The 72,089-nt window shown below is 41.2% G+C and overlaps 2 long non-coding RNA genes across 2 annotated transcripts in view; both read right to left on the reverse strand.

Moving 5' to 3' along the window:
* Positions 1–17,157: 17,157 nt before the first annotated feature.
* Positions 17,158–31,475, reverse strand: LOC125333504. Its single transcript, XR_007206892.1, has 3 exons — positions 31,465–31,475; positions 30,631–30,636; positions 17,158–17,435 (listed from the first exon to the last, which is right to left on the reverse strand). It is a non-coding gene; the product is annotated as an uncharacterized LOC125333504 (long non-coding RNA).
* A 40,220-nt stretch (positions 31,476–71,695) lies between these two features.
* The window catches only part of LOC125333555, a 1,918-nt gene continuing 1,524 nt past the window's right edge, over positions 71,696–72,089 (reverse strand). The window contains exon 3 of the long non-coding RNA XR_007206915.1: positions 71,696–71,848. This is a non-coding gene — a long non-coding RNA (uncharacterized LOC125333555). The remainder of the gene's footprint in view (positions 71,849–72,089) is intronic.

Raw genomic sequence — 72,089 nt, forward strand, 5'->3', positions numbered from 1 at the left:
ACACAAGATGCACAGGTTCATGATCATCTATCAGACCCCTCGCTTCAGTCTTTTCTGTGACCTTACACAAACTGTGGAGTTTTCCTGAGCCTCAATTCCCTACCTATATAATAGGAATAACAACATAGTCAACAGTTTGAGAAAAGAAACATCTAAATGTTAGCTGAAAACCTCTATCAATCAATACAGGCAGGCAGAAATATTTTATGAGACTTAAGTTGCATGAGAAACTTTTAATAGCTAAAACAAAAGAAGCTTTGAAAAAGCTCAATGTGATACAAAGTAATCATTAAAAGTAAGTTTTGATTTACTGTATTGTTACTGCCTCAACAAAACTATTCAGAAGCCTCTGTGTGGTATACAACTGTGAAAATGAAAAGGAGGAGATGGACAAAAAGGCCCCATCCAAGACTGGTTGAGGAAGGTGAAGATGATGGTTTTGTAGAAACATTTCTCTAATCAGATTTATTCCAGTAACACAGCGCTTCAGTCAGGCCCAACAGGCCATATGGACAGTAATTAAATTATTCTCTTTGGCAATAAAAGACCCCACTGAGTCCTTCCAGCCAATCTGAGCCTCTAATTACCTATGGAGGCTTTCCTAGTGCAGTTTGACATTCATCATCATTGAAGTCAACCAGGAATTAAACCTTGCATAGCACAAGCTTGCTTTTAAAAATTCTCTTTTTGGAGAGTCTTCTCTGTAGGCTTTCTGAGCTGACAGATTTTGAAAGACACAAAGGTATCTTTACTTGTTTTTAAATAAACCAAATACACAGAATTCAGCACTGGTTGGGTTATTCTTCACATTTTTCTGAGTTTATTTTCTGAAAGTTTATTGAAATTACCCTGAATTTACACTTCAAAATTAATTTATTCCCTTAAATCCTATCCTTGTATTTGCTCTGCATATTATAGCTGCATGGAAATAGCCTCAGCATCCAGATGTATCTCCCAAATACATTAATTTTCACCTCACCTGTGTCACGGTTTAACCCCAGCCAGCAACTGTGCACAGCCACTCCCTCACTGTCCCCTCCAGTGGGACGGGAGAAAGAATTAGAAGAGCAAAAGTGGGAAAACTCACGGATTGAGATAAAGGCAGTTCCACAGATAACGCAAAAGCTGCACACGCAGGCCAAGCCAAACATCCATTCACCACTTTCCATGAGCATGCAGGTGTTCAGCATCCCCAGGACAGCAGGACTCCACCACATGTAACAGTGACTTGGGAAGACAAATGCCATCAAACAGAACACCTCTCCCTTCCTCCTTCTCCCCCACAGTTCATATGCTGACATTCCATACAGTCTGGAACATCCCTGTGGTCACTTGGGATCAGCTTTCCCAGCTGTCCCAACTGCATCCCCTTCCCAGGTCCTTATGCCCCCCCCCAGGCCAACAGGTGGGGTGGGGTGGGGTGGGGTGAGGAGCAGAAAAGGGCCTGACTCTGTGTAAGCTCTGCTCAGCAACATCCGTGCCTTATCAACACTGTTTCCAGCACAAACCCAAAACACAGCCCCTACCAGCTTTACAGATTATTCATTGTTGATTATGATGCTTTCTGCTCAGCCATTTCCATTCTTGTCATGCCTACGTTTTAGCCTTGTGTGTGTTCCTTGCCAGAAGAGCTGCTGTTAGTGCATAAATTGAAGCTGGGCTGTCCATTACTGTAATAGCAATAGTATGCAAGACAAATGTCTCAATACAATCCATTCTCAAGTTATTCTCCATCTCTTAGAGCTAGAAAAAGCTAATTCAAATACAGTTCTGTTGCAAGCCACTGCTTGCCTAGGAGAAAAAATGTGAATATGGAGAACTATCCTCAAGTATTAAGAAAGGAGATAAATCCTGCTATTAAGGAAGCAGATAAATCCAAACAAAACCAAATATTCCTCTGTTACCCTGTGAATTGAAAATGCAACATGAACTTCCTTTCATGCTACAGCAATACTTGGTAGACAGTCAAAACATGGTTTGATTATGTGCTAGTCAGAAACACCTGAAAAAAATTTTATTCAAAACCTAAATGGGTCCAGCACAATTTACCTCAGGTTTCAAGGACTCAACTCATTAGCATAATACTACTGAATTTCATTATAATTCACTATTGCTACAAAACTCTTCCAGAAGTACAGATTTAGATTCATTGCTGGATTAGAAGTGGGAGAAGCTGTTCAGCTTACCAAGATGAAATTCAGGAATTCATAGGACAAGAGATAAGAAATAGCATATTGAAACAGAAAATGGGAGATTTGGACACCATTGCTTCTGGATCTATCCTTTTTCATTTTTCAATTTCTTCCTCCATATGACTTACAATATGAAAGGGCAGGGTGTGTGTGAATACATGCATCTCATACAAACCCCTCTCCATGACTTATTTTAAAGGCCCTACTTAAACAGGAAAAATATTTGCTTACTTAGCCTGCCTACACTATTTCTGGGCCAAAACCATAACACACCAAGAATTAGTTTGTTTTAAAAACAGCTTTTCATGTATCAGTCTCCATCTCTCTTCAGGGAAGCAGTGGCATATGGTAGGGAACATCCTGGTCCTGGGAGTTTCATTCACAAACTCTCATTGCTCCAGGCTCTAGATTAAATGAACAGTTTGATGAATGCTCATGAAGATGTGTCTAATAGGAATACGATTCAGCATTTCTTTCCTGTGTGGGCAGAAGCCTTCTGGAGTTCTTCAGAGAGAGAGAGAGAACATAGTACTGTATTTGCTTTTCAAAAACTGAGAACAGTCCCCATAAATAAGATCCAGCCTCAGAAGACATATAGAATAGAAGGCAGGGAGGAATCATAAGCACAAGGACTAAGTGAAAGCTCAAGAGAGGGCTGAAAGATTTGCCACTGAAATATTTATTGGCAGATTAAGTATTCATTTCTGCACTTCCTTGCACACTTGGTAAGTTGTTTTTGTAAATAGTTTGCACTTTGTCAGATTCCTGGCCAGAGATGACTGGAGAGACAGCAACTAAGTCCTGCTTGAGGCAGCACAGAGTGACAGAGCACAGGAACATCAAGATAGCCATTACTTTGTCCACGGAGCTTCCATTATTGACTAAAAGCCTTACAGAAGCTCCCAGATCCATCTCTTGAAAAACCTGAAAGTGATCCAGGGGTACCACAGCCACCGTGGAGTGGCTTCTGATACAATTTTAGAGTAAAATAGCCTCTTCACATTATAGATGCTGATGTGAGGATGGAGGAACCTTAATACACCTTGATGGAAAAAAACCCAACACACTTTTTATTTGTTTCTGCGTTTCTCAGGCTGGAAATGCTTTAAAAACGTATATAAAAGGAATTCCAGTCCCAAATATAATGAAGGCAAACAGAAGTCAGAGAAAGCAAGAAGACCGTGGTTACAGGAAGTCACCAGGAAGATGAGGAACTATACTTACAGCTTTTTACCAGCTAGGCTCATAGTTCAATGCCTTAGAAAGCCTCGGGCAGCCTAGAGAGGTGGCATGGGCAATCCAGGATTTCGGTAGCTCTAAAAGCAGCAAAATGGCAGCTGCAAATCTAATACCACCAGCAGAAGCAAAAAGGGAGAAATATAGCTTTCAGCTTGCCTAATTTCCCGCAATTAGAAGCTTTTAAAAAGAAACAGACGACAAGACGGTCGCAGAAAGAGTGCAAGCCAAAGAGGGCGGGCCAAAGAGGCTGGGCCCCGCCTTGGTCCTTTCTTTTATTTGGAGAAGGGGAAAGGGGAGGCCTGGGGGCAGACCCGGGGTGACCAGCCAACCAGACGCTGCTGAAGAGTTTGAGTCACATTTGGTTTGCCCGCGCTTTGGAACAAAGGGGTTCAGCTTGGGGAGGGGGAGGGGAAGCTCGGAACAGGCAGCAACAATTCCCTATTTTTTTTTCTTTAAAGCTGGGTTGTAACTCTTAGTAACTTAAAGTGCATAGAACAGTAACAAAACAACAGTGCAAAACATAATTGGAATCTATCATCCCTACAACTTGACAGTACCTAGGATGTCTTAAACTAGTTCCCTAGTTAAAACTCAGGGGGTTAGTCAGGACATCTATGGTCTGGGGTATCAGGACGAAGATTTACAAAATACAGTGCAAAATGTGAGGGCAAAACAGTGCAATTTAAGGGATTAACATCAAAATCTGGAGTAGGGGGTTTACATGAGTGTGTAAAATCAGGATTCTTTTTACGGCGTCTCCTCCAGGAGGCAGTTTTAACCTCCTTAACTTTAGAGGAAGTGACATAAGGTTTTACCCATTTCCTTGGGATCCACTTCAGTCCTTGAGGGGTAGATACACTGGCATACCCACATCCCCAAGTTACAAGTTTGTATGGTCCTTGGATTTTTTGAGTCTCTGGGTCCCAGATCAGGACTTCTGGATTTTCCTTCAGTTTCTGTCTCCCGGTGTTCTGGAAATGACAATAGATGGGAGGGTTCAGATCCTCAAAAGTGCCGTTCAGGAAGTTTATGGTAAACAACGCTTTGCTGAGTCTGAGGACAGGTGAGTTGAGTTTAGTGGTCCCTGACTGTTGTAGCAGCATTCGCTTGAGGGTTTGATGGGCACATTCAACAATGCCTTGTCCAGTTGGGGAGTGAGGAATACCTGTAACGTCAAAATCCCCACTGCTGACGGAAGTTTTTAAACTCCTGAGAGGTGTAGGCAGGTCTATTACCGCAGGCCTGGTTCCTACGGTATATCACCGTGTCCCGCAGCCATAGGGAGGAGGAGGAGAAGATCCAGCAGGCAGGAATTGTGCAGCAAGATTGATTTATTTAATTATTTTACAAACTCTTTTATAGACCTTTTTCTTCATGGTCTAATTGGACAAAGGACCAGCCACCCCTTGGGGGTGATTGGCCAAAATCCTAAAACATCCATTATCAAAATATTTTCTACTATACCATAAACAAGACTTTCCAAGGTTGCAGGTGGCTTGGTTGTTTACATTCCCTGCTACCTCTTCTGTGAGAGAGAAGAGTCTCTCACGGACTTAGAAAAATAATACAAAGTCCTCACTAACACCATTTTTCTACCTACAATTCCCCCTTTTTGTTTTATAAGATAACAACCCTACTACTAATCCTAAATAGAAATCTACATCAGTTATTAATTCTAAATATGTCCTTAAGGCTTTAACTATCTGACTCCATAACAAGAAATTTAAAATTCAGTCTCTGCTTGTGGAACGACCATCCCAGTCTCTGCTTGTAGAAGGACCATCTGCCTGATGGTCGACATCCTGGTCATCATCAGAAGAGTCATTAGGCTGATGATCTACATTCTGGTCGCCATTTGGATGGTTGGCGTTCTGGTCATCATTTGGAGGTTGCCTGTTCTGCCTCTGGTGCCATAGGTCAGGGCGAACGCATTTTGAAGGTAGCCACCATATCCCAGTATCTGTGGAAATGCAAGCATACCCACAACCCCAAATGATAAGCTCATGAGGGCCTTCCCACTGGTTAGTGAGTAAATTCCGCACCCAGACTTTTGCCCGGGGCAGTTGTATGTCGCCTGCAGACTGCAATGAGAGAAAATGATTCAGAATAACAGGATTATTTGAATTTTGTGGTACTGTAAGGTGATTAATTGTATACAAAGCTTTTGCTAGTCGGCTCTGTGGGGTTTCTCCATGCATTCCCCTTTTCTGTTTGTCCAAAACACGCTTCAAGGTACCATGAGCGCGTTCGACAATGGCTTGGCCAGTAGGAGAATGTGGGATACCAAAGGTATGGTCTACACCCCATAGGTGTAAGAACTGCCGCGTCTTCTCCGAGGCGTAGGCAGGACCATTATTGGTTTTCACAGAAGCTGGCACGCCCAGGACTGAGAAAGCCAATTTCCAATGGGCAATGACATCACAGCCCTTCTCTCCAGTGTGAGCAGTAGCCCACATAGCCGAGGAGAAAGTGTCAATAGACACGTGCATATATTTCAGCCGACCAAATTCTGGGATGTGAGTTACATCCGTTTGCCAAATCTGCAAGGCTTTTAGCCCTCTGGGGTTTACCCCTACTGGCAAAGGCGCAGCGAGTCCGTGACAGTCAGCACAAGCGCTGACAATGTCGCGCGCCTCGGTTGACGTTAAATGAAACTGCTTCTGCAGGGTATGTGCACTTTGATGGAAGAAACTGTGCGATGACTTGGTTTGTGCAATTCCATCAGGCTGAGGCCTTACCCACGCAGGGTTGGCCAGCATGTCAGCCCTGGCATTGCCTTCTGTTAGAAAATCTGGTAAATTGGTGTGGCTTCAAATGTGCAGAATGTAATACGGATGCACTCGAGCCTGAATTGTAGACCACATGGTTTGCAATAGTGAAAACAGAGCCGCATTGTTCACCTCCTTCAGAAGTGAACAATCTAAGCGTTGGGTGATATCTGCTACATAAGCAGAGTCAGTAACCAAATTCAAAGGTTCCTGTGAGAATCGCTGAAAAGCCATGGTAACAGCCCTTAATTCAACTAACTGAGCAGAGTCTGACTCGGATTGGTAGGTTAATCAACCACTGCAAAGGCAGTGTAGGATACTGTGCGCCCTTACACACAGTGACCCTGCTAAAAATTTGTCCCCATCCGTACGCCCCAAGCTGCCAACACGTCCTGTCCCCAAAGGTTAAGGGAAGTGGTAGCAACATAAGGCCTAATCGTAGCTGTGTGCCCCTCTGAATCCTTCACCACCACAAGCCGTTCGCTTAAATAGCTCTGTGTGGTTCCTCCTAATCCTGCGATGGCCGATCCCACCGGGGCTAAAGGCCATGAGGGAGGCCATGCAGAGAAGGAGATGATCGTTACATCAGCACCCGTATCAATCAAACCTCGAAGCTGAATCCGGGGTGGACGGGCGTTCGGCAGGACCAGGGTACATGTCATCTGTGGCCTTTGGTCAGAGATGTCTGCAGTCCAGAAGGCCTGCGGAAGTCCCGTAGATCCACTGCCGTTATCTTCGTGAGTTTGTTCTATCCTGGGGACACAAGACTTAAAAGGCACTAATTTAGCAAGGCAGGTCTTTTCAGGAATAGTTACAGTGGGTTTTTGCGTGGAGACCATAGCGTAAATCTGACCTTTAGAGTCAGCATCAATAACTCCTGAGTGCACTAAGATTCCTTGATGGGCAACGTCAGGTTTTCCCACCAGCACCACACTGGATCCCTGGGCTAAGGGTCCATATGCATCCAAGGGAACCTTATAAATACCGCTAGAGTCTAAGACGACTGCGGCTGCGGTGTGGACGTCAAACCCGTCTAATCTGTGGGTGCCATCTGATCCCTGGGTGCTGTCTCTAGGGTGGCTGGGTAGGCCTGTGCCTGTACCTGTGCCACTCTCCGGGGGAGCAACTGCATTGGAGAGCAATTCCCCCTCCTTGCACCCCGGCGGAAGTTTCCCGACAAAGGCTGACCATCGGCATGAGTCTGCGATCTACAGTAGCCCGAGCAATGCCCTGGCCTGCCACACCTCTTGCACTGGGGGATCGGTGTGTTCTCTTTTTGGCTCGGCTTAGGCCGCTTCCGTTTCTTCACCTGTTTTGGTTGCTTTGGTTCACGACCAGAAGATGTGTGAACAGGCTGCAGGAACGCAGCCAAAGCAGACCTTCCCTGGTTCCCAGATCCCACCTTAGCGCAGGCTTCGACCATGTCTGTTACCTCAGGGTCCCCTGGTAAGGCATCTATGATTTTTCTGCACTCTTCATTTGCGTTATCTCTCACTAACTGCCGTAACAACAACTGTCTTAACCCATCATCCTCAACCTGCTTCTCGAGAGAAGCAGCGACTTTCTCTACAAAAGAGAGGAATGACTCTGATTTCCCTTGAACTATTTCAGTATATCGCTTTCTGGGTGCTGACAACTCTATGGTTTTCAACAGGGCAGCCATGCCGACCTGTTGAGCTTGCTGCAGGATGCTAGAGGACAACGTACCCAGTAGACTGGGATCAGAGAAGGGACCAGTCCCCATCAAAGCATCCACTCCTGCTGTCTGTCTAGGATCAGCAGCAGGGAGCTGCAAATTTGCTAATGCAGTCTTGCTGACCAGCTTTCTCCAGGTTTTCTCAAAAACTGTAAATTGTACAGGTTGAAATAGAATTTGACCTAAGTGTCTGATATCAAATGGAGAAAGCAAATCTGTATTTATCACCCTTATTATCTGCATAACCTCAGCAGAACCTAGCCCATATTGTGCCACCTTGGATTGGAGGTCCTGGGCAACTTTCCAAGCAATTACCTCATGCTTGTCATGCTCCCCTGAATCTGGGAGAGCCTTATACACTGGGAAAGCTTGGATCTCTTTTGGGGAACCAGTACCATCCTGAACCTCTGGCACAGCCTGCGGATGGAGTGTAACAGCTCCCCGGTTACCCCCAGAATCCTCAGATCTATGTGGCATTCCAAGGATTTCTAATAACCTCCAGTCACCCTCCTCCAATGCTTGCATCTTAATAGACTCTAGGAAGCGATTATAATGCATCGGACGTACAGTTACCGTGCAGTCCTGAAAGGTCCAGGGGCGAGACCGGCGCAGCCTTTTTCTTCGCCGCATGGCTACAGCCGCCTGATGACCTGGGGCCAGAACCTCATCTGCCTCACTGCCTGATGAGGAATCATCAGGCAAAGGCAACTCTGTGGTGCTGGGAGTGAACAGAAATGTACCGGGAGGAGGGGCACTTTGGCTAAGTTCGCCAGAGCCAGAAGAGGCAGTACAGACTGCAGCTGGATGCACGGCAGTTTTTACAGCAGTTTCTTTACGGGAGGCCGTCTCGGCCAGTTCCGACTGAGTCGGTACTGAAGCTGCAGCCACCGTCTCTAGGGCTATGGCTGTGCCTGGCGCCGCGGCCGGCACCGCGGCCGGCGCCGCGCTCGTCTCTTGCGCAGCAGCCGCGTTCGGCGCGGTCGCGGCTTCTGCTGCTGTTTCGCGCTCTCCGGGCGCGCTCGGCGCCGCAGTCTCTGGCCCGCGCTCTGCGGACGCCCCCAGTGTCGCCGCTGGCCCGTTCTCTGCGGACACGCCCAGTGCCGCCGCCTCTGCCCGCCGCTCCGCAGCCGCTGCCGCTTCTGGGTTTTCCCGCAGCAGCGCTGTTTCCGGTTTCGCTGCCGGCCGCGCCGTTTCTTGGCTCGGAGCCGCGGCTCCCGCTTCTGGCGGGGGGTGCGCGGGCGGCGCGGACGGCATGGCCGGTGCTGACGCCGCTGGCGGCACGGGCTCAGGCATTTGCCGCTCTAACAGGCTGAGCAAGTCCTCCATCCTTCGGGATAGGTTTCGTAGCTCTGTCAGAAAGGCCAGATGCTGCATTAAAAGGTCCATGGCTCGGTTCTGCGACTGCGCAGAACAGTCCAGCGCCAGGGAGGGCAGTGGACCATAGCCAGGCAGTCCCGGGGCAGGCATGCCTGGCACTACGCCCGCTAAGTTAGATCCAGGTACATACGGAACCGAACTAGGAGCCTCTCTGGGGGTCCAAGTTGCTAAGCCGCTGATCTGCGGCCCTGGATAAGCCGTGGCTGCCATCCAGCCGAACGGCAAGGCAGGCTGTGCACCCTGCCTCTGCCCTGATCCCCCCGCCTCTGGCGGCGCGGGGTTCCTGGGGGCTGCAGAGTCCTGCGATTGTGCAGGGTGAGCCGGCGCAGGCTCTGCCTGTGGAGCCAGGGGGGCTTTTCCAAATCCACCATCATTTGCCCCGGAAGCCCAGTCAGCGGGCCCCCCCCTTGGACATTCCTCCTTCACTCATCACTGAAATAGGCGATCCAGCCCTGCTATCACAGTCAAGGGCTGTCAGCAGGATAAATAACGACCGCCAGGTTTTGTATAATTCTAACGCTGCCGGCTCCCCTGTCGGGAGCTCGTGTCGGACAGTGCATCCGAGCTCTTGTATCAAGGAAAAGTCCAGGGCAGTATCTCTGCCCATGGAAATCCCTTTTAAAGTAGCCCAGTCCAATAATTCCTGAACTGAGGCTTCAGGAATGGAGGTGTGCAATATGCTAAACACACCTTTCCAGACCAGTACGACAGCGTCGGTTTGTGAGCCGCTGTTCGCCATTTCTCAGTTCTGTCGGACCTCCTGGTCCCGGGGGGAAGGGGAACAGCGTACCTCTAGAGGAATTCGGCTTGGCTTGCAGCAGCAGGACACGTCAGAGAGTGCAAATCACGTCGGGCTGCACCAAATATTACCGCAGGCCTGGTTCCTACGGTATATCACCGTGTCCCGCAGCCATAGGGAGGAGGAGGAGAAGATCCAGCAGGCAGGAATTGTGCAGCAAGATTGATTTATTTAATTATTTTACAAACTCTTTTATAGACCTTTTTCTTCATGGTCTAATTGGACAAAGGACCAGCCACCCCTTGGGGGTGATTGGCCAAAATCCTAAAACATCCATTATCAAAATATTTTCTAGTATACCATAAACAAGACTTTCCAAGGTTGCAGGTGGCTTGGTTGTTTACATTCCCTGCTACCTCTTCTGTGAGAGAGAAGAGTCTCTCACGGACTTAGAAAAATAACACAAAGTCCTCACTAACACCATTTTTCTACCTACACAGGGCCATTATCAGTTTTTATCTACTCAGGTATACCGAGCACAGCAAAAGCTTGGATGTTTTTCAACATCCTTAGCTTTTTCACCTGCATGTGCAGAGGCATACATAGCACCAGAGAAGGTATCAATGGAAACATGAACATATTTTAATCTCCCAAATTCAGGGAAATGTGTGACATCCATCTGCCACAGTTCACCACTATTAATGCCTCTGGGATTGACCCCCATGCCCAGTGATGGAAGCTGTAGCTTCTGGCAGTTGGGACATGTTGCCACTATTGCTTTTGCCTGCGTCCGTGACAGATGGAACATGCGGATAAGAGCAGGAATATTTTGATGGTATTTGGCATGGCTCAATTTTGCTTGTTCAAAAACTTGGGGGAGCTTTGGTAAGTCAGCTGATAAAACTATGTCTGCTGGCATAGCCAGAGCATCAGCTCTACGATTACCCTCTGCAATAAATCCTGGCAGGTTTGTATGTGACCTCACATGCATGACAAAATAGGGATGCTCTCTGTGGGAAACCAGATAAATTAGCTTTGAGAGCAAATCATAAATTTTTTTGTTTAGCATTTCTTTTAGGAGAGCATGCTCAGCTCTAGCAGTTACTCCAGCTACATATGCTGAGTCTGTGACCAAATTAAAGGGTTCTTTGAATCTCTCAAATGCTCTAACAACAGCTGCTAGTTCAGCTACTTGTGGTGATCCCTGGATTACTTGGGTGTCAGATTCCCACTTCTGCGTCTTTGGGTTTTTCCATGTGATCACGGACTTTTTACTTTTTCCTGAAGCATCGGTAAAAATGGTAATCGCATTGAGGGGTTTTCTACTTTGAATCTCTTGAGAGATGAAAGAGAATGCCAGATTAAACAATGTATGTTTTGGGTAATGATTGGAGATTTGGCCTGAGTAACTATCTAATGCAAATTGTAAATTTATATTATTTTGAAGTAGGTGATCTAATGTGTCAGTTGTTACAGGTAAGTAGATGCATGCAAAGTCACATCCTCCCAGGGTGCGAAGCCTTGCTCTACCCTTCATAATAATTTTTGCCATCAGTTCTTGTGGCTGTGTGATGATTTTAGGCGGTTGGAGTGGAAGGAATTCAATTATGTGAGTGGTTCCTTCTGCTCTTTGTCCCACTGAAATATGAGGCCGTGAAAGCGTGGTACCTCCCCTAGAATGACAAGCTTAAAGGGTAGGAAGGGCTGGTACCTGTGTACTTGTCTGGTGGAAATGAGCTCTTGTATCTTTTTGAGAGACTGCCTGGCCTCTTCTGTCAGGGATCTAGGGGATGCTGGACCGCCTTCCCCTTTTAACAGGTTTGCAATAGGACCTACATCCTCTGTGGTGAGTCCTAACCAGGGTTTTAAATAATTCAGTGTCCCACTGATCTGTTGCACTTCCTCTAGTGTTTTTGGGTTATTATTAATGGTGATGGGTGTTGGGGTGATAGAGGTTTCTGTGATTTTGAGTCCGAGATATTTCCAAGGGCTTGTTCTCTGCATTTTTTCAGGTTGTAATTCAAAGCCCTTGGCCTCTAGGGCCTCAATCACCATGTTAAGTGTCTGCTCGAGATACTGATTACTGGGAGCACATACCAGTACATCATCCATGTAATGTAGGATGATGGCTTTCTCTGCTTTAGCACGGATGGGAGATAGAATTTTAGCAATATACTCTTGGCAGAGAGTTGGGGAATTTTTCATACCTTGGGGAAGCACAAGCCAATGGTAACGTTCCATGGGAGTTTCATGATTAATAGAGGGCACAGAAAATGCCAATCGAGCGGCATCTGCAGGGTGGAGTGGAATATGAAAGAAGCAATCTTTAATATCAAGAACAGCTAAATGCCAATGTTGTGGGAGCATTGAAGGTGATGGCATACCTGGCTGAAGGGGTCCCATGTCTTCAATAACCTTATTGATTTCTCTAAGATCTTGGAGGAGCCTATATTTGTTCTTTCCCGGTTTTTGTATTACAAACACGGGTGTGTTCCATGGGCTGTTAGTTGGAACTATATTTCCTTTAGCCAATTGTTCAGCTACTAATGTTTTGAGTGCCTCTAAGTTTTCTTCTTTTAGCGACCACTGGTTAACCCACACTGGTTCATCTGTTTTCCAAGTTAGCTTTTGTGGTTGGCACTCTGCTCCAGCGGCCGCAAGGGAAAATTTTGATGTCTAGGGATGATATAAATTTTTGTTCTTCACTGAGACATGGCACCCCTTTCCCATAGGGTGAATTTGGTGTCCAGGACATACAGACGAAGTGTCGCTATTTGTCCTTCAGGACCTTCAATTTGAATGGTGTTTTTGGATTGCTTTGCAATTTGGGTACCTCCAATCCCTTGTATGATGCTCTGAGACTGCAATTCCCATTGCGCAGGCCACTTATCAAATGGAATGACAGACACATCAGCACCTGTGTCTATCATTCCCATGATAGTGATTTTATGTGATCTGTGACAGAGCTTACCTTCTATTACAGGTTTATCATTTCCCAAAACCTCAGTCCAACAGATGGCTGGGATATGACCATCTGTGGGCAGATATTTGGGCAGTGGAATGGCCTGTGCAATGACTTGACCCTTTGGCATAAAGTATGGTAGATATATACATTGTACAGTTAGGTTAGAACACCCGTTCTGATCTACTTTCATGAGTGTGGGTGTAACCTCTATCCCAGCAGGTGTTTCCTGAGTGTCCCCAATAACAAGAAGGTATGTAAAGTCTGGCATGTGGTCCAGATTCTGGAATGAGATTGGTATTACAGTCTGTTTGTTGTTGTTGAAATGGTGTGTTTGATCACAGGTTACCTTAAACCTGAGTTCAGAAGTCCAAGTTGCTTTGTCTGCAGCTCTATTTATGTCAGAACGCGGAGCTGTTAGGATACGTTGGGTCGCTAGTTTCCCTGCTGTTGACCTGGGGAAACAGTCTTTGGAGAGTTTTTATCAGCAATTATAATTGTTCTGCAATTGTGAGCTACATGTCCCTTTTTCTGACAACGATAGCATATAAAGTTACTTCGCGATTGAGTTTCCCCTGTATCCATAGCATTCTCCACAATTTCCCCAACCATCCCTGTTGAAAAAGTTCGACGACTTCGGGGGGGAAGACATTGCAGACAACCGATGTGATTGATAAAGCAAGCTCCGTTTATTAGCAATCCAGAGGCACTTATATAGTATACCAGCTTGTTAACTCTTAATTGGCTTAAACCTATCCAAGCGCATTTCTGCTTCTACATAATTAGACTACATTGGCAAGCTTCTACTAGTGATGTTATGATTAAAGAATTCGGAGTTCACCCTCCCTTCTCATGGTCAGTACATCTTATCTGCACAGCTGCACATCCTCAAAACTCCCTTTTTGTTCTCAGGCCTGTTTCTCACACAGGTGCTTTCTCATGCAGGCAGTTTCTCACACAAACCTTTACTTGCAGGCCTTTTGCTTGTACAGTTCTTTTATTGATCCCATAATTCTATCAATGACCCATGCCCCTGATCCTCTAACCATTCTTCAACAACTCCCCCTTTTTCTTTTTGTACAAGCAATACTTGATTGGTTACAGATGTAGTGACTTTGTATATCATCTTCTGCAAGCATTGGCATAGGCAAGGTAAGCACACTATTATTAATAATATTACTAGTCCTACAGTAATCATGCTGCTAAATGCTGCATGAGTGAGACTAGCCATGGTCCTAATCCAAGTGACTCTAACCATCCTTCTAAGCCGAGACTGTTCTCTTTCTGCAATTGTGTGGTTAATCGATGTAACTCACTTATCTGCTTGTGAATTAGGACAGAGTGGTTAGAAAGATTCATACAGCACATACCTTAGAACTCTTCACAGCTGTGGCTGTGAGCTAATAGTAAAAAATCAATGGCTACTTAATTTTGTAATATTGTATGTCTAGCACTAGTAACATTTACACTTAACTCATTAAGCATTTGCGAAGTTATGTTTAACTTATCCCTCTCCCAGCAAGCAAGTTTATGCAAAATAGCGTAAGCCCTGGCTGCTGAAGCACCAGGTAAAAACATACATGCTAGCTAAATTGACTGCCTTCACTTGATCTAAATGGGCAGACAGCTGATTGAAAATGTCTACTAATACTCTTGTTTCAAGACAGTCAAAAAACTAATTCCCTACTCTATTTCTATGCCTGATGCTATACCTAAAAATTTATGTAACTCTCCTTCTTAGTTTTGTCTTTGGAGAGGGTTCCCCGACACCCACCACAAGTCACTAGCAACCACCCAGGGCAGCTGTTACATTCACTCCAGAGTCTCGCTATTTCTCCTGCTACGGAGAGTGGTGGATCTGGCAAGTCCTCAGCTCCTTCACTCAGCCACGTCTGCAGCCTCTCCCAAGGCCTCTCGGGACGGAGGTCCCAGAGTTCCAGCTGTTGAAGTAGTGGCGTCACTTTCCTCAGAAGCCGATGCTGACTGCGCCTTCTTGCTTCGGGGTCCTGTATGCGTAGCACAGCACCACTTGCTGGGCACCCTTCTGGTCAGTGATGCAGCGATGACTTGTCCCTGTTGTCGCAGGACATTCTGCAGTGTTGCAGTAAAGGCAGCTGTTTGAGATGACTGTTCTGCACAGGTAGCATGTATGAGCATCTTGTTTACACCTGCTCCTTGGGGCAGCATGGCAAGAATTGTCTTAGCTTGCCTATTGGCATTTTTAAATGCAAGTATTTGGAACATTTGCTCTTGGAGCTCTTCAGAGAGCTCAGTTGCATCCTTTAAGGCTGCTGACAGTCAATGCACTGATCATATGGCTCTGACAGCCCCTGTCGGACTGCTGCATACAAGGGAGACTCTTCTTTTCAGGTACTGACAACAAGACTTTGTGGGCAAAAGTCTGTGACAGATGATGAATTACTATGGGCATGGTCAGCTGTGTTACTGTTGCCCTGTAAGCTCCCAGTTAGCATGTCAGCTTGGAGTGCATACAGTGGGTCTTGTGTGTCACTCTGGTGTTTGCTAGCTTCTTCTTGTGCTAGCCGCTTCCACATTTGTTCCCAGAGCAGGAACTGTGATGGGGTTAATAACAATTGTGCGATGCTGATGCAATCATTCGGACACAGAACATCTCCTGTAAAGATAAACTGCAAAATGCTTTGTGTAGATAAGTCAGCAAGCTTTTTGATGACTTATTGTATCATTTCTTGGTGTTTCTCCCCCTCCCGGGGCCGAGCCCCGGCAGCCCCAGCTGGCTTCGGCTCTGCAGGCAACAAAACTGCAGAAGCCGCTTCGCAGCCGGACGTTACTTCGCTGTTCGGCAGGGGGGCTTTAGGACCTTTCCGTTGCTCTGCCACTTTCGGCCGGACAGCAGGACTGCCTGTGTCTCCTTGGCCTGCCTGCGCCCCGCCCCCTGGGTCGGGTGGCTCTGCTTCCACGTTCGCGGTCATTTCTCCTTCGGCCGTCGGAGGGGTAACATCCTGCTCTGCCAAGTTTAGCAGCTCCTGCAGTAAGCGGACGGGTGCTGCTGTGCTTTTAATCGGTTTTCTTGCCAGCCCGAAGGACCGTGCTACCCTGGGCTCCGCTCCGGTCTCTGCCCGCTGCTCCGTAAGACCCTGTCTGTTCCTTTCTCGGAGCTGCTACAGCCAGCGCTGCCACTCTCTAAAGTCTCTATGGCGGCTGCGGCCACTGTCTTTTCTGTTTTCATCTCTGCGAGAGTGCCAGTTATTGCTCTCCAGGTTAATTTGAGAGCTTTTGCTTCTTTAGCTTTCTTTTTAAACGATCTTGGATCAGCTAGTTCCTTATAAAGGTTACTTCTTTAACTCCCCGCTTTTCTAAAAAGCGTAAAAATAAACCAAGGGCCACCTCTGTTTCCATATCTGTGTCCTACCGCAACTCTGCGTCTCACCTCAACTCTGCGTCTCACCGCAATGTCTGCATCTCACCGCAATCCTGCATCTCACCTCAATTCCGTGTCTTACCGCTGTCCCTGCTGTCAGGGTCGTGCAGCCTTTCAGGTTTGCCCTTGTCAGCCAAACGGCAGACCCCTCTTTTCGGTCGGTCCAGGCAGAGATCAGGCACTGGCCCGCAGCTGCTGATCCTTTCGCCCTCCGGTCGCTGCTACCAGCGCCTCATTGGCCTCCTGCCGAGTCAAAAAGAAACGAAGTGCCAGTCCATGTTCGGGCGCCAAATGTTGAAAAAGTTCGACGACTTCGGGAGGGAAGACATTGCAGACAACCAATGTGATTGATAAAGCAAGCTCCGTTTATTAGCAATCCAGAGGCACTTATATAGTATACCAGCTTGTTAACTCTTAATTGGCTTAAACCTATCCAAGCGCATTTCTGCTTCTACATAATTAGACTACATTGGCAAGCTTCTACTAGTGATGTTATGATTAAAGAATTCGGAGTTCACCCTCCCTTCTCATGGTCAGTACATCTTATCTGCACAGCTGCTCCATCCTCAAAACAGGTGCTTTCTCATGCAGGCAGTTTCTCACACAAACCTTTGCTTGCAGGCCTTTTGCTTGTACAGTTCTTTTATTGATCCATAATTCTATCAATGACCCATGCCCCTGATCCTCTAACCATTCTTCAACACATCCCCACTTTTTTTAAAAAGGGAACAGCTGTGTTCAGCTGCACCTTCTTTGTACAGACTTCGAGGATGGATTCAACAGTCAGAGGGGGATGCAAAAGAAGAGTGAGGATGACTTGTTTGCAAGCATCATTCATATTCACTTGGAGCAGTTTGAGTAGGAGTGCTTGTTGGAGTTCAGGATTAGGGACCTGGGAAAAGGTAGCTTTGTGCAAACAGTTATAAAAGTGAATAATATTTTCATTTGGCAATTGTGTGATGTTGGTATAATGAGATGTAGGAGTCTGAGATGGTAGTAATGTTAAGGCCTTTTCAGCAGCACGTGTGATTTCAGTAAGAACTGGACAAGGGATAAGCATTGCTATGGGATTTGCCATATTATTGTCACCAGATAAAACGTCTAATGTGATATAGTTGTTGTCAAAGTCCAGGTAATTATCTGGAGTTTGCCACAAAATTTGCAATAAATCAGATAAAATTATTTTCCATTGTTGTTTCCATAACACAAAATCACCAGGTGTGAGAAGAGTTTGCATTATTGTAATTAAATCATGAGGTACAAGTAAGCGAGTTGCAAAAGAAGCATTTAAAAGGCTCTTAAAAAAATTACTATGCATCCCAAACTCCTTAATTGCCTTGCACAAATCCTTAATATTAGAATAAGGAAAGGGTGTCCAGCCAGGGTTAGCTCCATTGCTAATACGAGAGAATGTAGTAGCAGCCGGAGTTACTTCCTGGTAACCATGGGTTTCGGGATTTAAGGGGGTAGTCACATGACTGTGGGAACCTGGGGCAGGACAATGGGAAGCAGGGGCAGGGAATGGAGGGGCAGGGGCGGAGAGTGGAGGCGGGGATGCAGTGGGAGGAGAGGAGGGGTTAGGGGCAGGGTTGTGGGAGGCAGGGGTGGTACTTGAGTCATGGGAGGGAACAGAGGGAGGGCTGAAACACGATGCTGTGGGTTGGGGGCAGGGATAGGTTCCGACGTGGGAGTGGGAGGGGATTGGGACAAGAAGGGATTTGTGGGGTGGGGGAGAAAGAGATTGTGGGAGGTGTAGTTTGGAGATGAAGAAACGTAGCATCCGCCATTATTGGAGACAAACTTGGAGAAAAGGGGTTGGGGAGAGGGGTTTTTTCCTGGGCTGCGAGCACATGGCAATGGCTGTCCCTGGGAACAAAGAGATCAGGGGAGAAGGGGTTTTTATGAGCGCTTAAAACATGAGGGCTAAAAACTGGGGACAAAGGAGTGGAGACCAGATTTTGGAAAGGTCCTTTTACTGTGTCCGGATTCCAGTCCAAGGTAGGGTGCTGAGGAAACACGGGTGACCCAGGAGGATGATAGCACTCCTGAGCTAAAAAGCAGTCTGCTCTGTCTGTGTTTTCCAGTGTAAGGGAAGAGGGGTCAGGGACACGGGTTGGAAGAGGGTGTAAGGGGATTAAAAGAGGGTTTTTGCAGTGGCTTTCATGTACTGCTTTTTTCTCCGCCAAAGTATAACTTTGTAACAGGAGAGGAAAAAATTTTGAACTGTTTCATCTCCTGAACGCCTAAGAAAGGAGAGTTTTCTCCCCACCTTATCCCAAAATTCAGAAGATTTCATGTCCTCGGAGGTTAGATTAGGAGAGTACTGAAAAAGCCATCGTACAAAAGATTGAACTAGATTTTTAGGGTATTTATGCCCAGTACAAGAAAGGTAACTCTGAACTTGGTAGTATATTTCTCTATGGTGTGCAAAAACCTCAGATCCCATTACGAATGCAGCACCATAAACCTCAGCCCCTAATCGCTAAAAAGAGGAAAAAAAAAGAGAAAGTTTGCACCGGCACCAGCTTAAGACAGGAGCCCCTAAGCCAGCAGGGAAGTACTCACCAGAATTCTGGATTTATCACAGGAAAGCAGGTCTGGAGAAAAAAATTAGCAAAGAGGGTCTTCTACTTTCCAGCCGTTCCCTCACCACCTGGTGTGGGGGAGGGTACAGGCCGAGACTCTGGGCCCGCTGTTACGCAAAAAATAACAGCTTGCTACACAGAGCTGGCATGGCAGGATGTGCAGAGCTAACTCCAGCAGACACACAGCTGCTGGGACACCCTAAAAGTCTCTCAAAACTGAGGGTCGGAGAGAGCACGCTGGGTGCCAGATGAGGAACTAACAGCTTTTTACCAGCTAGGCTCATAGTTCAATGCCTTAGAAAGCCTCGGGCAGCCTAGAGACGTAGCACGGGCAATCTAGGATTTCAGTAGCTCTAAAAGTGGCAAAATGGTAGCTGCAAATCTAATACCACCACCAGAAGCAAAGAGGGAGAAATATAGCTTTCAGCTTGCCTAATTTCCCTCAATTAGAAGCTTTTAAAAAGAAACAGACGACAAGATGTTTGCAGAAATTGTGCAAGCCAAAGAGGGCGGGCCCCCCCTTGGTCCTTTCTTTTATTTGGAGAAGGGGAAAGGGGAGGCCTGGGGGCAGACCCGGGGTGACCGGCCAATCAGACACTGCTAAAGAGTTTGAGTTACATTTGGTTTTGCCCGCACTTGGAACAAAGGGGTTCGGAGCACATGGCAGAGGCAAGTGTCTTGGGGAGGGGGAGGGGAAGTTCAGAACAGGCAGCAACAGGAAGGGAAAATGAAAAGAGACCTATTACAACAGCTACAATCAAAGGTCCTGTTTCTCTGACACGTGTACATCACTACAGTGACAATCTAACTCAGCATCTGTAGACATAACACTTTATGACACATGCTCCAAGAAAGTTTCTCTCAAAATACTGATCTCCATGGGGATAACCCAGACAGGAAGGGTGTGGTTGGAGATTTTTGTTTGGAAGGGAAGAATATTAGAAAAGTGTGACAATAACAAGCCTGCACATCTTTTAGGACCTAATTAAAATGCATTTTAACAGCAGGTAAAATTTGTTTAAAATTGTTAAATACAAAATATCAGCTAATTTGGGTGCTGTTGACAGCTACTTATGCAGCTGAGGGCTAGAAAAGATGTCTTAAGTTCTGAAAAGCAGAGGATGAGAGAACCTCTGCGGTAAAATGTGGAGGCCAGTGGGCCTACCCAGTTGTCCCATTGGCCTCCCTGCCCCTTCTTACCTAATAAGTCCCTACTCCAGAAGGTTCTCCACTCCCTGTTCCCCCATTGGCTCTTTCCCCATTGCCACACCCTTGGAGTTTCCCATTGGCTCCCATACCCCAGCCTGTGTACCGCCCCCATGCCCTCAGATCATTGGTCTCCGATGCTCCCTCCGCTCCTGTATATAAACCTGGACCGTCCCTGTTCCCTGTCTTCATCCCTGGACCCCTTCACGTGGCTGGAATAAACTTCTCCCATACGAGGACCCTTCCTGCTTTCTTTATTGCCGGTTTACTCTAAGCTATCCGGTGTGGTGTGCACACATGCAGTGGCCTCGCCAAGCAGCTTCGTAGGGAGACGCTTTTGGGAAGGTCGTGGCACTTTACCATCCACCCATACTGCAACAGTAAAATACAAAATTTTCCTGACATTAATCATGAAATGTCTTCTGATAGAGAAGCTGCAGAGAGTAGATTTTATTGCCTCCTTGATTCTTTGATTTACTGAAAGCACTGGTTTAAGAAATTTAGGGCTCTGTCTTGGGGTTACTTTATGATGTGTATCCCATATCACTGCCCTATGCCCAGAAATTAATTTTGTGCCTTTCTATGCCTTTAAACTGAGCCTGAGAGGGGGGAGAGGAAAAACTGAGGGAACTCTTCAAAGCAGTTTTGCAGTTTGTTTTCATGTTTCAAGGACACAGAGATACAGACTCCTCTTGCTTCTAACAGCAGCGGCAGGAGCGGGAGGAAGCACCCAGCTTGTTTTTTTTTCCAGCCAGCTTTTGGCCAGTTTTTCAGCTCCTTTTCCTCTGGAGAGTTGAACTTTGTTTTCCTGGGACTCCGATTTTTCCCTTCTTCTCTGCTGGACGGTTTCAACATCAGAATACATTGGGAGGACTTTCCACCAAGGCCTTGGCCCTGGAGGTGGGCCCACCACCCCGTCCCAGCTCCAAGGAGGGGGAGAGAGAGACTACAGAAGGACTCTGAAATTTTCCCAGGTTTCTCTCAGCAGAGCGAGAGGTTCTATTATTATTTAGCATTATTATCCTTTTCCTGTGTGTTTGTTAAATATTTCAAGGAAAATTTATTTTTTCCCAAACCTGGTGGGGGAGGGATGGTTGTAAGCTGCCTTCTCTCAGAGGATGTATTTCCAAATTTGCCCAAACTGGCACAGGCTCATAGGAATCATACACTGTATATGACCCAGAGATGAGGAAAATTTAGGCTGCCCAGATACTCTCTGCAGTGCTGACTCTACAATTGCGAATTAGGAGGAAAAGAAAGAACATTTTGCAAATATTGGCCATTGGACTGGGACCTTGTAAGTAAGTGCTTTCATTTGCTTTCCATTTCCATCTTCCTAAGGCAAACTCAGCCACCTCGAGTGAGAAGAACAGGTTTCCAGCTGACACTGTGGGCTTTTTCTTTGGCAAATTAACAAAACCATTTTGACAAGCTGAGGACAAATGCTGTAGGAGTTCGGTGGCACCGTGGATCAGCACCACCTCCATATAAATCTTCTGCAAGCCAAAGAGAGAGTTGTCCTCTTACAGCATATGAGTAATTCCTTTCAGCCATACAATTTTAAAGCCCATTTTTACAAGTCCAGTTGGCATTTCTTGATTATTTTTTTTATTTGAAGAAAAAATTGCTTCCTGTGACAATAAAATTTTGATACTCTGAAGAAAGTTTTATATTACTTGTATCAAAGTATTTTTCCTTTTGCCTTTGGAAAATTTGATTGAAATAACTTTTTAGGCTTTTGAAATAAGCAGACATTAGGAATTGTAAAGAAAGTCACATCCACCCAATATATTCAAGCATAGTGACTTTGAGAGCACCTGGCTTTTGTAACCTTCAGGGCAGCTACCACTACCTCTCACTGATACAGAGAATGTGTTTGATCACACACCAAAGTCAGAAACTTTAATAAACACTTGCTAGAGTTCAGAGAGGCAGCTGCAGTTGATGTTCCAGTAGTAATTCAGCTGTGAAGAGCTTTATTTGCTTGATTCTGCTCAGTTCTACAATATCCAATATTACAGAACAACAGCAGTTCAGAAGTCCTGTCCCTGCTGCTATATTTGAACTTGTGAGAAAACTTCTCCATGAGACTCTCCTTAATGAGAATTTCCTCTGGATTATTATTGTTTTCTTGCCCCAATTTATTATGATTATCAAGGCTATTTCAATTTCTTTTTTTTTTTCCTAGTGATACATAAATATTTATTGAACAAGACTAATAGTATTAAAAGAAATAAATCACTAGGTCTGTTCCAAAACATACTCTTTTGCAGAACTTGACTTAATATTTCATATGAAACTTTCAGTTTGTCAGCTGTAGTGCTCATTAAAATGAGGGAAGTGATTTTATGATCCTTGTAAATAAACTAATGGAAAAATAACATGAAGCAACACCCTAGCATTAAAGCACAATTACTTCAGAGAAACTTCAATGAAAAATATTCTGCATTTCATCTAAATACATAGCTTTATTATAGAGTGGCAAAGAACTTTTGTACTGTCCTGTGATACACTAAAGAAACTGCTCATGTAGTATGTTTGATATCTCTGAGCAGCTGAACAGTTAAGTTTAAAAGAGCTTAGTGATATCTTTTTCCAGCAAGCCACTTTATTTCCATTTTACTAAATTATGTACTGGGAAGGAGTGAAAAAGATTATACTTAAATGTCAGGGAAAGGTTAATTCAACACAATAGGACATAGCTTAAGGATTTGCAGACTATTTATTCCAGAAAAGAAAACTGAATTTCCATATTATATGTTCAAATCACAGGTAACAAAGAATTGTGTTTTATATGGTAAGAAACAATAGACTTTTTAGATCTTGTCGGCCCTGACTAAGAAGAGGCAACATACAACGTTTCTATTCAAAATCTCAAGTTAAACAGGTTAAAATAAGTGACAGTTCTGCATAGAAACCTGAGCCAACTCTTGCTGTATCAGTGCAGTGTTTGAGAGGTTTACAGTGAGGTGAGCTTTCACCAAGGAGCAAATGAAAACAGCTAATTTTGTGCTAGAAAGAACCCAGTCGTGCCATCTTACAAATGAGACATAGGAAAAAACCCCACTTAACATTAAAAATAGTAAATATAAGGGCTATACAACTTCTCAAAAATTTTAGTATTATACCTCAGTATCATCTGAGATAATGAGACAAATTACTGAGGGATGCTGCTTAACTTTTCACCTCTCATTAATCTTTATCCTCCAGACGGATTCCCAGAGAATTTATAGCCATTTGTTGTCTTTTCCTTTCACCTCGAACTGCTCTCCCCATGATCAGGTTTCCTTCCCTTCACATACCCATAAAGGTCAGATCATAAGATTTTCCTCAGTAGAAACCTTCTTCTAACTCTACTTGACACCAAATACTAAAATCATGTTTTGAAGCAGTCATTAATCAAAATATAAATGAGCAGCAATAATTTTATTAGACAGTGTGCCCTTTTTCTTCGATCAAATGCACTTTCATTAATATATCTGAAAATATGCCAAATACAAGGTAAGCTTAAAGATAAAATAAGTAGCTTTATGTAAAACACACTATTTCTTATCTTGTAGTGTGAATTATTGATTCTCAGGTTGAACATCTTTCCTTTTGGCAAGCATGAACATCTATCAAAACAGCCACTTGCTCTTTTCCAATACTGGAAAACTATTACTTTTCACACCAATTTTTCCTTCAGTTTGAAGGTGTTAAATAGTGTCCATGACATTCAAGTACATTTCCTTTGAGTCCAGCACAGGAAAAATTTTAGTTAATCAGCCCAGAAAAAGAAGAGACTTAAAGTGAGAAAAAGAAACTTGCTGCACTGCTCCTCTGGAGACTCTGACAGGGAAAGAGCCATGGAAATCAAGAGTGAAAACTGTCTGGATGTCAAGGAGGAAGCTTGGCTGAGGACTGTCCCTTGGATGCTCAGCATCATGGCCATCAATTAATATTAATTAATATTTTGCCATTAATATTTCGATACATTGTCCTTGTGACAAGTTACATGGTTATACAGCCTCATGTCAAATGTGCAGATCAATATAAATATTACAAAGTAGTTGAGTGTTTTGAATAAGATCATGATCACATCTCAGCTGCATAATGGAAGACGAGACATTTGAGAGAACTTCTGAGCTATGCAAAAAAAAAAAAAAATCTGTTAGTGATTCAAGCAGAATCCCCATAATTCTTAGACCTTTCTAAGTTCAGTCTAATTTCCATTTACTTAAGGTTTAAGTCAACATGGAATCATAAAAGCAAAAAATTCAGGAAGAAAAAAACCAAGTCTAAACATACATGCCACAAAGCTCCTGAGCAGTCTCAGTTTTCAAGCATGCAAATTTGAGTTTTTCCCACCTGGCCTATCCCACCACAAGCCCATCCCCAGACCTCCAAGTTTTCCACTGTAACAGTTTTGCAATGCAGAGCTGCACTACACCTAAACTGCATTGCCTCTCATCAAGCAAAGGGAAAATAATCTTCCTAACAAATCAGCTTTTGTAAGCACTTCAAGGTATTCCCCTCTTACTTTTTGTGATAGGTTTTTGTTACTACTGTGCTGCATCCTTGGAGTTTCCCAGCTCTGTAAGCCCAGACTTCCAACAAGAATTACTAACAAGCTGCTACTGCCAGACCCCTCAGATGTCTGAACTCTTAGAGAGGTTTCTGGACATGGATTACATTGACATGTTCATGTCCTCAATAAATAGGGGAGCAAAGGAAAAAGAGTTGTTACAACAATATACCCAACCCAAGAGCCAGGTTGTTGTAACCGCTGGACTCTGCCTAGCAGGCTGCTGCGGCCTGAAAGCTCAGCGAGGGCTTCCTAGGGCCATGCGATTAATCACATCCCGGAGTCCGTTTCGGAAAACCCTGCAATCTGGCTCCGGCAGCTGGCAGCGTTACAACGCAGTGGATGGTAAAGAAGGCAGAGAAGGGTCTCTCATGAGGGTTTGAGATGGCTTTAATCACATCTTGTCCCTGCGATGTTCAGAGGTAGAGAGACAACGTGGTCTGAGTGCGGGGTGGTTTTGTCAGGGGCCCAGGAGTGGTCCCTGGGTGGGGTTGGGGTACAGAAGCAAATAGGGAGAAACCGAGGGAGTGGCCAAGGCTAGGGAGGGAACATGGGGAACATACAGAATCACGGGGTTAACAGGCCACCACATCTCGCCCTTTTCAATTTAAAATGAAAAGGGAAGGGCTTAATTTTTATACAATATAAAAATGGTAAAATAATGCAAAATAATTGAATTAAAAATTATGATGCAGCTGGTTGTGTCTTTGGAGATCGGTGCTGGCTGAGTTTCCACACAGCAGTGGCTTTCATGGCTTCTTCTGCTGAAGCTGCTAGGATAGCATCTTTTGGTTCCTGCTTTCTTCACTTCTCTCATCAGGGCGTGGCGAACAGGGAAGGGGAGTGCTGCGCTGCTCTTTTTGCGTCGTCTGCAACTGCCGATCAGGTCAGACTGGGTCACGATCCCCGGGCCAAGTCCACTCTGCGGGTCTGATCCAGGGCTGGGGCTCCCCCCAGGCACAGGCACCACTCCTGCTACCAACACTGCCTGGGGCCGGGCTGGCCCCATGCAGTCCCGGGGCTGGGCCGGGGAGCCTTGCCGCTTTTTGCCTTTTTATTTTTTTCCTCTCTTGGGCGCTGCTGTCACTCTGTGGTCCGAGCTGGCTGGCGGGGAGGGATCGGGGCAGGACTGCAGCGTGCCGCGCTACCCCGGCAGGGCAGGGGGGAAGGGAGCTGATGCAGTACACTGACCAATGCAGGGGGCGGGGTTAGGGAGGAGCCAAAGGTTTTCGCGTGCGCAGGAAGATACAAGAAGAAGAAGGCAACATGGTGGGGCCAAACCATTTGGCGGCGGCCATCTTGGTTACTGCTTAGAGCTGGCATGACAGGGGTTTTAGGGGTCAAGATAGGGGTTTTAGGGGAGCTCTCGGGCCAGGGTAATCAGCCCTGGCACAGTAAGGGGACAGGGGAGGCACGGAAGGGTCGGAACATTTTCCAATCTCTCCTGAGGGTCAGAGGGAGAGAATTGGAGGTTTCTGTTTCCAGATGACTGAGTGAAACAAAACAAAGGTTAGATTTCTCAGGCACGAAGACCCCCCACACACTGCTAAAATAAACTCCCAAAACTGGGGGCACTAAACTTGTATCTTCTCTTGTTAGGGATGGGGTTATATTTTTTGCTGAGGCTTCCATGAGGCATGATCTCCTTCACCTAGACAAGAACCCACTCCCAACCCTCCACCCAAACCGAGGTAAAAGGATTAAACTAAAAAGAAAAACGACCCCCTGAACCAGGCCTTTCCCGGCTCCCTTCTGAGGCTTACCAGCAGCAAAGAGTCTCCCACTCTTTTAACCAGGCCCACCAGGCTCCTTTTGAGAGCTTTCCAGAACGGAGAATCAACTAAAAGCACTCAGTTTAGTCCATCACTGCCAGCCAACCTCTGTCAAAAGCACTACTCTTCTCAGGAGGCTACAGGCTGTCCCTTCAGTCAGGGAAATGGCTTCCCAAAGGCAACTAGGCTCTCCAGGGCACATATTGCCTCATACTGGTTCACCATTTGTTGTAACCGCTGGACTCTGCCTAGCAGGCTGCTGCGGCCTGAAAGCTCAGTGAGGGCTTCCTAGGGCCATGTGATTAATCACATCCCGGAGTCCATTTCGGACAGCCCTGCAATCTGGCTCCGGCAGCTGGCAGCGTTACAACGCAGTGGATGATAAAGAAGGCAGAGAAGGGTCTCTCATGAGGGTTTGAGATGGCTTTAATCACATCTTGTCCCCATGATGTTCAGAGGTAGAGAGACCTCTGAGAGAGTCTGAGTGCGGGGTGGTTTTGCCAGGGGCCCAGGGGCAGTCCCTGGGTGGGGTTGGGGTACAGAAGCAAATAGGGAGAAACTGAGGGAGTGGCCAAGGCTAGGGAGGGAACATGGGGAACATACAGAATCACGGGGTTAACAGGCCACCACACCAGGTATATAAAAGTCATGTGTTAAAAGATCTCCAATGCTGCATATTGTCTGGAGGGGTACAGGAAAAAGGAGAGTATTTCCCTACCTTTGACTCCCAGAATTTACTTTCAGTACCACAGAATTAATATCACACCTGTCCACACCTGAGTTTATACTGTAGACTTCTTAGAGCCACACAGCACAAGGTGGAGTGAGCCTTCCCTCTCACAAGTGACAGGTCTTCCACGGTGGGCAGTCAATAACTACTACTTTAAAGTGAAAGTTTGCTTTATATTCTATTCTTGGAAGTGCCACCAATTAAAAAAGTTTCGCATTTTAAAACAATTAGTAAGGAGCATGTTGCTTGGAGATTTTTATTTCTATTGAAAGAGAAACTCATGAAACGGTACTAGATTGCCATCTATGCATCTCAGGATGATCATTTCAAGGATGCCACAGGCTTTTGCCCTATTTTTCATCCCCTTGTTTTGACATTTAAATTATAACCCAGTAAATGTCACATTTTTCATTTTTCATATTTAATATTAATACAGCCAACACCAATTTATTTTACATCTTAATTGCTCTCTTTGTAATTCTAATAAGTAAAATAAAAATTTTAAACTCCTAGTTATCAAAATGTGTGGTGGAAACATACCTACTGTAGAAATAATTCCCAACAAGCTGAATTCAAAGAATCAACACCATGGATCAGTGCAAAAGCTAGAAATTGCTAACACTTTTCAAATCATTTGGTTTGGTTTTTTTAAGACAAGAAAGTTAGAATATACCATCTAATTACCAGGACAACCTTTAATGAAAACAGAATGTTTCTTGATATTTTACATTTCAGCAGAAACATGATAAAAAGATGAGTGTGAGAAACTCTCTTCTCCCTCATATCTATGCAAGCACCTTTGAAATTCAAGAGAGCAATGCATTAGCAATCCTCAAATTACCATCTGAAATACTTACATGTCAATACTTGCCTATGTAAGGAGACTCAATTAGTTCTATATGATCCAGACAGTATAAATTTAGTCAAATCCATTGAAGATGTGACAGTTTACAATACCCAAATATTCTGCCCAGCTGTTGCTCTGCTTTAAATGTATTAGTCTTTATCTATTATTTTACAAATATGTTAGTGAATATTTTACTTATATGCTTGTACATGCCTGAACATAATATATTCATACACACAGAAGGAAGCCTTAGATTTATTTATATCACTGAGAATTACAAAAGATCAGTATTCTAATGCTAAAAATAGATTTTAAAAAAGATCTGCTTGAATATTACTACAACAAACTTGCATGATAACTGAGTAATGTCTTCCATAAATCACAGGAATTTAAAACAAGCTATGGCATATAATTGTGTAAGTCTTACCCAGCACTTTTAGAGCTAAGCAGTAAGCACAAATGTTACAGACGTAAATTCCATGCTAGGAATGCTATAATGAAAGTAGAGGACTGAAAGGCTGCCATTTTCACATATTTTCCATTTTCCAAAAAGAGAAAGAATTCACTACCAGGTATTCTTCAGGGGATGCCAATGGTAATGACAAGATTTTTTTTTAACTATCACCCATCTGCCTTTGGAGGAGAAATAATAAACACTAAGATGGCTGAGGCAGGGCTTGACATGAGAAACTATGGGAAGTGCGTATGAAAGCAAACTCTTGCACAGAAACAAAACCAAGTTCCTGGAAAACATTTCAGTCCTGACAATGCAGCTTGAAATACCATTTTCCTATTTCACAAGGCAGCTCCCTATCTGTTGTGCCTGCTTTTGATAGAACCTCAAAGCCTAGGACACCATCTTACCTTCAATGGCACCACCTCTTATATTTATCCTTCAAAATCTTCTGCACAAAATGAAGTTGGTATTAACTTCAGGAAGCTGCAGAGCACTTTTTAATAAAGTGCACAGATAAAGCATTTGTTATTCCCTCAACTGAAACAATAATTTAAATTCATCATTCTCAAAACAAAAAGTGAAAACTCAGTTTTACACTAAATTTTCTGACATAATTCAGGTTTTATGGTGTCTTTGTTGCTTATGTATGTTCTCACTAATTTTTATTTTCCTAGTCCACAACTCCAGCTACCTGGCAGCCATTCAGAGCTGCCCCCCAACACACAAGCTACCTGACTTCAGCTGCACAGCCCTTCATGGTTCACATTCATTCCAGTTATAACTATTCATTTATTGCTGAAAAATAAACCCTCCCTTCCCATCTGCCCTCATAGCAGCACTTTGACCCACCAGCTACAGTGTTCAGCAAGTACCTCTCTAACTTCTCCAAACCTTGCTCCCATTTTGGAGAAATCCCTCCAAAAGCTATTTCACTGTCTGCTATTATATCCCATATATAACTCTCATTTGCTGTGATTCTTACGAAAATAGTTCAGCAGCTTTGCCTGTTCACTGCCTCCCATTCTGCCTCACTTTACCTGACACCTGTCTCCATATATCTGCCATCACCACTTTCATACGAGTAAGTACACCACAGAGTACTATGGAAAAACTTACTAGTTTTCATTGAATTCATTTTAATACTACAGCTGTAGTTTTTATCAACCTCACCAGAGAAAGCAGCAGGTCAAGCGCAGGAAAGATGTATTTTTTTACCTGCATTTTAAGTGTCCTGGGACGTGCAGCAAATTTGCATTCCCTCTCGGATATATCTGAATCTTGATCTTTGACTTAAAATTATAATAATCAAATTTTAAAATAATTATATAGTAAATAGTAAATAATTATATAGTCCAAAAACTAAAGCCCAGACTGTGGGTATATAGTAAGCTGTAGTTTTCTATGCTTCAGAAGATAAACAAGCATTTCTGATGGAGAAACATGTATTTTCATGGCTCCTGGATGGGGAGGGTGCAGCACATTATTTAATAGAGCCATTAAAATCAACAAGGAGATGAAAGTCTGCAGCCTTCCTTTGCTCTGTCTGTAACCAGCACTGCCCAGAGTAGTTAATCTTCAGTTACTTTCCCTCTAAACACCCCACTTCCAATCCTCTCCTGTAAGGAAGGCATCCTCTGACAAAGTCTGTGATTAGCATCCACAGTATCTTGGGAACCAGTACACAAACACACATCTTTGATTGTCAATAATCAATGCACACACTTTCCAAACCTCCTGTAAAACACCACAGTGCATCAGTCATATCTTGTTAGTACATAAGCAATGCTGCCTGATTAATATATAACTGTATGTCTCCAGCCACTACCATCATTATTAATTTCTAATGTCTACCAGTATCTGTCTCAAAACACCATATACTGTAAGAGATTTTACTATTGTTCAAAATTAGCAAATTTGAAGGGATATTAGCACAGCAGAAAGCACAGACTTCTTCATTTACAAGGGTGATTGGATTTTTAGAAGAGATTATATCAAATTTGTTTGCCAAAGTGTAATACAGACCTACCCAGAAATAAATGATCTCAATAAACATAACAACAGCTAAGAAAATGAAGGATCCTGCAGAGTTTTGTCACCTTGCTCTTTTCAGCATTGCAGTCATGAGACAGTGTGAGTTTTGTCCCCTTTCCAAGGGGAAAGAAAAAAAAAAGGTTGCTAGTCAGAATGAGAATAAGATGAGCATTTCATCTATATGCTGCATTGAGCAGCCTTAGCCAAGGTGACATTTGGTTTCACTTGAATATTATTCTTTTTTAACATGCATCGTGTTTTTAAAATGAGGTTTACAAAGCTAATTTCAAAATTACCATGTCATAAGGATACAGCACAAATAATGCATTTAAAACACCTTCAACCATCCTGAAAAAAAACAAAGAAAAAGGCTTATTCACTTCAGGCTCTGCTTTATTTTGTAATTATTTTAGATGACTATTTCTTAAGCTCACCTGGTTACATATTCATTTGTTCTAACAGAAGTTTTCTTCTATACGTGGTCCATACTACCTTCATGATAACAAAAGAAAAGGAATATCTAATATCTCACTGTGACCTTGAAACCTGGAAAGTGGAATACATTTAAATAATTTAATTATACATAGCATCTGAAGTGATTATTACACATCTTGCATCTTGAAAATGCTGAAGTAATGTAAAAACTGATTACATTTTTGGTAAGTAAATCCTGTCTACTTCCACATAATAGTCCATTGACTGCTGTTGCACTGTTTGTTTCAATTAGAACGTATTATGCCAGAAATGTAAATATATGCACATAATATGCATACGGCTCATACACTACCACACTAATATGCATATCTTTCTATATTCAGACACAAAAATTTCACTTCCATTATTCTCTCCAAATTACTGAATTATAGTAATACATTTAGCCTGATCTATTATTTTCAAACTCTGAGGATTTAAAAGTCCTTGAAAAGAAATGCCAGCTAAAGCTGTCATGAAGTTTTTGCTTACCACAGAAAGAAGTAGCCACTATAAGGAAAAAAACCCTGTAGATTCTCTTTATAAAGAAGCATAAGAAATAGGTATTTTTACATTAAACAGCCCATTGTAATGGATCACTGATAAGATGGTTAATTTTTTCCAGCAGCATTTACTGCCTACAAGCTTCCTGAAAAGGCTTGTAGCCATGTGAATTTTCAGCACCAGCCCCTAGGATTCCCCAAATGACAGCTTATGCCCCAGAACACCTGCCCTCATCACCTCCACCTTCCTAAAGCACCTTCTATCCCACTTGCTTGCAGCTCTAATGTTTCATTCTAAGCCACACAGAGAATGACAGAGAAGCCCAGGCTGGAAGGGATTTCTGGGAGCCATCTAGTCCAGCTCCCTCCTCAAACCAGGTTCAATGAGATCTAACTGTCCAGCCACGTTCTAAGTATCTCACAGAACTGGAAGTAAAGCTGGCTTTTTTTCTTTTCCCTTTTTTTATGGTTTCAACTTGTATGAGAGACTGGACTGAAAAGCAAATAATGTAACAAGATGAATAATATGGGCAAACAGCTTTTTAGGAGTATAAAAAGACCATGATACCATCTTGCTTGGGTTTTTTTTTTCCTTCCTTATGAAGTGAAAAGCACCACTTCAACTGCAGTGACAGAAAAATAAATTATTTTCTTGATCACCATTATCAGAAGCTTCTGACTGATTATCTTTTCTAGCAGTTAGAAGAGTACAGCAGAGTGCAATGAGGTTATGCCATGGACAAAAAGATGACAAAACTTTCTTCTTTCCAAGTTTGATATAGAGCAAAAACAATCAGAAAACCAAGAAACCACAGAATGGTAATTCTGCACTGCATGTTTCTCCTGCTTATTTAATATTACAACTGCATTTTCACATCAGTGTAAAATCTCCCCGTGTAGAAGTCCTCTTCCTGCCAGAGGAGAGAATGTTCACTGTCAGCCCTGAAAGTGAGGGATAAATCCTCAAATGAGTTGCAGTGTGAGCACTGATGTGTTGATACCTCATAGGTACAGATGGTATGAAGGGTACATAATGCCTTGGGGCACATGGGAACTTACGGAATTGCAGATAATTAATAGTCTAACATGCAAAATAAAACATTCTATTATCTATCCCTAAAGTAATGCAAAACTGATATATTCTCCGATGACAAGGTGTGTTTTGCAACATGTTTTGAGCACATTCCTTTTAATACATAGGTACATTCTTAGCTTCTGGATCTCTTATTTTGACAACATAATTTGTTTTTCTAATTTGTCAGAGATTAAGTGCGTGTTTTTTAAAAATAAAAAAACCCAAACCAACAGTTATTTTTCATACCAGTGTTTTGTTTCTTACGAGTTCATACAAATATTTTCATAGATACCATCTCAAAACTGTACAATGTTTAATAACAACTTCATTGACAGATACAATATCTTTCTCAACTGCCACAAACTGAGAACTGGCAAGCAGCAGAAAGGACCTTATTTCTTTCTAGACGATTGCTCTTGTACCCTAAATCATTCCTGTTTCCTTCATTGCCCCATTACTTGAATGTTAGTTCCAGGAGGGAAGTATCAATATAATAATTTCAGTTTTCAAAGCTGACCGCCCAATGAGTCAGTGACTTCAGTAGGTCCACTGAAAAGGGCTCCAAAGATACAGCAACTAATAAAGAGAATGTCAGTGTCAACATTACCTCGTACACAGCATCTTGTGAGCCAGATGTTCAATGCTCTGTCCCACACAGCCAACCAAGCAGTGAGCAGGGTAATGTGGCTGAGCCTGGAGGCCAGATCAGATCGAATGACCCAAGCATTTTTGCATCGATCCAGCAGACTAAATTTACTACTGATGTATGCCAATTTTTATCTAATTCAGGATGAATCATTTTGCTTTGAACAGCTTACACTTACTCAGGATATTTCACTTGGCACACGCAGCAGACACGCCTTTGTGCCAGTGGAAATGATTTGAGCATATTAATTAACACAGAATACAATTTTATCCCCAGAAAATCAATTTGCAGTAAGGTGACATAACCTCATTGACCTCAATAGTAGTTTGCTGGGGCAACAACCAATTCTGGATGAGCAGAGGCTCCAGGAAATCTCTTCAGTTTGGCCAAATCAATGTGTCTTCTTATGTAGCCAAAAAAGAAAAACAAACAAAACCCCAATTGTCAGGCCTGTTTTGTTCCCGCTGGTACACACAGATGAGCAGACTTTCCAAAGGTGATTTTCCTTATCCTAGGGGATTCTCCAGACTGTAACAGTTGTCTTGATGTTTCTAATACAAGATCCTGGCTGCAGCCAGGGAATGCACTTGGGAGCAAAAAGCCAAGTGAAACATCCAAGTTCAGCCACTGCGACACATCTTTTTTATTTGTCCCTGTCCAGCTGTTGATGTGGATGTGACTCTTCCCCTGAAATTTATCTTGTTTACTGTATACAGTGATGCTGTCCCAGGGCAATTTGAGACAAAACTGAATGACCCCTCAGCAGTGGGCCACAGGGAAGCTTTGTGAGACAAAGTGTGCAGTTACCATTTCTGAGTTGCCTCCCCAGTATTTCCCAGCACTGCCAGGCACATTGCAGTGACTGGAGGAAGGGGTACATTAAAACTCTCCATGCTGAGAGCAGTCATAACAACTTTAATGGTCAACAAATCTATTCCAGCTTGGGCAAAATATACAGATTATGCCACTATATTTTACCCTTCACCTTGCAGACTGTTGCAAAAAAGAAAAAAAAAACGTTATAAGCAAGGTCCTTGAAAAATACTGCTTTTTAAAAAATTCAGCACCACAGTGATCTGTCATTTCCTCAACAAAAGAAACCAAATAAATCAAAACCATCTGGTGCCTTTGGTCTTAGACTAGAAAAATGATAGGTTTTCACTTCTGTGGAATATTCCACAGGAAGGTAAATTGGCCTTCCCACTCATTTATTTAGGCACTCAGCCAATTCCAGGCTATCAGGCACACAGCCTATGCAGATTATCAATTTACGAACAAACACCATCTCCTTTCATTCTATGTAAATACAGATTTATTGCTTTTATGCATTGGCTGCAGGTTTTTAAGCTACTGTCAGTTTTAATTTATGAAAGACAAACAAACATGCTCTGTGGGTTCATTTCCCTGTGTCACTGACTACCAATCACTCCTGAGGACGCCTCTGCAGGGCTCACCTTTGCCACTCATAGCAGAAAAACTATAGGTATAAAGTCTTGCAACAATGCTTGGAAATAATGTTCATTTTTAACAGTCATATAAGCAAGGCAAATAGTACTTAAAGACATTGATTGATAGAAGTTCTCATTTCAAGCTGAATCAGTGCACTGAAAGAACTTGACATATACCACTTTTTAGCAATTTCAGTAGAAGACAGCCCTTGTTGCCAGAATTCAAGATTTCTGTTATGGAAAGAAAAAAAAAAAAAAAGGCAGCAAAGCAAATCCTATTCTAAGTTGCAGAACCCAAAATTAACTTTCAAAATGGGATGAAAACACAGCAATTTGTGGCATAACAGGATAAAAACACTTGAATGGGTGATCTTTTCAGAATTATGAATGCATTTGCAGGTAGGTAGGAAATAAGATGGGGGTAATCATATACCTGACATTCAGTGCAGGAAATCATAAGAAAGCAATTTAATTATGCTGGTGCACTGAAGAACAATTGTCTAGTTTGTTGACTTGCTAAGAAAAATAACTGTAACTTAATTCAACATACTACATATTTTCTATTAGCAAATAACACTTCATGTGTATTTAAAGATTTTTTCTTTTTTCAAGATCATAAATCCTGATTTATACAGATTATAGAAAGTCTTTCATTTCAATGCCAACTGTCTACAACATATCAATATGATTAAATTATACAGTTAAATAAAACACCATATTTGGCCAAATGGCTTAATGTCTTGCAGCTACATCAGTACAGATATTATCACTAGCACTTAATAGCTGTTGATCAACATAACGAAAGTAGGTTATTAAATTAAAACAGTGTGCTGAGTTCCAGGAGGTCATGCTAACACAGCTGGTGAGGTTATGGTTTGGTTCCTTTGCATTATGATCACCACTTCATTGATGATATCAACACATTAACATGCACATTTCTTTGTGATATCTTAAAGATCTATATCCTTTAAGCATGTTTTCAGTATACAGAATCAGCAGCTCCCCCTTTCCCTTGTCCATATTATTTAGGCATCACACTGCTCCAATATGCATTATTTTTAGACCCATGATGTCTATGAAGTTAATAGATGTGTAAGAGGACATTTGTCCCCATTAAGATCAAGACTCAACCTGTGTGAAGCTATCGCCCCAGTCTCCAAAATCCCATGTTCACTCCCCTTCTTTAGTTTGTGCCCTGAAGGCCACCACAAACACACACAGATTGTACCAGTTCCTCCTCCAATGCACACAGACTCCTCAGGGACACCATGATTACAGACTGTGGTTCCAGGTGCCCCTGCGGTGAACTTGCCTGCTCAGAACTGGTCAGCATCTGATTGCTGGGAGTCTGCCAGGTGCCAAAAAGCTCCTGCTCAGGAACTGAACAGTGTACTGTTCATAACCTCCATGTCAGGAACTCTGGGGCTGTAATACACTCCTGGGCTATAGAACTAAGCATGACAACACTACAGTTCCAGTCAGAGATTAACAGGATTCAAGTTTTTCACAGTACATGGCATTTGCCTTCCAAGCCACCCTGAGACCTGTAACTTCTAAACTGAAAAACTTAAATGAAAAAGTAAAATTTCAGAGCTGTAGTGCAGGCACATAGAATTCTCAAGTCAGGTTATTTCGTTCATAAAAAGTTTTTAAATGAAACATGCTCTCCCAACCAGATGTCTTCCACACAATTGTCAATTATGCATTAAACTTCAGTCAACACACAGGGGTATAAGAAGGATCCTCCCTCATCTGCTTCCCCAGCTTCTCCTGAGCTTGCCCATCCTGCACTGCACCAGGAACCCCTGTCAGAGTGTCCCACAGGGAACCTCAGGATCTGCTGAGGTTCCCTGAGACCCAGCCTGCTGACCTGGAACAGGAACACTCCTGCCTGGCTAAATTTGAGACAAAGTAGTAAAGTAGAACATGTACAGTGAGCCAAGAGCAGTGGAAAGTTACCAAGAGAAGAGTGAGAATATAAATGAGGCTGAGGGCAGCAAGCAGAGGGGGCTGAATTAAGACCTGGTTGAGTGCAGTTGGAGACCTCATGGTCAGGGTTTCTCCTTGGAAGCTGTCCCCAAGCTACATCACCTGTCTGCTGCCTTAATCAAAACAGAAAGAGAAGCTCCCTGTACTCTTGACAGCATCTCATTACTTAAACATAACCTCAGTTTTACTCGTGGGAAATAACAATGCAAAATTAAAGATCCTGGCAATATTCCTGATGAACTCTGCATGGAATCAGGGGAGGTGCATAGATTTCCACATGGAAGTGTTTGGCATCTGAAGCCAGTCTGCATATCCATGGTCAAAAACCAGGGCTACAATTGTAACTGACAGTTGCATATCTGTGGCAAGTTCTTTTAACAAACAGACATTGTAGTTTCCTAAAAAGATTTTTTTTCTTCCTACCGTGACTCAGTGTTTCTATATCAAACAGCTGTATGCTTTGTCTCACAATACGCAGGGGTATGCCATAGAAGAGGGCAACAATAGTGTCTACTTCACTGAATACCAGGTACTTGGTCAGCTACACCTCTCATCTTATGGACTTATACAAGAAGATTTCCAGGAGAGGTTTTGGTAATCAGGACATCCTCAGACATATCACCTGGAACTCAACCACATTATGCCAAGTACTTGTGGTGGACAGTAACATCATCTGACATATCCAAATTGTGTACAAGTGGAATTTGAAAGCTGAACTCAAAGAAACCTAAGCAATGCCATAGATCACTTGGCATGCCTACAAAAACGCTCACTTGAAAACAGACAGCACCATACCTGCAGGAGCACAGCAAAAATGCACTGATTGATACTGCTAAAAGGAATTGGTTGAGTTTGCACCTATTTTTTAATCCTTGCTTTTACCACAGATCATTCATCTCTTACACATCTCAAAGCATCACTCACTATCATACAAGATTCCAGAAAAATCAAGGAACTAGTCAAAGCAGATTAAATAGTGTTGCTTAAAATTGCTCTACGTGTTAAATTAAGCAACAGTTACAGTGTAATTTTTCAAGACGTCTAAAACTGTGAAAAGAAACTGAACAAGACACAACCACCCTAATATGATTCCTCTCATTTCAGGAAGTTATTTTCTTGGCATGTGTGTGTCATCTCCCCCTCTTCCCTCCACCTCTCCCTGGATAATTAACTCGCATTCTTTTGTTGGGGCTGTCATTAAAAATGGTTTTTAAAAAAGCTATTAGAACAGTTTTAATGCAGAAGAGTTTCTGCCCAGCTTGTACAGAAAGTCACACATCATTAACCAGTCTTATCAAAATTAGTGGTCACAGCACTGACCACTTCATTCTGGCAGCCTGGTTCAGATGGGTGGGTGTCACAGGGCCAGAAAGGGACTTGGTTTTGCTGATGCTTTTTTTCCTCTTGCCAAGACAGTGAATCATGACCCAGATTATAATGAGAATACATCTAGGTCATATAATTTAATTGATTTCATCTCAGGTTTCTAGTGATACTTAATAGTCTCCCGCTGTCTCGCTCTCTCAAAAGAAATAAAGTTTGTTTCTTTATGGCAATTACCACCTCAGCACAGCCAAGCCAAAGTACTAGAAGCAGCTTGACTGTTTTCTGGCATAACTAAAATTGAATTCATGAAGGGAAAATCTAATAGAACAACAAAACCCTTCAGCAAGCAAAACTGAGTGTTTATGACTGTTGAAATATATGACTTCATTCTACAATTACTTAAGAAGACAGCTAATTGAAATAACTCTGTAAGCCAGCTTTCAGTGGGCTACTTGCAAGTGAAATTACTTATGAATGTATAATTGAAAACTAAATTACAGTATGATTTTAAACTGTTTAGTTTTTCACTTACATGACTGTTATGTGAAGATTTCATTATTGTGTCTGAAAGCAGCAAAGTACTGATTATTTCTTAAAATGTTTGCATTTTTATGTAGGAGTGTGTATGTGTATAAACTCTTCACATCCTTTATGTATATGCACATCCATCCTCTTCCTGAAAATTCAGGAAAACTAAAAACCACTCAAGTTAAATGTTATTCAATGGTCACAAGCTCACAGATTTATTGTATTTACAAGAGAGTCTAGATGGATCTGAAAAAGCACACCAAGGTCTGTTATCCTCTTTCAGACTTTCTACTTTCTTGTTCAACACTGTGAACTTCATATTCCCATACAGTTCTGATTTTCCTTGCGGGGAAAATTTCAAAAAAGCACTATCACCAGCAAAGTGGCAGGTCAAAGAGATGAAACAGATGTCTTCTTGTGGTACTTCATAGAAATCCTTTAGTCTGTGCCCCTAGAATATATGAAAGGGACATATTTTTACTTGAGCAGTTGATGCCCACAGAGAAGAAAAACACTGAAGATGTTTTTTCGGGTTCTGCTGTGGATTCTCAGAATTCAGGCTAAGCAGCAGTCAGTCTCCTACAGAACAGTTTATTTATATGCATATACTGAGATGCTCTGAGTTGTAGAAGGGAAGCTTAAATGTTTTCCCGTGTGTACCTCAGTGTCAAACTGTAGCTGGTGGAACAGAGCAAGCACATCTTTGATTCCACATAACTCAATCTATTTGTAAGCACAATATGAAAAGAAGAAATGAAAAAAACTTTATAAGAAACACACCTGTATAATCTCCAGAATAAGCATTAAAGAAATAATGAACTGTGCTTTGGCTCAGAAAACAAATAGATTTTTAAACAATAAGGGGTTTAATTGGAGGAAAAATTTCATTTCCTCAACAAAAGAAGGAATTCATGGGAGATGTCTAAACGAAACCTCGACAGCTGAGTCAGAAAGGGTTTAATTATCTGCATTTCACATCTTGTTAGACTTGTATTTTATGTATTTAAGCCCTGCATCTGCAACAATCTTACAATCAGTGCAGTGATTAGTCCAGCTGTATTTATATTTCACATAAAGTTCATTTTACTTCTCATTCCTTCTTTACATCCCAGCCTTGACAGTAAATTTACTTTGTGGAATATGACTGGGATTGGATTTGAGGCCTTCTGTTAAAATTAAAACTACTAAAAAAACACATTTAGAGAAAGCTGAATTTGGAAATGAGACATGCTAAGAACTGGCCTTGGGAATCCCCACCTTGCAAGGATGAAGGTGAAGAAATTGGCAAATCTATGAAGAAGGATGGGATGCAGGAGATCGAAGAAATCAGAGTCTAGGAAATGTTAAAGTCTATATCAGGAATAATTTTCACATTTTTAAATTCCCAGCAGAAACAAATCCATGTTGGAACTCTTGGTCATTATTCTACTATAAAGGAAAAATAATTTTAAATTACATAGCTCTTTTAGGTCTTTACTAAGTACCCAGAAGGTACCAAAAAAAAAAAAAAATTTTTTTCTAATAGCAACCACCTCCAAGACCAACAGAGATGTGTCAATGGAGTGTAATTCCCTGCAGGTTCACCTGTGTCTCCTGATCATCTCATTTTTTACAGTAATTCTCTTATTTCTCTCCTTGCTGAAAAGGATGAGGCTTTGGCCTAACAAATGCACAATATTTTTGTATATTTGTACTGAAAACATATATGATTAAATCCTTCAGTACATAATTCCTCATCCTCATAAGTCAATAGCAACAACAACAAGGATCTGGACCAGGCTTCTGCCTTTTGTTGTATGCTTTGCTTAAATTAATCATCCCTGCTAATTTTCATGAGAAAATTAACATTGCAATAATTTTAACTGGCTAGAATTGTTCATGAAGAAAGAGTAAATATCAGGAACTGGAAGGGCCAACTGATCTCTGCAAATGCCCCTAAAAGCAAATACTTGAGGCCAACCTTTGGGAGAAAAAAGAACAGAAACTTTTTCCATGTCAGAATTGCACTCAGCCTATTTTTCCACTTTATTTCCTGTTGTTCTCTTGCCTTCACAACTCATCTCTTCTTTAATTTGTCTCAGAACTACTTCCTGCAATTGTTGGTGGTATTAAAAATGAAAAATAGCAAAATAATAAACTTCTGGCACATCATACTCTTCTTTTTCCCCTGTAGAGGACAAACACCCTTAATATCAAGCTAATTTCAGACTAAATAAGAAGCAAAACAACACCCAATTCTTTATCCACCTAAATCAGAGTCTGTCATGACAGCGAAGTGATAAACCTGGAAATCAAATTTGTCATGATACAACTTCAGTTCTAGTATTGACTGAAGAAGACAGATCAAAAACTTGAAGAAAACTTCTATTTAAAGAAAACTGAGTAAGCCACCACCAACCCCTAAAAATGTAAAAATAAATCTCTCCAGATACCAGTGCACTGGCAAATCAAGTGAATGCCTTTATTATTATTATTATTATTATTGTTGTTGTTGTTGTTATTGTTGTTGTTAAAAACTTGTTGTACATGGAGGGTGGAAATCGTTTGATCCTTTGGAGACCTCGCCTGTGGCACAAGAGTCTGTGCTAAGCACAGCAGTGCTGTTTGAGTCCCCAGATCTTACAGGTCTCACTAAACAACAGAGGCCACCCAGAACTTCTACCCAGAGCTATCTGTTCTGCTACAGATTTCCTGTGTGACTCCAGAAGCTTCACCAAGACATAGGCTGAAGCACTTGGGCAATTTCCCTAAGTGTCTTTGGGGATCCACAAAATCCTCACCCAGCTGTTTCGGTGGCTCCAGCTCCTAACCTTTACCCAGAGCCATTTACATGCAAGAGGGTTGCTCCCAAAGAGAGCTGTGATGACCATCTGGATCTGTGCACATTCTTCTGCATCAGGCAAGACATCAATCCATAGCACATATGCCTGCTGGTGAAGTCCTTCTGTCTTCTCTCAGGCTCCTCATTCCTTAGGTCAATAAAAACACCAGAGCTAAGAGTCTTGGCCATACAGAGCAGCTCTAAGGACCAACAGGCTGCAGAGGAGGGAATGCCATTATTCTAACACATCAACACAAGTAGCAAAAAAAGAAGAATACTACTTGCAAGTCAAGTCTGAAGCAGATTTCACTCCAACACAGTCATCTGTTACAGCCACTTTTCTCATTCATTCTCATGTGAAAAGCTGCTGGTGAGGACAGATTTTCCTGGAAAGCCAAGTCGCAGAACTTCTAAAGTCAAGCCAATGATACCTCATATACCTCAATGGCCTCACTCTCTCTGGCAGCTCTTCAAACACACAACCAAGCTTCTAAATGTTCCACTTGGACAGTTTGTTCCTCCAGCGCTCCGCCAACCATTTCCATTCAAATATTTCAGGAAAAGGGGATCATGTGCCCTCAAGTGTCCCTATCCAACCACATTCATGGGGCATGAGTCAGCACGTAAACAGCTTGAAGATGCATTCCTTGAAAACATACACCTAGTGCAAATATGTATTTCTCAAGTTGCAGCTTTTAATTCAAGTTATGCACCTACAATGAGGTTTGTACCTAGTATTTATTTTCTCCCCTGTAATTCAGCATTAATTCACATACAGAATTGTTCAGGGATACCTACTTCAGGCCAAGTCACTACACAAAAACAAAGATCTGTGGAGACTAAATTTATTTTTTGACAAAATTATTCTAAATGCAAGATTAAACATTAATTAAGAACACATCAAGCAGGATATTTTGGTATTGCCTCTTCTCAAAGGAAACATCTGGATTTCAGACTAGTAAGTAGCACTACCTGAGTGCTCTTCAGTGACCTGCACTTCCTACTTTACTCTAAAAAACTGCTTGTCTTATTCAAAGCTGCTGAATCAAGGGACAAATCTTCAGGTTCCTGCCCAGGGAGGTTTTCAGTCAAGATCTACTTGAGGAAATTCACTCTGTTCTACTAGTGCAAAGCCTATCTGCTACTCCCCAAGGAATCTGTACAACAAAATCCCCATTAACTGCATGTGTCAATGCTCACAGGTACTAAAATTCACTTAGCAGTTCTCTGCTGTTAGTAGCTACAGTCTACTTAAGCCAATCTGAAATTTTATTTTTACATGGTACTTCAGTAGGTGCAAAGTTCTCACCAATTGCGCATTTTGGTCCCCCAAAATCCTTATGATCGCAACCCTCAGCATACACGTTTATGAGTTAAGTTTCCCATCTTTAAGAAGGCAAGGAAAACAAAACCCTGGAATGATACCACTTTCTAGCAGAAATGTGCTGTGACAACTGGTCCTGCCCTGCAGTGCAGTCCGTCTGTGGGCCAAGCAGGGCAATGCCTGCCAGTAACAGTAGCGCTGCCCTGGCTTGGCACCCTCCCCACCAGCACTGCTCCTGATTTCATCCAGGCTCCATGTGAGACCTGCAGCCCAGGGACATGTCCCTGTGCAGTTTTTTCACGTCAGCAGATCTCAGATTGTGAAATGGCTGTTTGGCCAAGCTTTGCAGAATGACGTGACAGCACAAGGAATGCTGTGTGCCTGGCAGAGCACGAGGGGTTTGGGGTATGAAGATGTCAGCTACGATAAAATACCACTCAGGGCAGGGGAAGCCAAACTTGGCAAGTCCATGTTTCTGCTACCTGACTCAAGCAGACTGTCCCATCAGCTGTGTTTGGCTGTCTCAAGGGCACCCAGGGGGAAAGTACCATCCTTGGAGGGGAGTAACATTTAGGAAGGCAAAGGAAGAGAGCCAGACTGAGGGCAGAGTTCCCAGGCAGGCCTTGGTACTCTATGCCTCTGGTTTAGGTGACCAAACTCTGCATGAGAGGACGGACAGTCTACAGCATTGCTATTTCTACTTGCTGTGAGCACTAGGACTCTGCAGATAGGTATTTTATACCACACACTCCTGGCCCAACTGGTTAACAAACTCTGCAAGAAAAGAGATGTAAGACCCTGCAGATGCTTGAAATCATGCCAGAAGGGAACATATCTACAGTTTCAAAGGCTTGCATTTGGGGGCGAGGAAGACACTTGTTTGGATAGACCATCTAAACTGAAGAAAATTTCCAAAAATAACAATCCAGAAGTTTTAAACACAAGGTATTTGTGGAGAGCAAAACAGGGTTTGGGGAGGACAATTTTGTGGGTCTGGGGGTTTGGAGGATTTGGTTTGCTTGTCTGGTTTTGTTGTTGCTTGGTTGGGCTTTTCTCATTCTATTTCCTAGTTACTGTTGTGGGGTTTTTTTGAACACAGAACTGAAAGGCTTTCTACAATATATAAACAACCTAAAACCTACTTATCATTGATTTTTTTTTTAATTATGTTATCAATAATTAGAAAACCTTGTTTTCTGGCTTATGTGTTAAACGATTACAGTAGTACTCCTCAAGGTATTTCCAATATTTAAATTTAAATAAACTATAATAAAGACCAATTTAAAAGAATAATCAATTTGTTCTCAATTTCCAAGCATTTACATTTAGGTGCTAGGAGTGGACAAGATAACTGACCAGTCAGAGAAACTTAGATTGCCTTCATGGCTTAACTCTGGATTTTCCCCAGTTCCAGCAGAAGGTTCCCACCTGCTCCAGTGTGACCCCAGGGATGCTCCTGACAAGGGAGCAGCAGCACTGGCTGCACAGAACAGTTATTTTTACAGCACAGCCCCAGGACAGTCACACTGGCACAACGAACAGGCTGCAGCAGGCAAATGAGGACAAGTAGTCCAGGCAAGGGAAAAATTTCTTCAGTGAGCGCTGTACCCAAGCTACATTTCCTCAAGTGGCACCCACAAGCTGCAATAATATTGTCAGCTTAAGGTTTGTGCTGAATTGAAAGGGACAGTCCTGTCATATCTCAGTCCTTGGACAGTCTGTCTCCCCTGCCTCATGCCAACTCTCACATTGAGCAGGCTAGGGAGCTTAAGCAGCCAAAATAAGCCAAGCCAAAACATAGAATAAAACCCCCACTCATTTTCAAAACCTCACTCTATGTCACTCAAGCTCTTGTCTCAACATAATAGGAGGGATGGGAACAAACATCCAAGGACACACATGGTAGAGTTATCTTCTTCACCACTCTACAGACTTATCAGCACTGCCTCCATCCTCATGATCTGCACTTGTTTTCATGCTTTCACTACAGGCACAGGTGAGAGGGGAAGGTGGGTCTATTTGCTCCCCTCCATAACAGAATAGCTGGTGAAACAAATCTTTCCCTTCAAACCTGGAATATTCAACACTAAACACCAGCTCAGTCAGATGGCATTTCCTCTCAACTCCATCCATAAGTATAACAAACCAGCCCTCTCCACAGTGTACTCATGTACTAAGAGCTAAAAAATATAGGGCCCTAATTTATCTGGGCACTTAAGCATGGGCCTAAGCTTACATCCATTTCTCTGTCACAGAAGATAACATACAGTAAAAAAAGGAAAGGCTTCAAGGTTATTTTATACAGACCACAAATCCCAAGTAAGGCACAGTCATTGTCAGATGCAGCTGATCAGTCAATGACATTCATTTTTTTCTTATATTCACAATTTCACAATTGACTTCTTCAGGAATTATACATAACCTTCATGATAAGCCCATGCTTCATCAGTACTTAAATAAAAGAGGCTTATGTATGTAAAATTTACACTGCAGTGGCTGAACCCCAACCAAAGAAAGTTTCCTACAGTAAGCTGAACAAAGTTAAACCTTGGAAACTCTCCTCTTCCCTTATAAATGTTAGTTATAGGAATTTAGGTCTACTGAAACAGACTATTATGTAATTCTCTTAATCCTGCAGTGCCTTAAAATATCTTACTGCACTATCGCATCAAGTGCAGGCACACAATGGGCATCAGATGTTTGTCCTGTGAATAAAATAGGAATAGAATAATATTCTTTTATTATCAATTACATGTTTTATAGTCTGTCTTCTGTTGAGACGAGCTGGTTTTTATTCTGAAGTGTAGAAAAATAAAAGGATTTGTGATTTGTTGAATTTTCTTTTTCTTCTTAAAGACAGTAAACTAGAAAACTTATGCATTTCCAAAGAACTATATTCTATACTTATATGAGATACATGTCGACACAAGTATGCTTGAGTAATTACAAGGTTCAGGTGAGGAATACTGAAGAAACACACAGTAAGTTTTGGTCACCTTTTATTTAATTACCACAGGCTCTCCTGCAGCTTAGGAGGTTTTTGCATTTAAACAAAAAGAACATTCGTGATCCTTATCAAATGTAGCTGTATGGGAAGGCTGCTTGCAAATCATAATTTTTTTCAAAGGAGCAAGCAAACTTTGTTGGGTTTAGTTGAATATGCATCCCATCACAATTCCTTGCATTGCTCTAATACCACATTAAGATTACCTTGCCCCTCTTATTAAGAATTGTTATCAAGATCATAAATACATCATATGCATATAGAAGAGTACTTCAAACAACAAAAGCTGCTTTATGCATAGAGTAACTACAGGGTTTAATTAGGAAGACAACAGGGTTGGGTTTTTTTAGTCAGATATTTCTTGGACTCTATCTCTTATTCTGTAGTCAGTGCTGGTGATTCCTGCAGCTTCAGAGAGGCTTCAGATCAAAGCCTTGGCAGTGATCTTGGCAGTGGCCAAGGAGCTCCTGACTCCCAGTGGGGAACTCAGAAATATTAATGAATCCTGAATGGAGCAGAAATGGCAATGTCAGAGGGAGAGGGGAGCAGGCTGCAAGAGCAGGGGCTCACTCTGAGCAGTGTTCAGGCTGCTCATGAGCAAGCACAGACCTGTTGGAGTGTCTGTGGCTACACAGCTGAGCCTCCCTTCACACTTCAGTGGGTCTGACTGGCTTCTGTGACTTGGGAAACTATGAAGCTTCTTCACTGGAAAACCTCAGCACAGACAAGAGAAGCAGAAATATAATCCTTGTTTCTATATTAATGTTTCTATATTCATCATATATGATTATGAAGAAAGTTTAGTCTGCTATTACTTTGCACAGCAGTCAGGGGTCACTCTCCGGAGTCACTCTGCCACACAGGTGTCAGAGACGCCACAGTATCTTCTAGATCATTATGGGGTCAGTATGTTCCACACACCTCTAAAGGGTTGAATCCTACAGCAAAGATCTATTTTAGCTTCTGCAAAGGCAATCATAAAAAATCTGACTATTATTATGATTTTCAGTATTCTTGCAATTTTATATTTTGAAAAGATGTTATAATGGTTATTCTCCACACAAGTTCAGGAACAAAACAAAACCAGGTCCTTCAAGGTGAGGCTTGCTGCACCAGGCAAACCCAAATGCTCCACCACCCACAGAAAACATAGCCATGAGATTTAATTCTTTCATTTTAGATTGTGTGTTAAGATTTCACCTATTTAGAATTTATTACTACTGTTTTTTAGATTAATAGAGTTGTTAGTCGTGCATGTATTGGACTATATCCTTACTAACAGGACAAAGACCATTTACTTTTACCTACCTCTGTCTCAGACTGAAAACTCAGAACCCTTTTTCCACTGTAGACTACTCATTTAGTTTCCATTGTAACCACAATCCAAACAAAATTGTATCTATTTTTTAGAACTCAAATGTTGTGATTTAAGTTTTTATACATGTTGAAACACCTCAAAAATTAATTACTGAAATTTCTCATTAATTTTTTAGGGATGCTGTCAACAACAAATTCTATGTAGCAGCAACATTAAGAACAAAATTCCAAGGCCTGTAGATTATATCAAATTTAAGGAAGATAAAATAATGACTGACAACACAAGCATTAAACAACTTCAATCATTTAAGTGATTCCTCTAACAGATGGCAAAAGCACTTCTGAGCACACAATTAAAAAATAATTGGCCTGGAAGCAGGCAAGTAAGACAAGAAAAGTGTACTAAATGCCACAATTACTCAGCACAGTGATTAGAAAACAGATTTGGGGGCTTAGCAAGGAAATCACTGAAGCTATTGGCACAAAGGAAAGCAGTAAGACAAAAGCATTCATTAGTAGTATCAGATACCAGGCAGGTTATCCTACCAGCATGCAAAACATGAGGTGTTCTCCAGCTGGTACCTATCATTCCCTGCTCCACAAGAAACAAAACACATTTTTGTGTAACTGGAGTTACTTTTTCTTCCTTCTTTCTTTCCTGAAATAAACGGTCTTTTTGACTCCCACCCCAGATCTCACCAGCACATAGTTTTTTTGTGAGCATGTAAGCCATGAACCCATTTTCCTTTGGTCAGTTTGCAGTCACCCAAGCACCAGGGCTACCACAAAGCAGATGCTGTTGCAAGGTCAAAAAAAGAGTGACCAGGGCTGAGGAGGAGGGTTAACATCACTCAATAACTTTGCATTGTTTTTGTTCAAGGTTGATTTCATTTCTTAAAGGGGATTTCTATTAAAAGTAGCATTTCCCATTATATAGCCCAGCACTTTTCTCTCCTAAATGTGATTTAAATCTACAACACAAAATGAATGTTGATATAGATACACAGCATTACAAAATGACAATTTGAATTACTAATCTGAAAGACTTCTCAGCCCCACCATCAACCAGTCAATCCAAGTGCCACAGCAGCTGGGTAATGCAGCCAAGGAACATAAGGCAGGCAGCCAGCACTCATCTTTTCTGGCAGAGAAGAAAACCTCATGTAAATATGCCTGACAGATAATGGCTGGGAAAGCCAAAGAAAAGCTTTTATAATAATATATAATATTTCCATATTTTCTTGGAAATGTTGATCTTATGGCTTCACCATGATAGCAGTTACCTGCTCACATAGAACACTATTTTTACAATTTTTCTTACAGCCAAGAGGCACTTTAAATTCTCTGTCCTGAAGACCATAAAATTAGTCATTATATAAAATTAATTGTATAAAGAAAATTAATTTTGTAGAGTACATGCCATACTTCAGCAAAAATAATTTGGATTCTTTAGCAAAGAAACATTTCAAAACCTGTATTTCTGGATACTTCTTGAAAGCTCTTGGATTATGGACTTCTTGCAAAATCTTTACAGTATTTATGCATAAATTGGGTCCCAGAAGAATGTACTTGCTTGATGTGTATCTGTACTAAACTCCCATTCAAACATTTGGAAAGCTAAATAAGGAAGACAAGCTAATGGCACCTCTTGGGCTTCCAGGTTTGATTCCAACTGTGGCATCCTTCAGGGAGCTCTTAAAAAGTGATGGAAACCTCACAGCAGTCTGCAGCAAAATTTGGCACACACAGCTTAGGGAATAGAAGTCTTCAGGAAAAATACTTGGGTTTTTTGCCCACACTGTTATGAGATACCTTCAAGTAAAAGATAAATGCTATTGACAGGCAATGCTTGTTCAAAGCAGTTTTCTTCAAAGCTGGAGTAATCTTTTAGCAACTCTGAACAAGATGGTGCATAATTGCCATTTCAGCCATGCAGTGAAGTACAGCAGTACAAATACCTGTTGCACATGCAGAGACATAGGCTGGGATTGTCTTCTTCTTCTTCCCCCCAACACCCCAATAAGTATTTCACCCTCAGCTGGAAATGCAGTGTTTACCCCAGGATAGAGGATCTACCACACATCCTCACTGTAAAACACCACACCATAGTAACAAAGGGCACTGCAGGAAAGTCATCCTGGTGTCCCCCCTGCACAGAATGACCTCTGCCATGCACAGAGCATAAACCCACTTCCACATGAAGAACAGCAGCAGTGAACAAGCTCAGTAGCAAGGTCTCAGAACTAATTCCACAGCCCTGCAAGCCAAACTGGTTTAACAGAACCCAAACTGTTACATGCAAAATTGCAAAAAGTTTTCCACTGCTATGAATTAGTGAAAGCAGAAAGCCCATCAGAAGTAAGCTTGCAACCAGGATTCAAATCCCACACTCCATGAGCCATAAACCAACAGTTGTCTGCGACTACACTTTTAAATGGTGCCTTCAATACATATCATTTGAACATCTGATTTTCCAAGTAAGGAAGTATCTAGAGGCACCTCCTTCTAATTTGGGAATACAAATTAGATCTAAGTACAAGAAAATAAAAGCAAAGATACATTTTTTGTAGCTTCTTCAAAAGAGTTTGAGGGAGTAAAAAATCAGTTGTTAAGGATTTAGCAGAGAGATCGTATTTCTCTAGTCACAAAGTCAGGCAAGCCTAATTCATATACACAAAAATCTTACTTGATTTCCTTTATTTTCTGTAGTTCAGAGTGAAAATAACTCACACTGTGGATAAGAAATGCATTATAAGACTTTACATACATACCACAGAGAAATGTACATGACTAATGATCATTTAAGACCCCAACAGGACTGAATAACTGTAACCATCTGAATGTATCGCTGATCTGTATACAGACACCATTATCGGTTGGATCAAAGAGTCTTGTGGCTGCCTCGAGTACCCTATATATATACACAGTTCCTAAATAACTGTAAGTTTTTAAGTAATATTTTCACGAATTACTTCAGCTTTATCAAAACAGCGGGAGGGGAAAAAGGCAAAAAAAATCAGCCAGTTGAAGCTATGAAACTAGAATAAAAATTTCCTTTTGGTCCCTGCTTAGCATCAAAATAGTCCTAGAATGTTTTCATTCAAGAATTGCAATAAGAAGTGGAAAAAACCCCAAACCAGAAATCATTAAAGAACTCATTTTAAAGGCAGATATTCAATAATGCTCTAAGTTCTACTCTCTCATGTATAATTTTTTTAGAGAAAGAAAAATAGCTACAAAACTGGAGGAAAAAGTCACTGAATAAAGTATCATAATTTAAAGTAACTATATTAAAACCAGCAAAGTACTGAGGCTTCCCAACCACAGAAGTGGAGTAGAAAGAAGGATTTGAAGGTAATAAAAATGAAATTGCAGCATCCTCATTCTCCTTGCACAAAGCTTGACTCATACTGAAGGACCAGTTACTGGGTCTTGTGACACAGTCCCAGTGAAGCCATACAGCCAAAGCATTGTAAATACTGTATTAGACTTGAGAAAAGGAAAAATCTGCAAAATGACAGGGCTGTTACATCCAGATTCCTCTATGCTACAGCATATAGCTTCCTTCTCAGCATGACTAAAGTGCAAAATTTCCTTTTTGTTTTAAGTGGTTCAAGGTCTATGAGAAGCCACTTTGTCCCTTACCAGAGCTTCAGGTACTATACAAGCAACTAAAGCTTAATCATAGACTCTTTTTGTCTCTTCTAAATTGCAGGAAATAATGAGAACCTGCTTAGCAGTGTATCGAGGCAGAACAGAAAGTGATCCAGAGTACTGTTAATTTATCAACTATCAGTTGGTCCATAGGAAGGAAATTAAATATTTTTCCTTTCAATTAAACAAGTAGTCAATGATGTGGCAGTGTGAAGGTGCCTGCTTGGTTTGAGTTTGTTTTGAATGTAATTGATCTTTAAAGTACCTGTACTCGTGGACTCTCCAGAGTGCTTTGTAGTTTTTCACACAAGCTTTCATCTTTGGCAGCCCTTCCTTTCATAAATGGCAATTCTGTATAATGAAACTGTGCTTTTTCAATTAAAAATTTCAATGAGCATTTAATAGAAAGAATTTAATTACAGAACTGAAGTTTCAAGAGACTATCTCTATTACACAAAATCATGGTAACTAATGCTTATTGCTAAGTATTATTATTTATAACTTAAGTCAACCAACACATTTATTAGAAACTGTACCACAGTTTAAGCATTTAATAACATTGTGGTTAAGAGTGAAGCACTGGAAGATCAAAATGAATGCTAGAATCTAATGTATTTTTATTAAATTGCAGCTCATAATCTTTGTATTAATTTTGTCATTCTTTCTGTTAAGAACTGTTTAAAACATCAGCTGCAGCTGTCTTCTTTCAATCATAAGCTTGAGCACAATGGAAGTTCTCCTTCAGTGTCACTCAAAATCAATAGCAGGAAAAAAAAGTATTTATAAATAAGATGTAGAGGGGTTCAGAACTCCGTGCTACAATTTCTAATTAATATAATTTTCATCAACTCTGCTGTAAAATTCAGTGATCAGAAGAATGTTTTTATGTGTTCCATCTCCAAGGTACATGTGCCTGTTGCTCACGTAAGCAACTGTTTACTTTACCATTACATAAGCAGCCGCTTAATTAGAAGCTTCTGGATTTGGATGTTCTGAGGCCTTTTTCAAAGTTGGGCAGTTATTCCTCAATAATTAAGAGGCAGGAATTGATCGCTCTCTATTCCACTTCTTATCTGAAGGAACTTGCTGATGTGGTTACTCTGCATTTTGCTTCCTATCATTGATTAACTTTTGAAGTCTAAAATTTTAAAACTATCCATAATGAAATCTGAGAAAGTTTGTCTTTGGCTTTTTCTCCTTTTAAGTTTTTCAATATGTCTCTTTTTTCCCAGAAAAGGAATTCTATCATTTCCAGCTCTCCCTTTAAATGCACTGGGAGATGACAGAGGAAGACGTCTCCAGGGACTCATCCCTATCAGAATAACTTACTATGTCAGAATGCTTTGAAGCAGGATGGAAAGTTATTTTCAAAACTTAATTTTCCTTATTTTACAGCAAACTGTCCTGTACCACAGGACAGCTGTCAGTCCTTTGTAGGAAATGTTACAGGACAAAATGTTTGACCTTCACTTATAACATTTCATTATGTTATTGTATAATTGTAATAATAATAATATTGTAAAATTATAATTGTAAAAATAATAATATTTCATTTATAACTTACTTTATAGAGAAATAAGAGCCAGATCTGGGACACGAAACTACATAATGCTGATATCCTACAAGGATAATATTCCCTAAACCCCTGGAAGCTCCTGTTTCCAACTGATTTTTGTGTATTTTCAACACTTTTGACCTTGGGGGGGGGGAAAAAATCAAGACATTGATACTTGTCAAACCTCAGCTTAACTGACCCATTTGAATTTTAATGAGGAAGAGGATGCCTTAGAGGGGAAAGACATCAAAAATCTATGTAGGCATGTGGCCACAAAGCCTCCTGGAAAAAATACAGTCAGAGAACTCAACCAGAGCTGTTTGCTCCTCAGTGAGTTCTACTTAGAATTAAAAAACTCAGCGTTAAACTCCCTAATGCCAGAACACTTTTAGGCTCCTCCTTTTAATCAGCTTCTTGAAGCAGAAATAGAGCCTTAGAAAAAGTTAACACTTGTCAGTGCTTTCCCCTTCCTGTGTGCTCCCGCTTCATGAGAAACCTTTGATTAATGTTTCAGTGCTACTTCCCACCTCGCCCCCAAAGGCAACCTGTGCGCCTTTTCTCTGGCAACACAACTCACAGTCAAAGGTCAAACCAGACTGAAAGCTCTGCAATGGAGATTTGGCATCAGTTCTAATTTAGTTATAGTGAATAGTGAAAATACATGGAAATAATCGATGTATATCTGCAATACTCCACTAATACATGGTTGATATGGTTGAGTGTATCAATCAATACATAGAACAAAGTTAAATTGACATTAAAAAAACAAAATCAGTTTTTCTTCAAAATTATAACATGAAAACCAACTACAAACCTAGGAAAATAAGTGGTTTGCACCAATTTGCTCTGTGTGAAAAACTCCTGGATTTTTCTCTGATTTATACTTGCAGCAGGGATTACTACAACATATACGGTCAAAGCAACATAGATGATTTATTCATAATAAAAATATTGAGAAAAGTGAGTGTATTTTGCCTGGATAGTTCAAATAGCAATAGTCAAAAGTCAGTATTTCAAAGTTGCTAAATCCGATTTTGAGTTAACATTTAACATTTGGAATATATTTTAGCCATGGATAAATTGTGAACTTCTGAAGGGTAAGGCCATGAAATGTTTCTTCCTCCCCAAAATATAAACTTTCAAATGTCTAATAAGAAAAATCAACCTGTGTGGTGATGCAAGGTTTTTATTGTATTTTCATATGAGTTCTGTACCCCAGTGGTTCATCCCTACCTTCCCCACTCCTAGTCCCAGCTGGTTTGTCCCAGACCCAAGCCGCTCCCCTGGTGCTCCCTATATGGTTGTTCTCCTCCCCTTGATCTGGCTCTTTCCTTATCAATCACCCAAACCCCTCCTGTTGTTCCCGAAGGTTCGGTGTCCATCACCTGAGCCCTCCCTAATTACCCTTATATGGTCCCCGTCAGTCCCCCGAGATCCTGCCCCCTCCGATACCTCCCCTCTTGGAAATCCCCTAAACCTCCATGCGCCATTGGGGCATGTGACCCCTCTCCCTCCACCCACCAAGACCATTGGACCAGATGTGAGTCCATCCCTCCAGCATCCCTCCCTCCTAATCCGCTTATTGGTCCCTGGTTGGTTTACTCCCCTTGTTCAACCCCCCTTTGTAAGGCATGGTCACGTTGCAACTGAGGCTTGTCCTCTGTGGATACCCTTCAATAAAGTTGGATTACCTCCCGCGGCAAGCCCCTCACTACTTTTTATCTCTCCCTTCGTCGAGGGCTGCTGGCTGCTACAGTGTCTGGAGCCGGTGCTCCGCAGGGTAGAGCAGAGGCTTCAGAGGAGCAACTTTAAAGCTCTGTGCCTCCGGCTGCTCCCCACTCCTGCCGCACACTGCTGGAGCTAGCCTGGGCAGTGGACAGTAGCGGTCAATGTGACAAACCTGATTTGAACCAAAAAAAATTTGCATGCAGATTACCACTCTTCCCTGTGGACTCTCCTTGACCTTAGGTTTGCCACAATCATCTTCAGAGAATAAATGTAATCGGGTGTTCTGTTGCCTAGAATACACCTGGCAAAACTGTGCATAAAAGCTGCAGGGCTTTGTTTTAAGAGGTGACACCAGCTCATCTCAAGGGCATTGCACCTAGCTGTAAAAGCAAGTTTAAATAATACTTTCATAGAAGAACTCAGAAACTTAGTCATAAAATGTTCAGTAGTGTGTTTGTTGATAGGATTATTGTAAGAGGTTAAATACTGTCAACATGCAGAAGTGAATGAGTATTTTCATATCATTAAGTGGAAGAAGACAAATAATCCATCACACCACACACAAACATTGCATTCAGAAAAAATATTCAGCAAAATGTTTAATTAGGGAATAAACTACAAATGCCTGAATTATTTGTTTAGTTTGTGACCTTTCAAGCATCACTTGTTCATTACCATACTACTCTCCAAACTGAGACTAAGCAAATACCAACTGCTCCAAAACTTTTAAAACATTACATGTATTATTAAACCTTCCAGTGTTAGGGAACTGACAAAGCTAAATGTTTTTATTTGGAGAGAACATTATAGCAATAAAAATTGCTATAAAAGTCAAGTTTGGGGAAGAGTTAGATGCATGAGTAGTTTAGCAAACTTACTAAAGAAACTACTATACCTTCACAGTTTAAGAATTCTGTGCCCTACACAGCGCCTGAATGCCACACTATTTGCTTTCATGTTTCCATCTGTCGTGGTTTGACACTGGCCCAACACCAGGCACCCATGAGAGTTGCCCACTCACCCTCCCCTGCCACAGCTGGGCAGAGGAGAGGAAAAAATTAATGGAGGGTTCATGAGTTGAGATAAGGACCGGGAGAAAACACTCCATGGGCAAAACAGGCTTGGCTTAGAGGTACAAAGTGAATTTTTTGCTAACAAAATCAAAGGAGGATAATGAGAAGTAAAATAAGCCCTTAAAAACACCTTTCTTCCCCCAGCTCCTCCCTCCTTCCCACTGAAAGTGCAGGGAGACTGGGCATGGGGGTTTGGTCAGTTCGTTGCCCGAGGTTTTCTTCCGCTGCTCTGGGAGAGAGTCCCAGAGTCTCAGGAGTCCTTCCCCTGCTACACCGTGGGGTCCCTTTGTTACAAACGGAGCCTGGACTTTTTTGGGTGGAGTAAAAGTCTGCTCATTTATTTAAAAAGAAAAACCAGAAGCGGAGACTTGAGATAAGCCTGAGTCCCACTCGGCAACCCAGAAAAGAACAACAGTGTGACGCACAGGGCGTTCCTTCAGACTCAGGTTCCTCAGGAAGACCCCCAGCCGGCGAGGGGCTGAGCCCCAGGGCCGTTTTACAGTCTCTCTGATGTTATGATTGGTGGAGCTCCAATCCTCCCTCTGATGGCTTGTTGCTAGGGTCCTCATTGGTGTTCAGCTCCGTCAGTCTCTGGGGCGTCGAGTGATTGGTTTGCCCCCTAACCAATAATTCCTCAAGATGTTTACATCATAAATTATTAAGTCATCTTAAGAACATTCCAGAATGTTCCCCTTTTCTATAGACCCATTACTCTCCCCCATTGGTGTCACCATCTAGCGATCACATAGCAACATTACACCCGTACAGTCGCAATAATAATCAACTTATTAACTGTATATAACAAGTAAATATTAACTTCTTTTTACCCAAAAAAAACTTTTAACCATTTATTACACCTTCCCACAGGAGACAGTTCTCCCTAAACTTCTCCAGCATGGTTCCAATCTTACGAGCCGCAGTCCTCCCAAAACTGCTGCAACCTGAGACCCTCCCACAGGCACACAGTGCAAAACTGCTGCGCCATGGCTCTCTCTTTCCACAGGGTGCAGTCCTCCAAGGACAGGCTGCTCCAGCCTGGAAGCAGGGCCTTCTCTCTCCACTGGGTCTTCCACTGGATCACAGCCTCCTCCAGGCACTCACCCACTCCGGCACGGGCACCTCCCCCACGGGCTGTGGGTGGATCTCTGCATCCCCCGTGGATCCCCATGGGCTGCAGGGGCACAGCTGCTTCACCATGGTCATCGCTACGGCCTGCAGAGGCATCTTGGCTCTGGAGCCTGGAGCCCCTCCTTCTTCACTGATCTTGGTGTGTCCATGTTGTCTCCCTCACATGTTCTCACCTCTCCTCTTCTCTGGCTGGAATTAAAACTGCCCCCACTTTGTCTTGAGTTTTGTCTTAAACATGGTATCAAAGAGGTGTTACCAACATCTCTCATTGGCCCAGCTTTGGCCAGCAGCATGTCCATCTTCAGAGCCATCAGGGATTGGCTCTGCTCCAAGCAGCTTCTCACAGAAGCCATCTCTGTGGCCCCCCCACTACCAAAATCCCGGCCCTGCAAAACCAACACACCATCTGACACTGTTCTGATGTTTTTTTGTCTTTTCATGCTTTTTCAGGCTATCACCATATTTGACCAGATTCCAAACAAAGTTGCTAAAAACATGGACAGAAATTTAGGAACACCCAGCATACAATATTTACTCAAAACAGCCTTCGTTATTTAGATTCTCAAATGAATCATTAATGCCTCTGTTTAGTTTAACCAATCCTGAAACCAACAAAAGGCTCAATTCAGCTCTTAAAAAGCTACTGACCACAATATTGGTACTAGTTTAAACTAAGACAAACAGAACACAGATCGGAATCAGACTGTAGCAGAGGACAGTCTTTAAAATAATACAGCTCTTGCCCACAACTAGGTATCATTGCTATTCTTTTATCTTTCATTTCTTTCTGCTGGTAACAAATCCCTGTAAGGAAACTTGGCTGCTCTTAATTTTGTACTATTTATAAGCAGATGATTGATTTGCTTCTACATGCTCTGTTACTCAACAGCCACACCTACGCTGAGATCCTCTAATATGCTCATGAATTAGTCATTACTCACACACCTTCCTTCAAGAACAAAAAGGTAACTGCCAGCACAGGAGGGTTAGATCCACACTGAACAAGCCACAAAGCACACTTCCTAAGAATTGCAAATTGCCCTATAGCAGTTGAGGATCAAATAAAATTTAACAGTTTTATTTATAAAATTTGATTACACCAGTACCATGGGTTTTTTATGCTATTCCCCAGTCTTGAATCCACTGAAAAATATTCCTTAGGCTCAAATACAAGCTTCAAATCATACAGCCATAAAAACAGGCAATATTTGTAATACAGGATAAAACCAAATTGCCTTTAAAAATCCCACAACATTTTCCACAGAAATGAAACTGTTAGCTCTAATGTACTGGCCACAATCCAGTCTGGGTAATTATGTTCTCTTACCTGAATTTCCCTTACAGTTATTCAATTTCACCACCTGTCCTAAAACACTGTGAACAGTTAAGTGAATTCTGTTCCTGGTGCTAGAAAACTGATATAAAGCTTTCTGTTTCAGCCAAGTTTCATAGGAAGAAAAAAACCGTCCCTATATACACGTACCTACATATATGTGTGTGTACATTTATAAATGTGTGTGTTTTGCTGACCTCAAAGCAGTCATCTACAATTTTTCTCAGATTCCACAGGCTTCCTTAAAATGTATATCTGTCACCCTGCCAAAAGAAAGAGGAAAGACTTTATGTCAGATCCATCAGCCAGATTGTCTTAAAGGCAGGAAATCATGGTATCAATCTCAGGTCTCCAAGGCCATCAGATATGATCCATTGTCCAGCAGCCTGTTTTGGAAAAAGGAGTCTGAAATTGGGAGATTTCCAGTTTTTGCAACAAGTGGAAGACTTGAGATTAGGGAAATAACTTCAGTAAAGTTGAAATGCCATCGTAGGAAATGGACTTGCATTCACTAACTTCACTGAACGTCTGGGAAGCACTTTCAATTCAAAATGACTGTGTTTACAAAGCATAGCTGGAGCTTGTGGGGCTGCCAGGGCAGCTGCCTTCTGTACTTCCTGGTCACCAAGGTATTTGGAAGAAGTTGGGTTCCCCCCCCCCCCCATCCCCCCACTCCCTGCCATGTGTACACACAGCCAAACAGACGCTGATTCAATCCTGCTGATCAGATAGCCCAGTTTTTTACAAATTCTCATTACTAATCAGCACAATCAGGATTTGGTCTCATTAGGCTGCAGCATTTCATCCCAAAGCTGTCTGCTGATTAACTGTATGTCAAACAAGGTGAGGTTTCTAAGGAAACACTGTAATTTCTATTAAATCAGTTGATGCAATTAAAAAATAGTCATGCTTCTGAGAATATAAACCCATCAAGTTCACTCATTCTTAAGTACAGATTGTAATGTTTCTGTATCCTATTTTAACCTGGAATCTCTAAGGAAAAAGTGAGGTAAGGAGCTGGGTCAATTTTGCTATTACACTAGGGCTGTCATCCAAATTGCTCATTCAAAAATACTGTCACATCCCTCGCAGGTATCCTTATTGCCTATGGGCATTCCAGGCTTTTGAGATGGCCTTGCCTCTCTAGAACGCAAGTAGAGGCGCCCAAGAGCCAAGCTGAAAATTACAGCCTGCAGCTAGGGAACAAAATATGGGAGGATTACTCTGGCCATACCTAGCTGGAGAGGCAGTTATTAAATTTGCAGAGAAATTAAATTTGTAGAGAAAATCCAGACTAGAGTTCAGATTTGAAATCTGATGGTGGAGAGCTGATCAACAGGTTCAGGCCTGAACAGATGGCCTGTGGCTTATTTGTAGATCAAAATCAGTACTGAAGGATACTGCTCCCCATCTGAAGTTACATGTGTATACTTTTATTCCAGACTTTCCAATTTAAAAGTCCAAGATAATAACACGTAAAAATATTCAGCATTCATAAGAATATAAGAGAAGTTACAATTTTCCTTCTCTGCAAGAAAATCATGACTCCATGATCCCTCATATATACCATAACAATAAATAAGTTATAAAACAGATGTTTTACTTTTTGTAAAGTTATTAATAAACAATCATATTCATTATGGACACAAGCACCTCTTTTAATCTAAACAATATCTAGTCCATGAATGTGCATATATGACACATACACATTTTACCCTGTTAGCTTTCAAGCCATTTCCTAAAATTTCATAAAAAACTGAATTAAACTTTAATAAAGCCCAACTTACTTTAGCATTGCCACCAAAAAAAAAAAAAAATCTAGATTTTTATGATCTGTAAGACAGAAGGATTTGAAAATAAATGGAAGCATTGCAGAAAGATTAAAATGAACAACAGTAAGGAGCATAAATAATATGCCCTGATCAGCTCCAAAGTTCATCATTGTAAATCCACTTAATTAGAGATAGAACTACACTACTCATTGAGCTATTTAGTCACTGATACACCTCTGATTTGCTTTACTCCTAATGATGTCACATTTCTGCTCATAATGAGGTGCAGTTTTTCTCAGAAATTGGATGTCTTCAATCAAAGCACCTGAAGTGAAGAAAACTCACTTCACACAGACAGCTTTAAAACAATCCATGCAAAGACAATTTTTTACAAATTATTCTGCTTTGAACCTCGGTAATTTGCAAACTTGCTTATAGTTGGTAAATCCTGATGGAGTAATGAAAAAGCACAAAACCAACAAGAAATCAAAAAAATGACAAGTAATAAGGAATAGGCTGACCTAGAACTAAATGATGAATTGGCCTCTGAAGCATTTTAAGAGCCAAATATAATAACACTTTTAGGTTTCATTTCCCCCACCCCTCAAGGCCTGTAATATTTCCTCATTAAGTAGTGCAGCTGAGGAACAGACTCAGCTCTGTTACTCCCAGACAGAACTGTATGTGACATAAAGAATCAATATGTGCACCAGAACCCCTCTTTCTCCAAAGTACTCACGCCAGAAAGAAATGGTCTGAGCCAATGTACTGCAATTCATACATAAATTTTCTAAATGAAGAAGCTGTAACTTCAATCCACAAAAATCACTGCAGAATACTAAGTTCATTGTAAATATCTGCAGAGCTTCATTTTCTTCCTCTTTTTTAAAGAAAATTTCCTCCTTTAAAACCATTAAACTTTAACAGCCTGTTTCGACAAGGGCAGAAAGAAGGGAATAGATCACTTGTCTGCAACAACATAAAACAGTGTCCTAGTGATCTATAAAGGCCAATTGTCTGAAACGTCTCAGATAACATGCAAGCCACTTTCTATCTTGAGACTGGCAAATGGCTCTTCCCTGTTTTGACATCCATACGGCAGGTGTTTTAGTGGATTTTTTTCCTCCCTCCTTTTTTTTTTTTTTTTTTTAACCTCCAGTATAAAGCAGAAATTTTATTTCAGCTGTGTTTGCATCATTATCTTGCTGGCAATCATAGAAGCCTAAATTATCCAGGCAAGCAGTTTCATTTATCTAGACCTCTTGCCGGAAAAGAGCAGCAATCAAATCAGTCAGCCCAAATTATCCTTGACATTAACAAAGGGCTCTAGGATCATTCTGAGAAATTACTTTCTCCTATTATGGAGCTGATTATGTTGTAGATGCCTCTGCAGCATCACAGCACAAAATGTAGTTGAAAATAAAAATGTTTATAAGAGCATGTAATTTTCATTGCCACTGTTTGTTATATTCAATCTTTTATTAAGGCATACTAAATATACATTATACGTGTAAGGGTACATGCACACCAAGTGTATAAAAGTAGTAATGGCTACAATAGCTTGTGCTTCCTTCAGCCAAGCAGCCCTGTGGAGATGGGAAAGCAGCAGCCAGGTCCCAGTCTGAGGGTCTCTCTGAGGGTGAAGCCAAGAAAGCTCTACAGATTATTGCACTGTGTCACTGCAGGACTGAGGTCTTATCTTCTCAGAGGCCACATGAACTAGATTGAATTTTCAGCTGTTCCCAGACAGTGGTGATTTCTCACTCATCTCTAGCTGCCTTCTGCTCAACCTCTCCGAGATCTTTATCGAGCCAAATCTAACTTAGAATGTCTTAGTTTGAAAGCATAGAGGGCTTACATGGGGGAGGAAGATACTGGGAGTTCTCCATGCTTCCCATCGATCAAGTGTGAAAGAGGAGGAAAAAAAGAAGGCATCTTCACACCCTCAGTAATCAGCAAAGTTCTATCTGAAAGTAAAAGAAAAGCCTCCAGCTCTTAAATTTAACAACTGTTATTTTGTACCTTAGGGCCTAAAGGACACTGCTGTTTCTGAGGTGGTGAGGTAACAGGTTCTGTATTCACAGCTCACTGATATAGCATACAAAACCAAAACAACAAAATATTATCAAAAATTTTAAAAGTGCTTCACAATTATTTCAACTGTAGAAAAAAAATGCACAAAAAGCTAGAGCTGTCAAATGGATAAGGGAAAAATTAGGAGAGGAAAATGTATTCAAGCTTCAAAAAGAATATTAAAAAATCCTACTGGGAGCAAAAACTTATTTAAAACTAGAAAAATAGCTTCTACTGAAATCAACCCATAAAACACAGGACCTGGGATTTTTTCCCCCCCAGGGAAAAACAATGAGCAAGAACAGCAGCTTTGTGGTTAAAGAGAAAGACATTTCTAGTTCAGGGCCCAGCTATGCCACAGGCACAATACCTTACCTAAAATTACAGGCTCGTAATGCAAACACATTTTTACCAGACACATAAGTCTGGACTAAATAACAAATATAATGAACAGCTTAAAATGCACCACAATCGAGTGAGAATTTCTAATTGTTGGTTTTAAGCTCAAAATTAGTAAATATGTAAGATTGCAGTATAATTGGTGAAGTCACAATATTGAAGGCTGACATTGATTTTAGACATCTCTATCCTGCATTTGCTAGACAAGTTTCCTGCACACCCAATGGTATGAAATCAGTTATTAAATATTCTCCCCTCCAGTTGCATGCTATTAAATACATTTTCCTGCATAAAGACTCAGGCATATTGTGCCAACAGTTTTCAGATGTTGTTTGCAGTTCCTTTTTCCAAAATGTGTGTCCTACTTCTAGACAGGCAGACTAAATTCCAGCCAAATACAGCTCATATACAGTTAGAATTAGAGAATCGTGTAGATTGATTTGACAGATTACACTGGTTTCTGGATCCCTCAATACCTCCCAAACCAACCTCCATAAATTAGTGTCTTGTAAATCTTGCTCTGACAGCTCACTTTCTAGTACAGTATGTTCTATATCCACTCAAATCACCATAGGGTCACAGCAAAATCACTGATTCACTGGGACATGTAATTTACAAATAAAGTGATCATCAGCCTCTGTCCCCAAAACTGAGTTTAGGTTAAAGAGCAGACCACGAGACAAGACTTAATTTACCTTATCTGACTCAGCAGCAGCATCTTCCTTTCACCCACTGAGCTGGGTTCCCACAGGTGTCAGGCACATTGGAGATCAGAAATGGCAACCATCCCTCACCATGCTATTCCTTTGATTTGGAAATGACACTCAGGGGAAGATACAGACTTTAAAGTTTTAGATCTGGCTAGCTATGTCAAAGACACAGAGGCATCACACATTTCAGAAAAGCAGAGTTGTTCAGTCATATTCATCATGTTGTCTGGAAAAGAGTTGAAAAGCAGAAGTACAAGAAAACCTCTCCTATAGATACCACAGTAGGTTCATTTGTGGAGACACTGTAGCATTTACAGATATTGTCTTTTAATCAGTATAAACAGGTTCACTTATTTCAGCTCCCTTCTGAACTGAGACAGTGGGTAAAAGCTGATCTAAGTGATCCACAAATCCTCTTTTTCACCTTTGCAAGCCTTTGGCCATTGTACAAATAAGTTTATTTAGTATACATGAGTCTCCACAGAAAATTCACAATGTATGACATTCTAAAAAATCCCCATCAAGTCAAGAAGGCAACACTACTGGGTTATTTTGTCTGTCTTGTAAGGTTTTTTTTTCACTGTTATATCCCCACAAATCCCCAAACTCACTAGCACTAAAAGAAATGGGATATTCTGAAGAAGAAGAAAGATGCTGGTGTCATCATTTTTTTATGATCTTCCATCTTGAGGGAAAGATTTAGTCAGCTAATTCTTTTCTCTCCTCCTCCTCATCCCTCTTAAAATTAAACTTGGTGTGATTCTTAAACATATTTTGCAAAGAATCCACTTGGTTCTTTAATCTCTCCAGAAAGAACATGTTGCATATGAACATTTCTCCTGCTTACTCCTTCCTTGCCAAAGGGCATATAATTGTGTCTTTAAAGTGAAAATATGACTCACATCTCTACTGGAATATTACAGGTATAAATATACCTGAATCTAAAAATGCTTTCTTATTTTTTTACAGCAAGATTTGTAACTGGATTTCCCCAAAACTCACATTAAAGTTATTCTTCTGTTTTCTCTGTAGTTTAATAAACATGTAATTTTGGCACTGAAAAGTCTTTAGCTGGACAGAGGGAGGGCACTATTTAAGAGCAACCTTAGAAGCCTTCTTGCAAGATGCAGGAAATCTTTTTCTAAGCTTACACAGTGTCCTGGGTTGCAGTGTATTCTATTACCATCCTCAGGAGCTGTTGAAACCAGGTGGGGCAGTGTTTCCTTGCCTTCTCCCCCCAGACTATCTTTCTGTTAATGGCCCATCATTGTCCTGCTGCATGACTCAGAGATAACTCCCTCCGGACTATCTTCTGTTAATGAGCCTAATCAACACTTGGCCTCATGACTCATTACCCCATTGTGAGATGCTCCACCCAGAGGGAGGAACCAAGCATCCCATCGTGGATATAATCTGGGACTCTGAACACCAGAGACACCCCTTCCCACTGGATTTCCAGAGGACAGGAGCTACACAGCCACCATTGGACTTTCTGAGGAAGAGCAGACTGTTTTACTACAGGATCACTGCTTCAGAGGCTGCAGCCACCATTCTACCAGACTGCTACCACCACCCTGACTAACAGGGTGTCAGGTTGTACCTTGACTCTGTCAGTTTGACAGTGTTTTCTTTTACTTTTTTTTTTTTCCTTTTCTTTAATTTCCATTAAATTGTTATTCTGACTTGGTGCCTCCCACTGGTTTGTTTTCAAACTAGTACACACAGAAAGCAGAAAATTAATCAAAATCTTAAACCCTTATATAATCTATTCTAAAAAGTAAAAAACCTGTTATTTGGAAAAAGCTTTTGACATTTTTAAGTTGGTTTTTATTCCTACCAAACTTCAGAGAAAAATGAGTTTTATTAGGAAGTTTCAACTGAGAAAAGGTTCTTAATGACAAGTTTTAAATTTTATAGTCACTCCTACAAACAAATTGAAGAAAATATTTCAAAGCTATGCTATCATTCAGTTTTATCTTTTAAAGGAAAGAAGTAGGTTAAAAATGCAACAAAGAGTCATCTCTTCTAAATCCTACTCAGAGATCTGAGGAGGCTGCGTGTCTGCCTAAGAAACTTAGCAGGGACACTCAGTTCCACCCTCCTGCTCAAACATGACAACACAGATCTGAAATGATTGAAGCACAGTCATCTCAGAGCCAAATATAAGCTTTCTTCTTTAATTTCAGGTTTTTTAATGAAGGCTAATCCTTTGCTCCCCATCTCTTCTCTTCTTCCTTCAGCAGAAGCATACCATTGACTAACAAAAACTCTCACCAGCACAAGTTTCACAACTTGTAAGACAAACCTGCATGGAAAAAAAATTAGGGACAAACTTAGTAAAAATGCAGATCTTCCTTCTTGGAAGAATTTCAAAGATGATCATATGTACAAGACAACCTGCTATAAACTGAAATTGACTGAATTAATACAGTTGTAACTTTCACTAATATGCAATTAAAATAAAAGTAAACATTTTAAATTATTGGAAATATTTCCAGCAGTTTCTAAAAGGCATGGAAGAACATACTGCAAACAAAGAACCTGAAAGGGATGTTCCTGAAATCCTATTTCAGAACAGTTTCTCTACCTGGGAGAAAACACTGAAAGAGACAAAGTCACCACCACACATATGTACCTTTATTGCTGTATTGAGTGAAGAAATAGGCTTTAGTATTTGATTCGTATCCTTTGCATAGTTAGTTGAGCTGAACTCTCCTGTCTCAAGTGTGTATTTTACTGCAGAGGATCTTGGTTTAATTAGTCTCAGATCACGAAATGTGCCACTTCAAAAACCCATCTGAAGTGCAGGCACTCATGGCAAAGCAAAGTAGTTGAACACAAGATTTCTTTTAAAGAAAACATGACTTTACATGTCCAAGTACACTAAAAGTTTTTGACTTTGACTGGCAGAACATGACACAAAACCCTCAAGAAATTATTCACTGAACAGAGCAACAACCAACTGCTCAAAATTTCAGTCAAAGCTCAAAGTAAGCTTAGATGTTTTATAATCATCTTCTCTCAAGATAATTTACATGACACTTTTTATATGGTGAGGCAGTTAAAGTCCGTTTCTCTTGCTTGTTGCTTCTTATTAGGAGTTACTTTTAGTTATATCAAAATGAAAATAACTCTAAAATAATGCTGTTTCCCTCTGAGTACCTTTACTCAACAGGCAGTAGTAGATTAGGCTGTACTGCAAATCAGTTATGAGATCATTCAGGTTTTAAACCTTTAAAAAAGCCTAACACAGATCTTCTGTTTCTAACCAAAACCCAAAAATCCCAGTGGCTTAGGTTCTTGCAAAGAAACACTCAGATATTGCTGGAAAATCCAAACTGAAAATCAAGAAACACCCTATTTTACTGGCAGGTATTGCTCCCAAGTTAGTCACCCCAGTGTTTTCATACTGGCACTAGTGATGCCATGGTGATATTTTGCCTTTTCTTTTATACCTTTTTACAACTTCTGTATTCTTAGTGCTTTTTGCCTACATTCTTGGACTTGTTTGTCAAGCTAAGAGACTAAACATTTTAGAAGCTTTGTAGTTAGGGATCAAAATGCCCTAAGCACCAAGGTCCTCTCCAGAACACATTCTGTAAACTAAGATAGAACCATCTAGGGGAAGGTTCCTTGGGGAGGGGGGCTCGCTTGGGCCTCTCACTGGGGAATCTTTGATAGATATTCTAATTAGTAAGACCTATAATGTTATACCCGATCTTCTGGGGGTGTGCGTTGCGGTGTGCATTTTGGTGCATTTGACCTGTGCACCTAAGGATCCTTAAAATAAATACCAAGGTAAAATCCCTTTTCCCCTTCTAACCGTGTTTGACTCTTGATTTTAAGACGAGGAAAAGGCATCACTAGCACCCTTTCTGATCTCAGCAGCAATCCAAAATCCTGTGTGAGAAGGAAAACCCTTCTAGCCACTGCACACAACAATCCTGCACTGCAGACACAGGGGTTGCATTTGTATCACAGAGAAGACCAGGAACAGGTCCAGCTGCCAAGGAACATAGCAGAAAAGAGCTGGACACCTGAGCAGTGGTCTGAGACTGTTCCAAGGGCAGTGCCAAGAAAGAGAGGAACAGCTAAAAACCAACAAAGCAGTGACCCAAGTGCACCCCCTGCACTGAGGAAGGTCCTTCCTGCGCTGCAACTTCTTATTTCCAATCCTATTTATCTCCTATCCTATTCACCATCCTCTGTGTTTGGCCAAATTGAAAGGATGCAAAAACGTCATGAACCCAGAAGGACTTCAGCATTTACCTGAAAGTGAGTGGGGACAAACAAACAAACAAACAAAAAAAAAAGAGGCATTCAGAGTTTTGAAGAAGTCACTATTAAAGCTTGGAAAAACATTACCAGGGCAGATGAGAGAGATGGATCTTTGTGTTAATTTTGCATCAGTAGCAAGTTTTTAATATGTATCAGGTGAAAGTACAGAACAGGATAAAGCAGGAGTAGAAAAATAAAAACAGAGAAGATTCAGATCAAATATTGATGCATCACATTCCTACCAATTTAGAGATACTAACTCAGATATTATCTTTGCAATGGAAAATGGAGGCCTTTTTTCATGTTACCTGATTATAAGCTGCAGAAACAAGTAATTATTTCTAGAATAATTTTTTGATGCAAGTATTCCTAGGAAATAGCTGTGGGAGAACAATTTTGCTATTTGAGTGGGTTATTTGAACTGTGCTGACATTCTGAATAACTAATCCTGTGCATTTGGAAAAACTAAGATAATGACGGCATTTTGTTTCAACTCTAAACATTGTTTGAAGTTGCTGTTTATTTTTTTGTGAAGTTATTTCACCACAAAGTAAAACTAAGATTTCTGGAATAAAACAATTAAGAACTCCTTTCTTAAAAAGAAATATCTGAACTTCGCAGGTCCCCTTTGTTTTATTTATTTTGAAGGAAATTTCAACAAAACCTAAATGATTTAAGAAACATCAAATGACAACTACATTTTCTGTCAGAAATGTTTTGGTTGAAAATCCTTCCCTACTCCAGAAAACATTACATAACTCTATGGCACCCAGAACCCCTACACACCTTAAACAGGACCTCAGTATATTCTCCTAATAGAAAGACTAAATTACAGAAGTGGTAGGAAAGCATTTGAAGGGATAGAGATTAAATACTTTAATTTGTAATTATTGTGAAAAAATCTGTCAGTAATTCTATGTTCCTTGTAGATGATAAAACCAAGGCTGTCAGCAGGTCCACAGGTTAACTCCAGCTCCTTGCTTTTTTCTCCCAATTCTCCCCTGATGTAATACATACATTGCATGATGGAGCAAAATGACTTGTTAGGTTTCTTTAAAGGACAAGTTGATATTAAATCATCAGAAGGAACATTGTAATTTGCGTTTCAGTGCTTCCAAGATGCTTTCTCATTTAATATAATAATTTCATGTAAGTTCATATTTTATTTTCTGGAGTTCCTAGCTCCCTCCTTGGAATCAAATAGTTTTAAGCTGTCTTCTTTATTTTCTCTGCTGTAGTTGTACTTAGGACACAGACTCAGATTTTGATAAAACGTTATACAAATTTGTGGTTTTGTGTTTGACTCTCCTTTTGCAATTAAGATATCTTGGATACCTTCAGTGAGGCTAATCATGTAATTTCTGAAACAGAAAAAAGCAGGACATTAAATAAAAATAGAATTAAAAGCTTATGCCAGGTATCTGTAAATACAGTCAGAAATGTTGCAACCCCCCACCCTGCCATTGCAAGCCTTTGAACTTGCAGCCTTTCAGAGATCAGCTTCTGTGCCTATGCCTCAATTCAGCTGGGTAACGAATAAAAAGAAAATGCATTGGAGCAGATGAGAGCCCAAGCAGCTATTGAGTGAAAGTGTCCTAGAAAAGGGAAAGCCAGGAGTAAAGTCCCTTACTTCTGAAAAAATCAAATACTGTATTTCTTCTTCCCTTTTAAGACTCCATGTGCCAAGTCCTCCTTCAGATTCTTAACATATTTAATTATTAGGAGAGCTAGCAGAATAAGAGAATAGTGATTTGGAATAATAATTTCACTGATACAAAGAACCCCCTGAACCAAGCATGTTTTCCCTTCATGCCATGAATTCCCTAAAGTTACTATTCATTATCAATCTCTTCTGAAAACACAAGTTCTCTTCCTGAACTGAAGACATTCATCACTGGTTACTGTCTGAAACTACTGCCAAGAGCAGGTTATTTCACCGAGCTCTTGGGACAGATGACACCTCTCTAGAGAACATCGGGCCATTATCAGTGAAAGCACCTCAAGTTTGACTGATCAGGGGCAGGGGGAGGCCACATGGATGGACACAAAACTGAAAATCTAAACAATCCATTATGCTGATTAATTTTTATTTTATTTGCAGAGTACAAACTTCAACCCTTCCTCATTTCAGGCATGTTCTCCTCACTTTCTAGTGTTTAACTTGCATAATTAATTAGCTTCAACTAGGAGAAAGAACTATGCAAAATACTTGAAAAGAGGGATAATGACAAAAAAGCTGGATACACAGTTTTCAGGACTTCAAAGCAATAATGTTTTCTTGCAGATGCACAGCAGGGATTGCCTGAGGTAAGATAACTTTACTTGTGCAACAGAGACTCATCCTAAGCATTAATAAAAGGGCTGACTTGCAAAATAAAAAAAACCAAAAGGTTTGATTTTAGTCTAAAAATTAATTATGGCCAATAAGAAAAGCATGAAGATGAACATGTTGAGTTTTAAAGGTGAAAGTCCTTTAAGGTAAGGCTCTTACTAAAAATCAGTAACCCGAAGAAAAACATGACAAAAACCAGCTTTCTTTTCTGTGATCAGCATTAAAGTAAAAAGTTTTATCTCCATCCCTTTGCACTTTATATAGGACATGTACAACAGCACTGTAAGGTTTTAAATGTCTTTTCACTGAATCCTGAAGAAATACAGCTGATGGCGACACAAATAATGGCACAGAATAGCCTATCATTACTTTATAGTACTTTCAAGTCAGTAAAGTGTGCGTTGAAAAAAATCCCAGCTCTTAGAAACTTGCAGTGCACTGAAATTTTGCAGTTTCCTTCTCAAATATTCTTCATAAACATGAGACAATAGAAAGAAAACCAAAAACCTTTCCAAGTTATAAGAGAGCATTTCCTGAAAAAAGGAATAACAGCCTGTACTTTACGCTCACCAGTCCTCTCGAGGTTAGTAAAATGTAAATTATTTACTCACCTTTCTGTAAAGCAGTGAATAAAAATATCATTAGTGTTAATGAAGCATCTTTAAAAAGCATCACCTGTCACTACGAAGCTGTGAGCTGCTATTTACCAGATGGCTCATCTCTTAGCAGGTACTAAAATAACAGAAAGACCCTTCTATGTCTTCTAGGTACCAACTAAAGTCTAAAATATTACTACTCATTTCTTATTGTACTCTCTGAAACTCTAAAAAGTGATGGAAAATACAATTCTTCAAAGTGGTGGGAAAAAATAAAAAAAAACAGTAATAAAAACTATTTAAGACCACGGTAGCATAAAAAATATGGCAAGATTTCCAGAAGAACTGGCTCTAAGCAAATTCATTCTGGAAATTAAACTAAGTCCAAGCTACCAGCAGAATGAGGTTATAGAAATTTCTCCCATGAAAAACAGTAGCCAAAGAAACCTGGAGTAAAAAATAATAGTAAACGACTGTTTTGCAGCTATATTTCTCTCAACTTGAAATTAATTGGTTGTTCATTTTGGTTATATGTATACTGTAAAACTGCATACCACTGAGAGGATTCCCTTATTCTTTTTATTATAGTTAAATTCAAACTGTCAAAAAATCTTCAATTTTTATTCCAGTAAGATACGACAGTACATAAAAGTAAATCCAATTAGACTACCTTGAAGCAAGTGTGAATTTTTTACCGAGTTATTTAATAATTAATCTTAAATATCCCAGCAGAGGAAAAGCAATTTTTATTTCCTGACATTTTTTTCCACTTTTCTGAAACTTCAGCATCATAATTTTGTGTCAAACAATAAAACCTTCCAAACCCTTAATGCAGGCCTGCAGGCATATTCTTGCACCCAACATAACTTCAGTACTTTGCATATTAATAGCAATAACTGCATTTCTGTGTATTTCTACAAAAGCCCATAAAACACAAGACTGCCTTTTCCACCTCATTGCAAGTTCTAGCCTGAGAAGATGAGATGATATAATCCTCTTTCTCCCACAGAACCTCTTTAATTTTTTCACTGAATATTTTGTCTTATTTTTTCCTCAGTGAGATATCTGAGACACCAAAAGAGAATTCTTCCCCTACATAAACTAACTTCAATTTCAAGTTACACTCCAATATCAAGGCTGAATTTAATCTTTGCTTCAATGTAGGCAATACTGTCTAGTGTTTCAGCTTTTCTCTAAGTTTTTCTCTTTAAAGTCTTGAGCTGTCGACATAAGCAGTTGAAAACACAATGAAATTCCCAGATAGATTTCAGCATGTGAGAAGACAAAATTGATACTGAAACAAGTTCATGTTGCAATTTCAAGGTGAGCTACTGATCTGAACCATTCAGTACTGAAATATGTTCATATTGCAAAGCCATGAATTACTGATCTGAGCCACTTTTGCAAGGCTCAAAGAGGGCTGTGCTTCAGCTGAACAACTGACACTTTGCGCAGACCTGACCAGAGCACATTCATTCCCAAAAACGAGTCCATGCTTGGTACCTAAAGTCCATCTGGAGAGTGCAGTGCATGCAGCAAGCCCAGCTCACCCTGCAGACTCAGCAAAGCACCCCACAGCTCCATCTTTTGTAAAATATGGCAGTTTGTTCTTGTGCAATTTAGCATCAAACCAGTCCACAACAAAAATACTTTTCTAAATCTGCCAAGTGAAAACCACTTGTATTCTTAAAACAAAATACTCAATTTCCACAAAGGCAAATAATTTGATAACAGAAACCATCTGTCTGGTTTTTCTGTCCAAGCACTAAGGCAGCTCTTGCACAGCTTTAGCAGTTTCACAAGTATGAAGAAAGAAAGGTGGTAGATTTTTTTTTAACTTAAGGACAAGTCTGATAATAAATCTGAGGCACACAAGCCCAGCTTTATTCTTTGCACTCCCAGAGAGCAGGTAGCCAGTCCTAGAAATAGAGACCGGAGAATTTGGTTCCAAAATCACTTAAGCAGTTATCTAGAGAAATATGAAGAGCTCTCAAAGCTGCGCTGCCAGCATTTCTTTGGGAAAATGTAGCAGGGATTACCTTAAAGATGATCAAGCTGACAGGACATTTGCATATTTTAACTCTGCAGTTTGCCATCAAGATGGTTTTCCAAATAGAAGAAATGTAAAGTTTTTACACATGAAGCCTTTAGTTCTTTCTCTTGACCTTGCAAATGCTGTTTTTGTCACAAGTCTCAAAACCTACAAAAAAATTAATTCTGAGTTCATAACATCTAGTTAGAAGGTAACACCCTCTTGCAAATCACATTTGTTACATTTTCACTGTATTTCAAAAAATACAGCAAAATTTTCTTATTCCGTTACATGGCAGTGTAGCAGGAAGCTGAGTCACAGTATCATGATGTGAACTAGTTCCTTCCTCAAGAGAAACTCTGAAACACCACTCCCCCTTTCGGTTCTGCATGCAGACAGCAGTGCTTAA

The sequence above is a fragment of the Corvus hawaiiensis genome, chromosome 15 (genome assembly GCF_020740725.1).
Source record: "Corvus hawaiiensis isolate bCorHaw1 chromosome 15, bCorHaw1.pri.cur, whole genome shotgun sequence".
Taxonomy (NCBI): Eukaryota; Metazoa; Chordata; class Aves; order Passeriformes; family Corvidae; genus Corvus; species Corvus hawaiiensis.